Genomic DNA, 72,089 nt, shown 5'->3' with positions numbered 1-72,089 from the left:
GCGGACGGCTGACAGGCGGGGCCCAAATGGCAGGAAGGCGGGGTGCGGGGGGGAAACGGTCTTGGGCCGTTGGATCTCAGGCGGACGGCTAGGATTGGGCTCGGCCTATTTCAAACAGGGTCGTCCGATCTAAGCTGGACGGCGGAGATCTGGCGGCCGGCTTCTGTCTTCCCCCCGGCTAGCAGAGGCGGCGGCGCCCGTTCCCGCGGCGAAGAACTCGCCGGAGACGAGGGGCGCGGGGGCTCTGCGGGTCCTTGGGGCGACCTGGACGGCCGGGGAGGTTGGGGATGGCGCGGGGAACCTTCCGGTGGGGACTAGGTCGGGGCAGGGGCACCGGAGGGGGCGGCCCACGGTGAAGCGGCTCGGCGGTGGCGCTAAAGGACTCCGGCGAGAAATTAAACGCAGCGGGGGGGCAATAAAAAGGAAGGGAGAGGGCGGGGGAGGTTCCTTACCTCAAGGCGAACTCCGGGGACTCCTCGGTTGCGGCGAAGGCGCGATGGTAGCCCGAGTCGACAGTGGCGGACCACGGCGACTGCGCAGAGAACGGCGGGTGAGCGCGAGCAGAGGAATTCGGGGAGGGAGAAGGGGAAATTGGGGCGTGTCCCGGGTTGCGGACGTCGGGGCGAAGCTCACCGTGGCAGAGGGCACGGCGGGGCTCCAACGGCGACGGAGAAACGAGCTCGGGCGGCGGCGGTTAATGGCGGCGGCGCTTTGGCGTGCGAGCAGCGTGGGGGAGGTGGAAGGGGGGTCTGCAAGTGCGCAAATGAGGGAGGGGGAGAGGATGGGCTAGGCTCCAGGCTCAAGTGGCCGAGGGCGAGGTGGTTGTGAGCTCCACGCGCGACGTGGGCGCGGAGTCCACGGCACGCGCAGCTCGGGGCGGCGGTTACGCGGAGACGGAGGAGCTGACAGCCGGGGCCCGCGAGCAGAGAGAGCGGAAGAAGCGGGCGCGGACGCGGGGAAGCGGCTGCGCTGACGGGCGGGCCCGCCAGGGCAGAGAGAGAAGAGAGGGGAGGAAGGCGCGCGCGCGTGATGGGCCGAAAGGCCGAGGGGGCGGGGGATGTGGGCTTCTTTCCTTTTTTCTTTTATTCTGGCATTTGTTTTCCCTTTTCTTTTTATTTACTCTATTTGATTCAAATCTAAATAGACCACAAATTCAAATTAGCACTTCCAAGTATTATGCACCAAACAAAAGTAGAATTTAAGGTTTGACATGATGACACAATACATACTCCTTGGAGTTTTAGTCTAATGGGCTATAATTACACAAAGTAAATAGCCACTTTTCTTCTATAGAAAAGAGAAAGAGGGGATTGGGAAGGGTGTGAAAAGAGAAGTAACACCTGAATTTGTGAATATGAGCAAAGAAATTTTATACCCCCAAATTCAGGGTGTTACAACTATGTATGCTATTGGCGAATGGCAATCCTGTGTTGTACATATACCGTTGTTGGTGTGCGTTGCCTTGCTGTTTGCTATCCAAAAAGTGTGTGTTGTTGTCCAAGACTCCAAGTGTTGGTTGTCAAGCTGTGTCACATGTGTACTTGTCGTGTTGGCCACTTGGACCTGGTCGTGGCCCTGTGACATGTGTGTTGCAATGTTGCTTAGCTCAGTTTTTGTGTGCCTGAGTGCCTGAATGCCTATGTTGGATGGCATATAACTTATTAACTGAGCCAGTAACTGTTGTATATTCACATGATAAATCAACCCGAGATTTCTCTGTTGCTGGTTTTATAAGAAGCAACAGCACACACGAAAGCCAACCTCATATATACAAGCAGACAGAACAAGAAACCAGAAAAACGCCCCACTGTAAAGGAAGTAGTTACTAATAAGAACACTGACAAACAAACTAATGATGATGAACTTATTTATTAGATAATAGAGAGGTCACATAGTTCTATACAAAGCGGTTAACATTGAGATCGAACACACGACCAATAAAAACAGAACACAAATCATTATTAATAAGTTTCATCTGATACATGTCTAACAAAGTATTCTACTATAACAAGCTAGAACACATGTCTCAATCCGATGTTACAGTCGCCAAATGTGCTCGTCTGTTCTCTAGAAATTTGTCGATGAAACGACTCCTTGGATTGTCAATCAACGAACGACGAATTGCTGCAATTTAGAACATGATTTGTAAGGACATGATTATTTTAAATTATTGTCATTCTAATTGTATCTATATCTATAATATATAAATATATTATAAGAACCACTCACTCTTCAAGCGGTATATAGTGTGATGATCCGGGTAGAAAATGAATAGTGCTGTGGTCCGAGGTTTCCAAGCACCCTATTGTTATAATAGTAATTATTAATAAGAGTAAGAATTAAGTATATATTGAAAGATGTTAGGCACAGAAGAAATTATTGTGATTATGGTTACAACGCAGCAAAGTTCCAATAATTATGTTCTTGTCAACTCTAGCTAACGACCATCGTAGAGCATTTCTTTGCAAGAGGTCAGTCCATACCCCCGCGATGATTAGATCTCACCTATTAAAAACCTTAATCGTCTGAATAAGACCTAACAAATGCATGATGCTTTTAAAAAAGAATGTATATATGAAAATTAGTGCCACCTAGAATCCATTAGTACAGCTTCTCTATACGGTCTTCCACCGATATGCTTTAATGGTTCCAAATGAAGAACTATACCAATAACATCTGAACAATTCACATATGATTAGTTACCTTTGAATCATTTAGACTTCAGGCGTTAGTGATATATATATATAAACTATATGGAAAGAAGGGTTATTACCTACGAATGTCTTATGCGGTTGTTGGTAAACCTCATGAAATGGCATAAGATACTTTGGAAATGGAGGAAATTGGATTGGCTTCGTGAATGGATCCACAATAGGATGTGTTATCAATCCCAACTCTAGCCCATGACCAATATTGTGAAATTGAAGTTCCTCCCGGTTTAGACAAAATGCCACTCTATACAATGTATATGTGCATCCTTGTGTGAGTAAGGCATCGAACCATTGGACATTATTGCCGTTAGAAATTGCTTCGATTTTGGATCCCTAGATATTTGGGAATACAGGTTGTATGAGTCGAAGAATTTAATTATAATAACATGAATATATTGGCTCTATTTCAATGCTTGTTGAAGTGACTCACAGTGATGTCCTGTAGGATGTAGTGTTGACTATTACGACGCCTAGGGAACTTAACAACTACCCTCGCAAAGACACTTTTTACTTGTGGTAAGTTATTGACATCTTGAATATCGTCAAATAGCACGAAACTACATAAAACACGAACTTTAGTTTAAGTTCTTCATACATATAGATGTAAAAAGTAAATAAACTTATATAAACTTATGGAGGAAAGGGAGACAGGCCTGCCACCGTCCTATTTTGAGTACGTCTACCTAATGCCATTGTTCTTATAGGATCTATCATGGCATTATTGCAAAGATAGAAAAAACATTAAAACGACTAAATGACATATAATCTCTTGTCTATTAAAATGCTAAAATAATATGTACAATATATCGCTGTATTAATATGACTGAATTTAGAGATATCAGAATTTAGCAACAAACAAAGTCACTCTGTCAATTTATAGGTCTCAGAATTTAGCAGCAAACATGTAACTTGGAGTCTTGTCTAGTCCTCGCTATCAGAATATTGTATTGTACAAAAAGAAGCGGGTGAGAAAGAGAAAATTGGGGACAGGTACAAGTGTATTGTACAAAAAGTCCTCCCATGCAACATACAACACCAGAAATTATATAATGCACCCATAATGAATTATGTCGGTTTCTCCAACACACTGCATGCTGCATTTTTCAATCTCTTCTTATTTCTTTTGGATTAGGTTTAGCATTTCAGTATTCATACATTCATTCACGTTCCAGACAGTTTTATATCCTGAATCCGGAAAAGAATTAAAGGCTTATGTTTCCTTCCTCCTATTTGCAGTGTCATTACAGCTTCCAGTGATTATACTGTTAAAGGTGCTGATCTCAACTGTTCAAGTTGCAATTGTTCAACAATTCACAGGCATTTTCATCAATATTCATCAGAACTTTACAAGGACAGGTTGTTTGAATTCACATCCTATTTTTTATTTGGCCTATTTTTTCTGCCTGCAAAATGCCTAGATCAAAATCCTCAGCTGACTAATAAATAAACAGGCCCTCTCATACTCCAGAAATTGTTGTCAAATAGAAGATGGACAGTGACTGAACAATAAGCTGAACTTCTTTGTGTTGTAATGCTCCTGTGCATCATTGTTGGGCCTATCGCCGAATACTTAATGTTTTATCCGTACCTGATTTTTTATTCATATTCGTATATCCGTATTTTCAAAGTTAGATATTTAAGATGTCAATATATCCATATAAATTATAATATTATATCTGACACTACTTAATAAAAGTCGTATCTGATCCGAATTCGAATAATAAGATTACGGGACGTACTCGTAATAAGATTATGGGGCGTACTCGTTGATTCGCACATTCTTCTAAATGCCTAGGAGTCATGTAACACGCAATGATTTGCACATTACAATGTTTGATAGTGACGTTTTAAGAGGAAGTTGTTGATGGAGATTAGTTTCCTGAACATGTGCTGGCTCATAGTTTACTCATCTTGTGTGGTTCAACAAGCAGGACTCAAACTCAAAGGAAAGCACTAAAGAAGTTTAGAAAAAAGAGATATAAGCAACAATACTTTCCCTTAAAGATGTTCGCTTGCGCTAAATGATAGATCCAAAAAAGAAGCATGAAGAGAAGCGGGTGAGAGAGAGAATTGTGGACGGGTACAAGTGTATCGTTCAAAAAGAAGAGGAGAGAGAAAGAATTGTGGGCGGGTGCAAGTGCAACATACAAAAAGCATGCTACCAGCTAAGCCTCCCAACTATAATTTTTTTATCTAAGAATTAGCATCAACCTCTATATATCGGAAGCATGCTATAAACTTTATACAGCCCAAAGAATACCCCAAATACACACAAGTCTGGTATTTTATTTAATGTCCCTAATTATCAACCATTTACTGATTAGTGATAAATAATGAACAACCACTAAGATTATGTCAAATTAAAATTTAGAGGACTCAGAATTTAGCAGCTAACAAATACAAAGTGTTATATATTGCAGAATTTAATTATCACTGATTGTAGCATATTAGTGCTAGAACAATATATGTTGCCTAAGTGTCCTAACCATAAGATGGTGAACATTATAGTTTCAGGGAAAGAAGGTGTTGAATTTTCAGTGGTTACCTAAAAATCCAGCAATGTCCAGCAAGCACCACTCAGCAACACAAATCAAGTTCAAACTTCTGTTCAAATTAATAGAGCAAACATTAATAGTTAGCAACCATGAAACAGGTAGCAACGATTAGAAGGTAGGAAATACAAAAATACCAGCTATGATGTCCTCAAGATGCTGGCCAAGTGTGCCAAAACATAAGATCGCCAATGTTCGAGGTTTAGCCTTCTATTACAAACAAAATCGGAAAAGTTATGAATAGCGGTTTAATGTTTGGAGTTTAAACGGCAAACATACGTATACAGGGAAATATTAAATTGTTTCGATGAGTTTGTTAACATAGATAACTTTGATGAGTTTGTTTGCGAGATGGATACTTGCTAGCAGGAAAAACATAATGGACAGGACCCTCTGGTCATACTAACTACGAAGGATAACCTTGAGATACAGAAGCACTATGATAAAAAGCATTACATAAGGTAAATCAAAGGTTCTTCTTATGTGTTCTTGCACTCTTGAAAATCAAAGCAGCTTATGCTAATCCAATTGATGGGATTGATGGGAGCATACATATGTATGAGTTTGGACTGCTGAAAATCAAAGCAGCTTATGCTAATCCAACTAATGGGATTGATGGGAGCACAATGCAATAAACAGCAAGGAGAACAACAGCCTAGCTATTAGTGGGATTGATGGGAAGCAAAATTCAGCATAGCGTTAGGTCAGTGCAATGAACAAAAAGCAGAACAACAAACTAAGGAGTATGAAAAACCATGCTCAGGTTATATTCCACTGAGTTCCATTTTGAAAAGAACCAAACTATAGACTGGCTTATGATCTTATATGATCTCTCTTTATTATTCGTTTTCAGATTTATTTTGAGCTTTCTACAAGCTATAGCAACGGTCGCTACACTGATTTAGAGACATTTGTCGAATCAAATTCAGCAGCATTTCAATCTGTGAGTATTTTTTTCCCTCCACTTCGGTTGCCATTTTCTACTGTTATCTTCTGTTTACCTGCAACGGTAGCTACTGCCTTGTTGGAAACTACTTGTTGCCTTTGTGTCAGATTTTATATGATGTTATAGTTAAATTGGCAAAACGAGGCATTTGTTAGCATCCCTGATCATGAGCTCTTTTCTGGCAGGACAACAACCTAGGGTTGGTGAAGCAAGTGCTCTCATCGATGTACAAACGGAACATCCAAAGGCTGACCCAGACTTACTTAACTCTTTCACTTGAAGATATTGCTAGGTCTGTTCAACTTGAAACATCAGGGGATGTTGAAATGCATGTACTTCGCATGGTAGGTGTTCTTTCTAGATCAACAGGGCAGGTTTAAGATCTCGCAGAGCATAAGAGCATCTCCAACAGTTTTTACCAATAATTCATCCCGAATAGGATAGTATTGGTGATCACCAATAGTGTTTCTTCAGAATATTGAGTGAAATACTCCAACAGATCACCAATAAACCTCCCTAAAACCTAGAACCCACTTGTCAGATATTAATACTTTATTTTTTCCTTTTACTCCTCTATCAGTCTCTCTTCTCCAACCATATACTCCTCCATCCCTTCATCCCCAGCCTACTCCCAGCCACGTAGAACAGTCACGACGTCTCTCCAAGCTGCAGATCAACCATGGCTCTAGCGACGCAACAATGCCATGAAACGGTGGATTTCCTGATAGCAAGGGCACACCTGCGACAGTCCACAGCCATGCTGGTGGCGAGCGTTCGGCTAAACGACGACGGTTGTTGGCCACCTGTTGTATTGGGGGAGTTTCACTTCCCGTTTATTTGCTAGGAGTTTGGCTTGTTTTTGGTGGTCACCAATTGATGAGGATAAAAAGAGGGATCTATTGGAGCAGAGATTTTAAGCCAACTCTCCTAATATGGTGGTTGGATTAGGGATAGGGGAACTCTTGGAGATGCTCTAAAGTGGTCATTTTTTGCGGCTAGACAGACTTGGCACACGATTCTCCCTAAAATTCTTGCTAAAACAGAGCAATAGGGCGTGCACCATCAAGTGGTTCAGCATCAAGGGCAACGGCAGCTGCAACGTGTGCAGCCAAGAGGTGCTCAACCTTCCAGTCACCCTGTGACGCCTCCCGGACCGTCCGTCCGTCATTCAGGCGGTGGCTCTGGCACAGGCGCAGGGCACTCAAGCTGACAGTGGTGGTGGCGATCCTACCGCCCTGTCGGAGGAGGATAGATCGCCACACTGAAAATCTACTCCTATCATTCTACCGCAGAACGGATACAAAAAGAAAGGGGAAGAGGATAGGTCGCCACGAGAACCTTCGATTCCGGAGTGGAAGACGCCGAAGCCGAACCAGTAGAGGTCGTACACGTTGAGCAGCACCGGCGTGGCGGCAGCGCTGTTCCGGGAGCGGAGACAGCTGTCGCGCCGATGGAGGGAGGGAGTAGGCGAGGTCCTCCGGCTCCCGATGCAGGAAGGACGAAGCAGGAAGGGGAGCTTGCAGACCTCGGCAAATTGCAGGAAGTGAGCGAGAGAGGAACTGACTCGGACGCGGCACCATATATCTCCATCATCCAGTGCACGCATTGAAGTCAAGGAAGTGGAGGTCGTGGGGAGGGAGGATGCGAGACTGGGGCTGACCGAGCGGTTGGGCGCTCCGTCGTGCGGGGACGGCCGAGGAAGAAGACCGCTCTCCTGCTGTCGCGTGACGCCGCACCAAATGGGTCGTCCGCACGACACTCAGCAAATGGGCCGCGCGGGTCCAAGGGATGATGGGCCGAGGAAGAACCGCTCTCCTGCTGTCTTGCAAAAAATTAGTACCATACTGGCTACTAAAGGAAACATGGAGCGGCTTATAAGCGTGGGCGCGGACTTAACAGTAAGAACTCTGTTGGTGGCTGAATTAGTTAGGTTCAACTCTTGCGCAGGCATGATAATTTTTGCTCGACACTTGTGTGTACGGCTGTGGGGGCACGTAGATGGCAGAACGGGTCAGAGACAGAACGGTCAAAGGTAGACTACTTTCATCTTCTATTTTAAACTTTATTTTATAAATAATGTTTTTGTTACTAAAATAAAATTTATTTTACCTTTTTAATTGATTCATACAATTAATATATTTATTTTTTATAAATGGTAATATTTATAATAAAAAAATATTTTATACGACCATAACATCCTTTGAAGCTTCCATATTAGAACTCAATACCTACATACAATTCCTTCATCTAAAAAACGTACTCGACTCCATTTTGTTAGTCACCTTATATTTGGATTCACGTTTTGAAACCTCAAAGGCCACAATAGTGACATGTGTGAGCAGTGTTATTTCCAAATAAATTTATAAAAATCTTGTGAATATGGGTTCCTATTTTTCATTTGAGAATGTTGACTGACTGCACATCATTCTACCGAGAATATTTTGATGGAACTTCGTCTTGAAACGGTCCACCAAAAGAAAGAGGGAAAATATTCAGTGTAGAGCCTACATTCGGTGAGAAATTTGCCATTATGAAACACCATGGGTGTCGCTTCGACGAAATGAAGGCTAAAAAGAGGGATTCGCCGTTATGAAAAGGTTGGGTAAAGCTCACACTCTGAAATGGACACGACTACTCCATTACAAGCTATCGACCAAGATTATTTCTTCAGTCGTGACCATTAGTCTCGTTGATATTGGCGTCCGTCCCCATCGCCGTTGAGTTCTCCCTCACGGGCGCCGTTGTCTTAGACCAAGGAATCCCCGCGGAGTCTCCCCCACGGACGCCGAGATGTCACGGACGCCAAGAGCAGCCGATAGAAGGGCGTCGCCCGTGAGTTTATCTTTGCTGTTCTTCATTCATTCGATTTCTCTCCCCCATTCGTGTCTCCTCCCCCAACTAGATCTAGCTCGTTGTCCGTGTGCAGTGGATCCACCATGGATGATTTGGACCCATTCAATGACATGGACATTGCCCTTTCTTCCCCACCAGGTAGATATTTCTGGTCGACTTTGGTATGAATCGTGCACATGTAACCTTTGATTTTGTACATTATTGGTTGAATTATTAGCAGGTACCGTAATGTCTTCTCCGCCTCTGTTATGGCTACATTGAAAGCTCAGACTAGAGGGTTGGGCCATTTGACAATTGTCATAAGTGACAATTACTTGGCAGAGGTGAGAAATAGTACAAATTGTTTGACAAAACATATGGTGAAGGCAGAGTCGAGACAATGTTATTGTGAAGAATGGCAGCACACAGGGAAACCTTGTCAATGATTATTATTCTGTTGACAAGTATAGGAAAGCTTACATGCGAAGGGTTCCACCAATTGGTGACCGTTTTTTTTGGTCGAAGGTGGATTTTTCAAATGAAGTATGTGCACCAATGGCTAAACGAGGGGTCGGGCGACAAAGGAAAAATAGAATCAAGAGTTGTCTAGAGGGTGGTAGTGGGAAAAAACAAAAGGTCGTAGAAAATGCTCAAGGCACAACAAAGATAAAAACACAGTACACTTGCCCAAACTGTGGCCAACTAGGTCATCGGAAAACAAGTTATAAGTGCCCTTTAAATGGAAAAAAGGTTATAACTATATTTTTTATTTTATTGTCCATTTTTTCAAGGTTTATTGGTTGTCCTCAGTAGTTATATTTTGTGTTACTTTGTAGGAAGAGGAAGCCAAGGAAGAATACAACAAAAAATTGGATCCCGAAGGAGTTGCAGACTTCTACATCACAACCAAGTACTCTTAATGAAGATGTAGAAACAGTTGGTGCTCGAAATGATGGTAGTGAAGATGCACAAACAGGTGTAATAGACAATGATGACAACAAAGACATCACTACTGGTGCAGCACTAGTGCGTGTGGAAACTCCTCCTAGTTCTCCACCAAGAAGTGTCAGGTGGCTTGTTAAGAAAATTACTCCTAGGAAAAAACTGAAGCGTGGTGCGCACAGGCAGACGTAGTGATGTTTGTTTCAGTGCAAACAACAAGGATTGGCTTAGTTCTTAAGATGTCAAAAAACAATGTTGCAGTGTTGAAAGTCGCCTAGAGGGTAGGCGAAATCTAAAATTTAGAACTTAATCCACAAACTACAAGTCGGGGTTAGCGTTAGAGCGAATATCAAGTCCGGGAGAGAGGGGAAAACAAATCAACCAAGAAAATAAAGCGGATGGCACGATGATTTGTTTTACCGAGGTTCGGTTCCAAAGAACCTAGTCCCCGTTGAGGTGGTCACAAAGACCGGGTCTCTTTCAACCCTTTCCCTCTCTCAAATGGTCACTTAGACCGAGTGAGCTTTCTTCCTTGATTTCCCAGGTCACTCAGACCCTGCAAGGACCACCACACAATTGATGTCTCTTGCTTCGCTTACAAGGCTTTGAGAGTAAGAATGAGAGAAATAAGAAAGCCAACCAAGCAACAAGAACAACAAAGAAACACAAGACGATCTTCTCACAAGTCCTAAAATACTAGAGTTGATTTGTGGACTTTGATTTGATCGGAGGCTTTGATTTGAGTCTTGGAGTGTAGTGTATTGCTCTTGTATTGGATGCACTGCTGTGAATGCTTCGATGGTTGGAGTGGAGGTGGTTATGGGATATTTATAGCCCCCAACCATCAATTCAACCGTTGGGACAGGCTGCTGTCGATGGGCGCACCGGACAGTGTATGGTGCGCCAGCCACGTCACCCAACCGTTAGGGTTCTGACGGTTTCGACCGTTGGAGCTTTGTCTTCATGTGACACCAGACAGTCCGGTGCCGCACCGGACAGGTACTGTGCACTGTCCGGTGCGCCTCTGGCGATTGCTCTGACTTCTGCGCGAACTGTCCGCGCACTGTTCACGTTGCAGGCGACCGTTGCAGCCGACCGTTGCGCTGTCTAGCCGTTGCTCCGCTGGTGCACCGAAAAATCCGATGGCACACCAGACAGTCCGGTGAATTATAGCGGAGCGGCTCTTCTGAAACCCGAAGGTGGCAAGTTTGAAGTCATACGGCCCTAGGCACCGGACACTGTTCGGTGGCACACCGGACAGTCCGGTGCGCCAGACCAGGGTTCTCTTCGGTTTCTTTTGCTCCTTTCATTTGAACCCTAACTTTGATCTTTTTATTGGTTTGTGTTGAACCTTTGGCACCTGTAGAATATATAATCTAGAGCAAAGTAGTTAGTCCAATTTTTTGTGTTGGACATTCATCCACCAAAATTATTTATAGGAAAAGGTTAAACCCTATTTCCCTTTCAAGTGTGTTTGTTTTGAGACCACTACTTTTGTTTTAAGACACTACTAGTGTGTTGGTTTTAAGACACTGCTAGTGCGTGTGGAAACAATGTTGCCAGTGTGTTTGTTTTGATCGTCCCTGTGTTTGTTTGTGCTCCAATCTGCCAATGTTTGTCCAGTCTGTGCTGGTGCTCCAATTAGCTGCCAGTCTGGGACCATTAGTGCTTGTTTCTGGGAGTGTTTGTTTGTGGTCCAACCGTGCAGTGTTCTGGCAGTGTTTGTTTTAAGAGCCTGCCAGTGTGCTTGTTTCTGGGACCGCCAGTGTGCAGATTAGTTCTGGGACCATTACTGCTCCTTTATCTGAAACAACTGATTAGTTCTGGGACCATTAGTGATCCTTATCTGTTGTTCACCAGTTGTCAGATGTTCCCAAAAACAAGCTGATGGTCCCAGAAACAACTGATTGCATTAACCCTTGGCCAATTTTGAGATAGTGCAAGCAGATGGTCATGAAACAACTGCCAGAACACTGCCATAAACAGATATATAGTCTTGAAATCACAGCTATAAATGTTGGGGCGAAGGCAAAGACGCCACCCTTCGCTCGAGGCCCTCGCCGCAGTCGCTGGTCTGACAGAGACAAAGCGGCAGGGACACCCTTCGCTCCATTCGGCACTTTGACGAAGGCCTGCGGCGACGCCTTCCCACGGCGCGGCCTCGTTCAGTCCTGAGGCCCACGTGTGATCTGGCCCATTGTAACGGGCCCTATGTGGCCGTCTTTGTGTTACGGGCCTAATTTGTAAAGGCATACTTGTAATTACAGCTTGTAACCCTGCTTTATGGGAATATTCTGGGGATAAACTAGGTGTCTGAGGGCACATGCGTCCTTAACACAAGGCGCTGGGCACTCAGATACCTATAAATACCCCCGCAAAGTGCCCGTGAGAGGCGAGATCGACAGAGCTATTGCCCCCGAGCACGTAACCCTGTTGTCACCACCGTTCACCCTTGTTGGCCTCCTTGCTGCTGAGAGCAAGTTCCAACATTTGGCGCCCACCGTTCGTGCTACGACAAAACCACCCGCGATGGCACCCAAGAGAGCTAACCCGAAGGCTGACGAGGCTGCGAAGGCAGCACTGCTGGCCGCAAGAAAGGGCAAGGCCCTCGTCCTCACCCAATCCACCCACCAAGAGCCCACTAAAGACAATGTTCCCCACACTGGCGAAGACGACACCTTCCGCACCTGCGGAACCGAAGGACAATCGCAGCCGCCCCCAGGCTTCGCCCCACTGGAAGGCGCGGACCTCACCGAGGACGGTGAGGTCCTCGGCGTCTCAACAGAAGAACAGCTACAGTTGCGCGCCCTGCGCCTCAAGAACCGCAATCTCCAGAGGCAGAAAGAGATACTGGAGGCCAAGCGCCAACGTGTGTCAACAGCAAGTGCACAACATCGCCAACCAGCAGCCTGCTGCGGACCCCCCTCGTCGCCAGGAATATCCCCCCCAGGGCCGCGGAAATGGAACTCGTGGCAGGGGCCGAGGACGCGCGCAGCCGCCGCGCCGGTTCTACTGCCTTTTCCACGGCGAAGACTGCGCCCACCAAACCAAAGACTGCCCCGAGACGAAGGCAACCAGAGACAGAATGGCGCGGGCGCAGCCAGCCGACAATCCCAGAATTGTCGCGCATAATTACCAGCCACCCCCTCCACCATATATCCACGCTCCCGCTCCGCATCCACCGCACCACGCTTACCAACACCATCAGGAAGTACAAATCGTACCTCCTCCACCCCCACCACCACACCAGCAACATCAAAACATCCCCCATGCCCCAAAGCAGGAAGACTTCGCCGATCAACCATATCGCGGAGTCATTCACATGATAACAGGGGGGTCCAGCACCGACTTCGACACCAAGCGGCAGAAGCGGGACCACTACCGCAGCATCAACCACGTCGCCGTCACTGGCCCAGTCGTGCAGACGAAGTGGTCCCACATACCGCTAACCTTCGACGCACGAGACGTCGACCTGCGCAGCGCCCCCCACATCGACGCTATGGTCATCAATTGCAGCGTGGCAGGCTGGGACCTACACAAAGTCCTAGTCGACAACGGCAGTCAGGCGAACATCATCTTCCTCCACGCCTTCGACCGCATGGGTATAAGCCACAGCTTGCTGAAGCCTTCGGACAACCCTTTGTATGGTTTCGGCGGCAAGGGCACCTTTCCAGTTGGCAAGATAGAGTTGCCCCTCTCCTTCGGTGTAGCACCCAATGCCCGAAGCGAGCAAGTAACCTTCGACATTGTCGACATGGTATATCCATACAACACCATCATGGGCCGGGGCTCCATCAATAAGTTCGAAGCTGCCATCCACGGGCTGTACCTATGTATGAAGATACCAGGTCCGCTAGGCGCCATTACAATCTACGGCAACCAGCAGACGGCGCGCAACATAGAGCGGGACTTCGTGCCTGGCCAGAGGAACGTACACTGTCTCACGACCCAGCGCGAGGTCCCCGCGCCCGCCAGCCCAACCGATAAGCAGCACGACAAGGCACAGTTGCAGAGCCAAGACGGGACCAAGACTGTCCCCCTCGATCAGGCCACGCCCAAGCAGACAGTCACTATCAGCGAAGACCTCACCTCACTTGAAGAAGAGAGACTCCTCTGCTGCCTGGCCAAGAATAAAGATGTCTTCGCCTGGTCCGCCCTCGATCTGGTCGGAGTCAGCCGATCCATAATCGAGCACAGCTTGGGAATTGACCCTTCGGTGCGACCCAAAAAGCAGAGGCTTCGCAAAATGTCAGACGGAAAGACAGAGGCCGCCAAGGCGGAGGTGCACCGCCTCCTGGAGGCTAAATTCATCGAGCCAGTGGCTTACCCCACGTGGCTCTCCAATGTTGTAATGGTGCAGAAAAAAAGCGGGAAATGGCGAATGTGCATAGACTTCACCAGTCTCAATAAGGCCTGCCCAAAGGACAATTTCCCGCTGCCGCGGATCGACAAAATAGTCGATAGCGCGGCCGTATGCGAGGTCATGTCTCTCCTCGACTGCTTCTCCGGCTATCACCAGATATACATGAAGGAGGAAGACAAGGCTAGCACCAGCTTTATAACACCCTTCGGCACTTATTGCTTCGTCAGAATGCCGGAGGGTCTCAAGAATGCCGGGTCCACCTTCTCCAGACTCACCAAAACAGTACTCGAAGGGCAGGTCGGCAGAAATATATTCACATATGTGGACGACATCGTCGTCGCCAGCAAGAATAAGGAGGACCATCTCGCCGACCTGGCCGAGACATTCGCGAACATGCGAGATGCACGACTCCGCCTAAACCCGGAAAAGTGCGTCTTCGGTGTTCGTCAGGGCAAGATATTGGGATACCTGGTGTCACACCGCGGCATCGAGGCCAACCCAACCAAGATCCAGGCCATCGTCGGCATGTCGCCCCCAAGTCCGCCAGGGACATCCAGCGTCTGACAGGCAGATTGGCCGCTCTCAACAGATTCATTTCCAGGTCCGCCGAGCGAAGTCTCCCCTTCCTCAAAACACTCCGCGGTGCGAAAGACTTCGCCTGGGGACCAGAGCAAGCAGCGGCCTTCGCCTCACTAAAACAGTACCTGTCGGAGCTGGCCATCCTCACAAGCCCCGACTCCTCGCTCCCCCTATTGCTCTATGTCGCGGCTTCGCCGCACGCGGTCAGCGCGGCACTAGTGCAGGAGCAGACAGTCGAGGGCGCAGTCAGACAGTGCCCTGTTTACTATGTCTCCGAAGTCCTGACACCGTCCAAATGCAACATGACAGAACTGGAGAAGATCGCCTACGCAGTTGTTATGTCCTCACGCAAACTGCGCCATTACTTGTACCGGCCCGCACTCTTTTCCTCCCGGGGGGTGAGGTTTTTAACGAGGCGGAGCCATGTAATATATGTGACAAAAATCCCCCACAAAAACATGTGTCGAAAAAAGACCGCGACAACGGTCTTCCGCATTCGACCAATTAGAAGTCACCGCGAGGCCAAGCGCTAGCCACCCTCGCGTGCGACAAATCCGCGCAGAAGTCGCCTAAGGGTGCAGCCGGACTAAGCACAACAAGTGCGAAAAAAATCCGATGTCTATCGCGAAGACTATCCGCGCAGAAGTCGCCTAAAGGTGCAGCCGGACTAAGCACAACAAGTGCGAAAAAATCCGTTGTCTATCACGAAGACTTTCCGCGCAGAAGTCGCCTAAAGGTGCAGCCGGACTAAGCACAACAAGTGCGAAAAAATCCGATGTCTATCGCGAAGACTATCCGCGCAGAAGTCGCCTAAAGGTGCAGCCGGACTAAGCACAACAAGTGCGAAAAAATCCGATGTCTATCGCGAAGACTATCCGCGCAGAAGTCGCCTAAAGGTGCAGCCGGACTAAGCACAACAAGTGCGAGAAAATCCGATGTCTATCGCGAAGACTATCCGCGCAGAAGTCGCCTAAAGGTGCAGCCGGACTAAGCACAACAAGTGCGAAAAAATCCGATGTCTATCGCGAAGACTATTCGCGCAGAAGTCGCCTAAAGGTGCAGCCGGACTAAGCACAACAAGTGCGAAAAAATCCGATGTCTATCGCGAGGATTATCCGCGCAGAACTTGCCTAAGGGTGCAGCCGGACTAGCACAACAAGTGCGAAAAAGCCCGAAGTCTATCGCAAAGACTCCGCGCAGAAGCCGCCTAAGGGCGCAGCCGAACTAGTACAACAAAAGCAGAAACGACAGCATCAAACCATTCGCGCCAAGACCGACTATAATCACACCAGCACAGTATAACCAACCATACCAGACAAAGTACACAGCGCCCTCGCAGGCACAGGCACGCGAGGGCACACAACTTCATCTTACAAGCCCCTACACATATACAAGCGAGGGCACCACGCTCTACATCGGCTCAACCTTTGGAATAATTCCCATCTCCCTATAATTAAATAACATTATCCTAAGTTCTTCACCCGCAAAAAGACTTCGCAGTTCCCCTTCCCCTGTACCCACAGCGGCCGGCAATGACAACAGCTCCTGCCGACCAGCCCTACTCACGCGAAGCCGAGCCCCTTCCTCCGCGCTAACCCTACGCTTTGCAACCGCCCTTCGTCGTCGGCGCCCGGTGCTAGGACCTGGCACGTCTGGCGCGTCCGCAGCGTGTGGCGAAGCCTCCGCCGCAGCCACGTCCAAGGCCGCAAAATAATCCAAATCCTCCTCTGACGACTCCTCAGTCCACTCAACCGAGCTCCCAGAGTCAGTAAAATCAAAAAACTCAGATTCAGATCCAACATATTCATTTCCACCTTCCGCGGTCGAAGCCGCCAAAAACTCAGTAGTAGCGGTTGCGTGCGCAGGCCCAAAATCTTGAACCTGCGCAGCAACCAAAATTCAGTACAACATCCAAAAATTCCCCAACCCTAAACACCCACTACGCCACCTGCGAAGGCCCTGCCGCTGCGGGAGCCTCCGCCGTTGGCTCCGCCGCTGCTTCCGCCACCACCGCCGCGGGATCTTCAGCGCTCGGCGCAGCAGCTGCGGGGGCATCAGGCGCGCCTTCGGCCACCTTTGGGGGCAGGTCTTCGCCGGCCGCAGCAGATGTGGGGGCGCCTGGCGCGTCTTCTGCAGTCTCCGGGGTCGGTTCCAAGGCGACTCCAGTCGCGGCCTCCGCGGGGGTCGGCTCCGGGTCAGGCAGCGCGCTGTTCAGTGCCCCGAAGTCGTCCACCCGCTCGCCACGCTCCGCCTAAGACAAAACACACAAAAATTCAGCAACCACACGCATAGACCACATCCAGCAAACGCCGAACAAACGACAACGTTACCTGAGCCCTCGCAGCCTCGGCCCGCTCCCTGACCACCTCACGACCGTACATACCCCACATCCGGTCATAGAGGGCCCCGGCGGATTCCTTCACCACGGGGTCTTCGACCTTATAGATATCTCGCCCAAAATCTTCATCTGCCTGGTCGAGGGCCTCAAAGTGCCGGCACCCTTCGCGAGAGAGTGCGTTCATCGCCCCCTCGCAGGTGACCAGGGAGGTGAACGACATTAACCCCTCCAAGACAGTGGGGAGCTCCTGCAGCTCCTCCTGCACCCATTCCAGACAGCGAAGCCCGGCCTCTCGCTCCGGCACCTCGAAGTCACCGGTCCGCGCACCCAGCTCGCGATATGCAGCCATAAGCTGCGTGCGCGTCCGTTCTGCCTCCGCTCGCATCGCGGCCTCGGCCCCCTTCGCGCGGCTCTCCAGGGCTGTAAGCCGCTCCTGCAGCTGTCCGGCGCGCTCCTTGGCAATATTGCCTTCCGCCCGCGCCAGCCTGGCCTCCGCCTGCGCAGCCTGCTCTTTGGCGATGGCTTCGTTAGCCTCCCTCCTCTCCCCCGCCAGCTGGCGCCGGAGGTCAGCCTTCTCCTTCTCCAGGGCGGCCACCCTGTCCGCCAATTTACGGCACTTGCTGTCGGAGGCCGATTTTTCACGGACGGCATCAGCATGTTGCGTCCGAAGTCTCTCGACTTCGGCAGACAAAGCTGCCGTAAGGGCCCCCGACACAGTACGGCTGGTGAAGTCAGCCACCTGCAGAGCACACGTGAGGCCGCGGCCTTAAAAAAACCGCCTGACTCAGCGGACCTGACTCAGCGCCTCCGTCGCCTGACTCAGCGCCTCCGTCACTCCCTTCAGCCGGCGGGTCGCCACGCCCGCCTCGTCCCTGACCATCGCGAGGATCGACACCTCGCCTCCGGCGCCAAGGGTCTCGCCCCTCGCCTTCGGCGCTAGCGCAGCCGTCGCGATCGCCGCGGCAGGCGCAACTATAGCAAGCTGGCCCTCGTCCGACCCTGCAACGCATCAGCGAATTAATATATATATATATAGAGAGAGAGAGAGAGACTTACCCCCAAGATAATCGTCCACATTAATCTCGGTGCCGAAGTCGGCAATGCGTTTGCCCGATGGCGGCAACGTTCGGGCCGCCTTCGAAGCCTCCGCCACTCCGCTGGCCGGCGGCACCACCTTCGTCAGTTTGGAGCCCCCGGCGCCCGCCGTTGCCTCCGGCGCCTTGCTAGGTGCAGAGGCGCCCGCCTTCGCCGCCAGCGGCGGCTTGCCTCCGCCGGAGGCCACAGCCTTCGCAGTTCCCCGCGGCCTTTTCGGCCGAGCTTCGTGAATCCTGACAGTCGCCTGGCGTTTTTGCGCCGCCCCTTGGCGATCCTTGTCCATCACTGCCCACACAACAGCACCGATATTTCGCCCATAAGGAAAAACTCTCCACTGATGAACCATACGAGATGTAAAACAGTCCTCCTCAGCCGCGCAGGGGATAGGAACATTTCTAGGCCAACAACCCCCGGTAACCCTCAGCATCCGAGCCGAAGACTCCCGGAGCTCGGGCGAAGACATCCTTTCCCCCGGGGCCGCACACGTCCTCATTAACTCTCTAGCAAAACTATCAGACACCCCAAGTCCTCCCATCGCAGTACCTAATTTTCTCTTTTTTGAGGAGGGGGCGGCCGCCAGCGCAGGGTCGCCTCCAGTCTCCACCGCCGGTTTCTTCCCACGGCGGTCCGCTTCGTCTTGACCAGGGTAGCCGTCGTACGGCAATTGATTTAATTCGAAGACCCTGTTCAAACGGTCCTTTGACCCGCGGATATCAAAGCTGCGCTGGCCTTCCGTCCTCGGCACGTAACGTCCCACGAGCCGTACCGCCAAGTCCTCCGCATCACGCACAAAGGCGGTCGGGTCACGGTTTCGCAAATTTAGTGCGAAGGCAGGACTTCGCACCACCCTTCCTCCGTGAAAAGGCATCTGGCGAGGGCACACTTCGCCCAGCGCCCAGCCGTGCGCCAAGGGCCAGACCCCGTACGCCACGAACTCTTCAACTAAATCACGCCCACTGCTCTGACTGGCGGCGCACCGAAGGGCCCCTTCGTCTGCATCCTCTTCTGCCACCTCAAAAGGCGGATACGCAGAGTAATAATGAGAGCACATCTCAGACACGGGGAGTCCCTCATGGTCTTCGACAGTACCCTCAGCAACGTAAAACCAAAATTCATTCCAATTGCCCCACTTGTTGCGGGCGCACGGAACCAACTCCTCTACTGGCATTGTGGTCTTGCCGGTCTTCGGCGTGAATGTGCATGACCCGAACTGGGCAACTCCGTCCCCAACCATCCTCTTCTGCCAATGCAAACAATAATTCTTCGCGAAAACTTCAACCGACGGCTGTCCGCCGTACAAAGTCGTCGCCCAGACATACTTCGTCAGCGCCACCATGGCATTCGGTGTCAGCTGATGTATTTGAACGTTGAATCTACGCAGGACTTCGCCAACAAACCGGTGCGCAGGCAAGCGGAGACCGGCGGCGAAGAACGCCTCGAAAACGACCAACTCACCCTCCGGCTCGGGGACTTCCTCCGTCCCCGGAGCACGAGCAACTCCGCCGCCAAAGTAGCCCAACCGCTGCATATCTTCAACGCGGGCTGACGTCATCCGTGACATACCAAAATCAACGGAGTCGCCGGCGCGCAACTCCTCCACCATCACGCTACTCAACGTCTCCTCAGACGAGGCGGCGGCCGGCGGCGTGGTGTCGGCGGAAGAAGAAGAGGACGGCATTGCTACGTACCGTCGGCGGCGGCGGGCGGTCTGCTTCACTCGAGCCAGAGCTCCGGCGAGCAAAAGGAGCAGCGGAAGAAGAGGAACAGCAAGACGGCGGGCGGCTAGGGTTTTTATGGAGCGCGGAAGGCAAAGTTCAAACAGCGCCGACCCCCGCCCCCTTTTATAGGCAGGGCGCGGCGCTTCGGGAAACCCGCAATCCAACAGTACGCCGTCCATCAACGGTCACATCAAAAACCCCCGCGGAACCACTTCGAGCGAGGGCAGCGTCTCCGCCATCTAGCGACGTCTTCGGCACCAGGTGACTTTGTCGAACTGGTCCCTCGGAGGGCAAATGTTGGGGCGAAGGCAAAGACGCCACCCTTCGCTCGAGGCCCTCGCCGCAGTCGCTGATCTGACAGAGACAAAGCGGGCAGGGACACCCTTCGCTCCATTCGGCACTTTGACGAAGGCCTGCGGCGACGCCTTCCCGCGGCGCGGCCTCGTTCAGTCCTGAGGCCCACGTGTGATCTGGCCCATTGTAACGGGCCCTGCGTGGCCGCCTTTGTGTTACGGGCCTAATTTGTAAAGGCATACTTGTAATTATAGCTTGTAACCCTGCTTTATGGGAATATTCTGGGGATAAACTAGGTGTCTGAGGGCACATGCGTCCTTAACACAAGGCGCTGGGCACTCAGATACCTATAAATACCCCCGCACAGTGCCCGTGAGAGGCGAGATCGACAGAGCTATTGCCCCCGAGCACGTAACCCTGTTGTCACCACCGTTCACCCTTGTTGGCCTCCTTGCTGCTGAGAGCAAGTTCCAACAATAAACAAGTTTGATAAACACAAGCACATCCTCAGCCAATTTCGACTAAAACAGATAGATAGTCTTAACATAAACACAAGCACATCACAGATGTTACAAGTACATAGTCTTAACATCACAAAAGTCTTCATAACTAGTTACAAGTTCATCTCATGACACAAACTGGTTACAAGTTCATCTCATGACCACAAAAGAAACATACTATCTGCTTAAAGGACCACAAAAGAAACATACTAATAGTCTTGACAACTCAAACAATACGATCATAAATCTCTTCATAGTTATAGCCCATAATACGACAATGCTCGGACAAAGAGACAACCACTTTATTCTCCTCCCACTTCATGTCATCAAACACCATTTCTCACAGCTCCAGATCTTCTGACACGTATCCACCCACTTGGTCCTCAACATCAGAAGGGTGGTCTTCAACATCAGATGGGGGATGATGAAGGTCCCAACTAGGACAATTATTCTCCAGATCTTCTTCACAAACAATTGAAGTCTTCTCAAGCATCTTGCAGACATCGTTCAAGTAGCCAGCAAGCTTTCCAACCTTACCCCTTCAACTTCTGGGATACTACAACACAGTCTATTAATGGTATGTAACAGTAAAGATTGCCTCCTCATCTCTTGAATGACGTATCAGAGTGAGTTCTTGATGCTAACGTGATACTTAAAATCAACATTTTCCTATAGAAAAAAACTAGTTATTGATCAAGTGGACGACTAAGTTACCATGCTTGTGAAGAACAAAACCTAAACCCTAATTTGTTATAACAGCAGGCCTAAACCCTATTCCCCATGCAGCAAAGGAAGAGAGAAAGAAAATCAGTCACCAAGGATTCCACCATGGAGTTATCTTCAACAAAACTTCGATACTTCACAGCTTCGACGGCTAGTTGAACCTTATCGGCGGCAATAGTGGCAGATTGCACCACGAAAGGCCCTCCTTCTCCGCCACCAACGCCGCACATCGAGCCTCTGCAGCTGCAACGGCTGCAGCACAAGCAGCATCAACAACTTTTGCAACAGCGACGACCGGAGCAGTTCGATCCATGGGGTTTTGAGTGGGGTGGCTAGGGTGCGGCGGCTAGGGTTTCGTTGGTCGGTGACGACATAGGAGGGAGCGAGAGGGAGCAGCGGCTAGGGAACTCTCTGGTTTCAGGGGACTATATCTCACTTGACCGATAGAGGGTAACAGATACAAGACGGCGTGAGTATCAGTGGAATATTCGTCGTCGTTAGCTGGTAATGGAGTCATCATGTTCATTTCAGAGTGTGGGTTTTGCCCAGCTTTTTTATATCGTCGAATCTCTCTCCTTGGCCTCCATTTCGTCGAAGCCACACCCGTGGTTTTCATAATGGCAAATTTCTCCCATTCGGTGGAATCATATGAACCCTCTGTTGGAACTTGCTCTCCTGGGCAAGTTGATCCAACGGGGGAATGAAAGCAACGTAAATAGGGTTTCAACTTGAGATGGCAATAGCTCTGTTAATCCAACCTCTTAAGGGCACTGTACGGGGGTATTTATAGGTGCCTGAGTGCCCAACGTCTCGGTGTAAGGACGCATGTACCCTCAGGCACCTGGACTATCCCTGGAATATTCCCATAAAGGAGGGTTACAGACTGTCATTACAAAAAAGGTATTACAAATCGGGCCCGTAACACGCTTCTCCGTCTGGGGCCTATTACAATGGGCTGAATCCATCGTCGGCCTCAAGGCCGAGTGAGGACGTGGGACGGGGCGACGTCGTCGTAGGCCTTCGTATCGTAGTGTAGGAGGCAAAGGGTGGACCTCGCCGGTTCTTCTGCTTCCGTTGGCGCAGCGAGAAAATCGAAGGCTGGAGCGAAGGGTAGCGTCTTCGCCTTCGCCCCAACATTTGCCCTCCGAGGGACCAGTTCGACTGAGTCATCTGGTGCCGAAGACGTCGCTAGATGGTGGAGACGCTGCCCTCGCTCGAAATGGTTCTGCGGGGGTTTTTGATGTGACCGTTGACGGACGCGATATGTTGGACTGCGGGTTTTCCGAAGCGTCGCGTCCCGTGTATAAAAAGGAGGGCGGGGCGGGGTGGTTCAGGTGCACTTTCTACGCACCGCAAAACCCTAGCCTCCTTTTGAAACCGCTCATCCGCTCGCCTGTCCTCCTTGCTCCTGCTCGTCGGAGATCTGGTCCGCGTCAAGCAGACCGCCCGCCACTGCCGACGGTACGTAGCCATGTCGTCCTCTTCCTCGTCTGTTGCGAGTACCCCGCCGGCCGTCGCATCGTCAGAGGACACTTTGAGTGACTTGGCGGTGGAAGCGCTACATCCTAGTGATACAGTGGAGTTTGGTGTGTCGCGGATCTCCCCGGTCCGCGTTCAAGATATGCAGCAACTTGGGTATTTTGGCAGTGGAGTGGGGCGTGTTCTGGGGGCGGAGGAGGTCCCCGAGCCGGAGGGCGAGCTGGTCGTGTTTGAAGCTTTTTTTCATCGCTGGCCTTCGTCTGCCTGCACATCGATTCGTGGCGGAGGTCCTGCGGAGATTCGAGGTCCAGGTCCACCAGCTGACGTCGAATGTCGTGGTGGCCCTGGTGAAGTATGTCTGGGCGACGACTTCGTATGGTGGTCAGCCCTCTGTGGAGGTCTTTACAAAGCATTACTGTCTGCATTGGCAAAAGAGGAAAATTGGACATGAGATTGCACAATTTGGATCATGCACATTTACCCCGAGGACCGGGAAGACTTAGATGGAAGTCGTGGAGTTGGTTCCCTGCGCCCACAATAAGTGGGGCAATTGGTGGGATTTCTGGTTTTACGTTTCCGAAGGCGCAGTCGAAGACCACCCAGGGCTTCCTGTGGCCGTCATGTGCTCGCATTATTACGTAGCGTACCCACAGTTTGAGGTGACAGAGGATGATGAAGACGAAGGGGCCCTTCGGCGCGCAGCCCGCATGAGTAGCGGGCGTGACTTGGTTGAGGAGTTTGTCGGGTACGGGGTATGGCCCTTGGCGCATGGCTGGGCGCTGGGCAAAGTATGCCCTCGCGAGATGCCCTCCCGGGGCGGGCAGCGGGTGCAAAGTCCTGCCTTCGCGTTGGATTTGCGTGGCCGGGATCCCGCCGCATTCGTGCGTGAAGCGGAGGACGTTGCGGCGAGGATCGTGGGGTGCTACGTGCCGAAGACAGAGGGTCTACGGAGCTGGGATATCCGTGGGTCCAACGACAGATTGAATCGGGTCTTCGAATTGAACCGCTTGCCATATGGTGGTTATCCCGGGGAAGACGCCACCGACCGCCGCGGGAAGAAACCGATGGGCGTGACCGAGGAAGGGCCTTCGCAGGAGGCTGCCCCGGCCACTAAGAAGAGAAAATTAGGTACTATAGTGGGAGGGAAGGGGTGTCTGATAGTTTTGTTGTGCATTTGATGAGGACGTGTGCAGCCCCCGGGGGAAGGATGTCTTCGCCCGAGCTCTGGGAGTCTTCGGCGCAAATGCTGGAGGTTAATGGGGGTCGATGGCCTAGGAATGTTCCGATCCCCCGCGCGGCTGGCAAAGACTTCTATACGTCTCGCATGGCACGTGACTTGAAGGTGTTTCCTTACGGACGGAATATTGCTGTTGTTGTGTCGGCAGTGATGAACAAGGATCGTCAAGACGCTGCGCAGAAGCGCCGGGCCGTCGTCAGGATGGCAGATCCTGCGCGTGAGGCGAAGAGGGTGCGGGGGAGCGCAAAGGCTGCTGCCTCCGACAGTAGCAAGTCGGTGGCGCCTGCGAAGGCAGCTGCTCCCGGACCCAGCAAGGCGTCGGCAAGCGCGAAGGCTGCCGCCTCTTGCGAAGGCAGGCCTCCCCTCGGCGAACCTACGAAAGGGCAGGAGCTGCCTACACCGGGGAGACATGTTGCTGACTTCGGCATGAATATCAGTGTCGAGGATTATCTTGTTGGTAAGTTTTTTTTGACCGAAGATATGTTGCAGGGTCGGGTGAGGGACAGTTGGTTGTTGTCCCGCCTTCGGTGGCAACGACTTCGCCATCGACGGTGGTAAGGGCGAAGGGAGCCGCGCAGGACTCGTGGGCCGCCTTCTGCGCGAGCGGCGAGATTCTGACGGCCTCTGCCGCTAAGGACGTGGCGGGCACCATGTCCCAGCGGCTGAGGGAGGTGTCGCAGCGGCTGACGCAGCAGCTGAAGCAAGTAAGTTGTGCTGGACTTCGATATTTGTTGTTTCGTTGAAGGTTTAGGTCTCATGTGTTTTTGTCAGGCGGCCGACTTCGCCGACCGTGTTGCGTTGGGCGTCCTGACTGCAGACGTCGCTGTCGAAGTCGAGAGTCTTTGGGCGCAGCATGCGGATGCTGTCCGGGAGAAGTCGGCCGTGGAGAGCAAAAACCGCAGGCTGGCGGAGAAGGTGGCTGCCTTGGAGGCCGAGAAGACGGACCTCCGGCGCCGGCTGGCGGAGGAGAGGAGGGAGGCTAACCAGGCCATCACTGAAGCGCAGGCTGCACGAGCGGAGGCGAAGGTGGCGCGGGCGGAGAACAGTCTCGCCAGCCAACGCGCCGAGGAGTGGGAGGCAACATTCAACGCCCTGCACGACCACGTGGACAAGGCCGAGGCCTCGGCGTGCTCGGAAGTCGGGCGGACGCACGCGCAGTTCGTGGATGCGTACCACGATCTGGGTGCGTGGACCGTAGACTTCGAAGTACCTGACCAAGAGGCAGGCCTTCGCTTCCTCGAATGGTTGCAGGAGGAGCTGCTAGTGCTCCCGACTATTGTGCAGGGTTTCATGTCCTTCGCCTCCCTCGTCACTTGCGAGGGGACCCTGAACGCGTTGTCCCGCGAGGGGTGCCAACACTAGGAGGTGTTCGACCAATCAGACGAGAACTTTGAACGTGAAGTTTTCAAGGCCGAAGACCCTGTGGTGAAGCAGTCAGCGGAAGCACTCTTCGACAGGATGTGGGGTCCGCACGGTCGGGATGCGGTTAAGGAGCGGTCTGACCGGGCGATAGAGCAGATAAAGGTTATCTGTTGTTTTGTGTGGTTGTGTTGGGGTATGTGTGGTTTTGCTGAATGGGTGTGCTGTTGCTGCAGATGGCGCGTGCCGAGGATGTCGAGGACCTTGGAGATCTGGTCGGCGCGCCGCCCGAGGCTGAGGTTGACCCGGTGCCGCCTTCGAGTGCCGGTGAAGGCTCCTCGGCTGCATCCGTGCCTACCGTGGCCGGTGAAGGCCCTTTGCCAGCCCCTGCGCCGACGGCCAAAGATCCCCCGAAGGTGGTGGCTGAGCCGGTGACCGAAGACCCCACGGCCGCGGCCGGGCCTTCGCAGGTGGCTGAGTAGGAGTTTGGGGAGTTTGTAAATTTTGTCTGTGTTACTGAACCTTGGTTGCTGCGCAAGTTCAGGATTTTGGGCCTGCGCACGCAATCGGTACTGTCAATGATAATTTTGTGGCGGCTTCGACCGTGGTTGCTGAAGACGATTCTGATGATTCGGTGTCTAAGTGTTTTGAGTCTGATGATTCTGGGAGTTCGATTGTGTGGACAGAGGAGTCTTCGGATGAGGATTTGGATTACTTTGCGGCATTGGATGTGGCTGCGACGGAGGCTTCGCCGCGTGTGATGGGTGATGAGGATCTTCCGGGTGCGAGTGTTGGGCATAGGCGGCGAAGGGCGGTGGCGAAACGGAGGGTGAGTGAGTTGCCGCGAGGTGATAGACGTCATCGTGGTGAGGTGGAAGGTGGTTGCCTTCGTGTGGACGGGGCTGGCAAGCGGGAATTGTTGTCCTCGCCGGCTGGGGCGAGTGTGGGTGAGGGAGAGCTGCGAAGTCTGTTTGCGGGTGAGGAATTGAGGATAATGTTGTTCAACTATAGGGAGATGGGTATCATCCCGAAGGTTGAGCCAATGTAATGTGTGATGCCCTCGCTGTATGTATGTAATCATACTCTTGTGTGATGAAGCTGCGCGCTTTCGTTGATCAGGCCGCTCCCGTAGGCTTCGATGTTTTTGTACTAGTATTCCGGCTGTACCCGTAGGCGACTTTTGCGCGGAGGGTCTTTTGGAAAAGACTTCGATTTTTCATACTTATTGTGCTAGTTCGGCTGCACCCTTGGGCGACTTTTGCACAGAGAGCCTTTTGGAAAAGACTTCGATTTTTTTGCACTTGTTGTGCTAGTCCGGCTGCACCCTTAGGCGACTTTTGCACGGTGAGTCTTTTGGAAAAGACTTCAATTTTTTCGCACTTGTTGTGCTAGTCCGGCTGCACCCTTAGGCGACTTTTGCACGGAGAGTCTTTTGGAAAAAGACTTCGATTTTTTCGCACTTGTTGTGCTAGTCTGGCTGCACCCTTAGGCGACTTTTGCGCGGAGTGTCGCACGCGAGGGAGGCTTCGCTGCTCCTCGCGGTGACTTCGATGTGGTCGAATGCCGAAGACCGTCGATGCGGTCTTTTTCGACATTGCTTTAATTTTTTGTGGGGGATTTTCGTGTGTATATTACATGGCTCCGCCTCATTAAAAACCTCACCCCTCGGGAGGAAAAGAGTGCGGGCCGGAATAAAACTGTTTGGTGAATTACAAGGGCGTGTTAGCCCTGAGGATTTAAACAAAAAATTTACGGAGATTGCCAATATTCCAGGAATGTTCCGGGTCTTTGCTAGATTGTGTTGTTAGTCTGTATGCGCTGGGAGATGACTTCGTCTTGACAATAAATGGTCCTTCCCACTTTGGCTCCAGCTTACCCCGTGACTCTGTCCGGGTTGTGCGGACAAGTATGAGGTCCCCTTCGTTGAATTCTCTTGGGATGACTGTGTGCTCACGCCAGGCCTTCGTTTGGACTTGGTATTTGTTGAGGGCCTGGAGGGCGAAGACACGGTCTCCGTCGATGAGATCTTTGGAGGTTAGCTCGTCGACGTCGAGTACTGCTGAAGCGCTTGTCCGTGGGGACCCATGTTTCATTTCCTGCGGGGTCATGGCCTCCGATCCGTATAGCAGGCGAAAGGGAGTGAATCCAGTCACCCGACACTCGGTCGTGTTCAGTGCCCAGACTGCTTCAGGTAGCAGGTCGGCCCATTTACCCTTCTTGTCGTTGAGGAGCATTTTCTTGATTGTCGTGAAGATCTTGTCGTTGGCACGCTCTACGACGTCGTTGGATTGTGGGTGGTACACTGAGGCGAAGGCAAGCTTGGTGCCAATGGAGAAGCAGAAGTCCCTGAAGTCTTGGCTGTCGAATTGTTTGCCATTGTCAACTGTGAGCTCGGACGGGACTCCGAATCGGCAGACAATGTTTTGCCAGAAGAATTTCTGGGCGGTCTTCGCTGTTATCGTGGATACTGCTCTTGCCTCGATCCACTTGGTGAAATACTCAACGGCGACGAAGGTGAACTTGAGGTTCCCTTGGGCCGTGGGAAGCGGCCCGACAATGTCCAGGCCCCAGCGCTGAAGAGGCCATGTGTGGGTGATGAGCTTTGTGAACCGCAAAGGGTTTCTCGAGCGTGGAGAAAATTTCTGGCAGGCTTCGCAGGACCTCGTCACCCGATTCGCGGCGCAAATCATAGCAGGCCAGTAGAAGCCTTGCCGGATCACCTTGGCGGCTAGGGCCCTAGGCCCTGCGTGAGAGCCGCAAGTTCCGTTGTGGACTTCGCGCAGGATCTGGACGCCTTCGGTCTCGGTGACGCATTTAAGCATGGGTTGACTGACCCCCTTTTTGTAAAGTTGTCCCTCAATGAGTGCGAAGTCCCGGCTTCGGTGTTTGAGGCGCTTGGCCTCGTTGATATCGCTCGGATGATAGTATCCTTGCAGGAACAGGGTTATTGGTGCCCGCCAGTCTTCGGTCATGATGAGGTTGACTATGCGGTGGCCCTCGGTGTCGTTGGTGATTTGGAGGCCCTCTGGGCTGCGGACGGCTGGCGTGCCGATGACATGGTAGAACACGTCGGAGGGCAGGGCCTCGCCTCTGGCGGCTGCCTTGGCCAATGCGTCGCCTCCTCATTCTTGGCTCGGTCCACGTGCTGCAAGGTAAAGCCCTTGAATTGTCTCTCGAGGCTGCGGACAGCCGCGAGATACTGCATAAGTGCGGGGTCCTTTGCTGCGTAATCTTTCTCGACTTGGCCGGTAACCACTTTGGAGTCTGTTCTGATTATGCAGGTGGTGACACCAAGTGCCCGTAACTTGCAAAGGCCGAGGATGACAGCTTCGTACTCTGCTACATTGTTGGTGCATCTGTCGGACTCCAAAGCAAAGCTGAGTCGTGCTGCATATCGGTGCTTGACCCCTGTGGGTGAAGTAATGACCGCAGTTGCGCCTGCCCTCGCATGGCACCATGCGGCATCGCAGTGGATGGTCCACACCTTCTCTGCAGTCGTGTCCAGCTGTGTTATTGGCCCGGTCCAATCGACGATGAAATCTGCTAGGACTTGTGACTTGATGGCTGTCCTGGGCTCGAATGTGATATGGTATCCGGAAAGCTCGGCATCCCATTTGGCGATCCGGACAGATGCCTCCAGATTTCTGAATAATTCGCCGAGTCCCCTGTCCGAGGTGACCCATACCTTGAACGCTTCAAAATAATGGCGCAGCTTGTGCGAAGCCATAACGACCGCGTAGGCGATTTTTTCCAGTTCTGTCATGTTGCATTTGGATGTCGTGAGCACTTCAGAGACGTAATAAACTGGACACTGTCTGGTTGTGCCCTCTCTGTCCTGTTCTTGAACCAGCGCTACGCTGACCGCGGGCGGTGAAGCTGCAGTGTAGAGCAACAAGGGTAGCGAAGGGTTGGGGCTTGTAAGAATCGCCAGCTCTGACAGGTGCTGCTTTAGTGAAGCGAAGGCCGCCACTTGCTCTGGTCCCCATGCGAAGTCTTTTGCGCCGCGAAGCGTTTTGAGAAAAGGTAGGCTTCGCTCTGCGGACTTGGAAATGAATCTGTTGAGGGCGGCCAATCTGCCTGTCAGTCGTTGGACGTCTCTGGCTGACTACGGGGGCGTCATGTTGATGATGGCCTGGATTTTGGTCGGGTTGGCTTCGATCCCTCGATGCGACACCAGGTAGCCTAGTATCTTCCCCTGGCGGACGCTGAAGACGCACTTTTTGGGGTTTAGGCGAAGTCGTGCATCCCGCATGTTCACGAACATTTCTGCGAGGTCAGCTAGATGGTCTTCTTTGCTTTTGCTGGCGACGACTATGTCGTCCACATACGTAAATATGTTTCTGCCGATTTGGCTCTCGAGCACCGTTTTGGTGAGGCGAGAGAATGTGGACCCAGCGTTCTTAAGTCCCTCTGGCATTCTGATGAAGCAATACGTGTCGAAGGGTGTTATGAAACTGGTGCTGGCCTTGTCTTCCTCCTTCATATATATTTGGTGGTAGCCGGAGAAGCAATCAAGGAGTGACATGACTTCGCACCCGGCCACACTATCGACGATCTTGTCGATCCGAGGCAGCGGGAAATTAACCTTGGGGCAGGCCTTGTTGAGGCTGGTGAAATCAATGCACATCCGCCACTTGCCGCTCTTCTTTTGCACCATGACTACGTTGGCGAGCCACGTAGGGTGGGCGACTGGCTCGATGAAGTTGGCCTCAAGCAGGCGGTGTACTTCGGCTTTGGTAGCTTCTGTTTTCTCATCAGACATCTTGCGCAGCCGCTGCTTCTTCGGCCTCACCGAAGGGTCGATTCCCAAGCTGTGCTCGATGACAGAGCGACTGACTCCGACCAGGTCGAGGGCGGACCAGGCGAAGACGTCCTTATTTTTGGATAGACAGGAGAGGAGTCTCTCCTCGTCATGCGAAGTAAGGTCTTCGTTTATGATGACTGTTTGCTTGGGCGTTGCCTGGTCAAGGGGAACGGTCTTGGTCCCATCGTTGCTCTGCAGCTGTGCCTTTTCATGCTCTTTGGCGGTTGGGCTGGTAGCCTCGGGGACCTCGCGCTGCGCCGTGAGGCAGCGTACGTTCCTTTGCCTTGGAACGAAGTCTCTTTCTATGTTGCGTGCGGCCTGCTGGTTGCCGTAGACTGTGATCGCGCCTTGTGGACCCGGGATCTTCATGCACAGGTAGAGTCCGTGAATGGCTGCCTCAAACTTGTTGATGGAGCCCCGGCCCATTATGGCGTTGTACGGGTACACCATGTCGACGGTGTCGAAAGTGACTTGCTCACTTCGTGCATTGGGTGGTACACCGAAGGAGAGGGGGAGCTCTATTTTGCCGACAGGAAAGGTGCCCTTGCCGCCGAAGCCATATAGGGGGTTGTTCGAAGGTTTAAGCAAACTGTGGCTGATGCCCATGCGGTCGAAGGCGTGGAGGAAAATGATATTCGCCTGGCTGCCGTTGTCAACTAAGACTTTGTGCAGGTCCCAGCCTGCCACGCTGCAGTTGATAACCATGGCGTCGATGTGGGGGGCACTGCGTAGGTCGACGTCTTTGGCGTCGAAGGTCAGTGGCACAGGGGACCACTTTGTCTGCATGACTGGACCGGTGACGGCGACGTGGTTGATGCTGTGGTAGTGGTCTCTCTTCTGTCGCTTCGTGTCGAAGTCTACGTTGGACCCCCCAGTGATCATGTGAATGACTTCGCGATACGGCTGATCAGCGAAGTCTTCTTGTTTTGGTGCTTGGGGTGGTTGGGGTGGTGGATGTTTGGCTGTTGCGGGTGTGGTGGTGGGAGTGGGGGAGGTACGATTTTGTACCTCCTGGTGGTGTTGGTATGCGTGGTTAGGTGGATGCGGAACGGGGCCATGGTTGTATGGTTGTGGGGGTTGTTGATATGTGTGCGCGACAACTCTTGGGTTGTCGGCTGGTTGCGCCCGAGACATCCTGTCTCTGGTGGCCTTCGTTTCCAGGCAGTCCCTTGTTGGGTGCGTGCAGTCTTCGCCGTGGAACAAGCAGTAAAATCTGCGCGGCTGCTGCGCCCGTCCTCGGCCCCGACCACGAGTTCCATTGCCGCGGCCCTGGGGGATAATCTTGGTGGCGAGGGGCCTCACCAGCGGGGTGCTGGTTGGCGATGTTGCGTACCTGCTGCTGACTGCGGCCGTCCCGGCCGGAGTTTGACTACGACGGTCTCGTCCACGTTCGGCTGGACTGCGGAGGGTCTTTGGGTTTCCTCTGGGACTCGACCTTGCGCTGGTGGAGCTCTTCGGATCTGGCATATTTTTCGAACAGCTGATACAGCTCCTGGAGGTTCTTGGGTGGATCTTTGATGCAGTGGTTGTAAAGGACGCCAGCGCGAAGGCCACTGATGGCGTAGTTGAAAGTCGCCTAGAGGGGGGGGTGAATAGGGCGAATCTGAAATTTATAAACTTAAGCACAACTACAAGTCGAGTTAGCGTTAGAAATATAAACGAGTCCGCGAGAGAGGGTGAAAACAAATCGTAAGCAAATAAAGAGTGAGACACGAGGATTTGTTTTACCGAGGTTCGGTTCTTGCAAACCTACTCCCCATTGAGGTGGTCATAAAGACCGGGTCTCTTTCAACCCTTTCCCTCTCTCAAACGGTCACTTTGACCGAGTGAGCTTTCTTCCTTGATTACCACAAATTAATTGAACTTGCGTAGGATTAAGAAAAACGAGGGATCTTAGAATAACCTTGACCATCTCATGGTCATCCCATTTGGTGCTCCCGAGGTTGTGCACTTGGTTCACCAAGGTCTTCAAGCGGTTGTACATGTCTTGTGGCTCCTCCCCTTGGCAAAGCCGGAAGCGATCGAGCTCCCCCTTGATCGTCTCCCGCTTGGTGATTTTGGTCACCTCATCTCCTTCGTGCGCGGTCTTTAGCACGTCCCAAATCTCCTTGGCGCTCTTCAATCCTTGCACCTTGTTATACTTTTCTTGACTTAGAGAGGCGAGGATTATAGTGGTGGCTTGAGAGTTGAAATGCCGGATTTGAGCGACCTCGTCCGAATCATAGTCTTCATCCCCCGGTGATGGTACCTGTACTCCAATCTCAACGACATCCCAAATGCTAGTGTGGAGTGAGGTTAGATGATGTCTCATTTTATCACTCCACATATTATAATCTTCACCATCAAACATAGGTGGTTTGCCTAATGTGACGGAAAGTAATGGAGTACATTTGGAAATGCGAGGGTAGCGTAGGGGAATCTTACTAAACTTCTTACGCTCATGGTGCTTAGAAGTTACGGACGGCGTGTCGGAGCCGGAGGTGGATGGCGACGAAGAATCGGTCTCGTAGTAGACCACCTTCCTCATCTTCTTCTTCTTCTTGTCACCGCTCCGACGCGACTTGTCGTGTGAAGGGGATCCCTTCACCTTGTTGGCGGATTCCCCGGATGGAGCCTTCCCATGGCTTGTGGCGGGCTTCTCGCCGGTCCCGATCTCCCTCTTGGCAGATGCTCCCAACATCACTCCGAGCGGTTAGGCTCTAATGAAGCACCAGGCTCGGATACCAATTGAAAGTCGCCTAGAGGGGGGTGAATAGGGCGAATTTGAAATTTATAAACTTAAGCACAACTACAAGCCGGGTTAGCGTTAGAAATATAAACGAGTCCGCGAGAGAGGGTGAAAACAAATCGTAAGCAAATAAAGAGTGAGACACGAGGATTTGTTTTACCGAGGTTCGATTCTTGCAAACCTACTCCTCGTTGAGGTGATCACAAAGGTCGGGTCTCTTTCAACCCTTTCCCTCTCTTAAACGGTCACTCAGACCGAGTGAGCTTCTCTTCTCAATCAAACGGAACACAAAGTTCCCGCAAGGACCACCACACAATTGGTGTCTCTTGCCTCGGTTACAATTGAGTTGATCACAAGAAGAATGAGAAAGAAAAGAAGCAATCCAAGCGCAAGAGCTCAAATGAACACAAATGTCGCTCTCTCTAGTCACTATTTGATTTGGAGTGATTCCGGACTTGGGAGAGGATTTGATCACTTTGGTTGTGTCTAGAACTGAATGCTATAGCTCTTGTAATGTGTTGAAGGTGGAAAACTTGGATACCATTGAATGTGGGGTGGTTGGGGTATTTATAGCCCCAACCACCAAAAAGTGGCTGTTGGAAGGCTGCTGTCGCATGGCGCACCGGACAGTCCGGTGCACCACCGGACACTGTCCGGTGCGCCAGCCACGTCAGCCGACCGTTGGGTTCTGACCGTTGGAGCTCTGACTGGTGGGGCCTCTAGGCTGTCCGGTGGTGCACCGGACAGGTCCTGTAGACTGTCCGGTGCGCCAACTGCATGTGCTCTGACTCTGGCGCGCACTGTAGCGCATTGAATGCGGTTGCAGTCGACCGTTGGCGCGAAGTAGTCGTTGCTCCGCTGGCACACCGGACAGTCTGGTGTGACACCGGACACTATCCGGTGCTTCACCGGACAGTCCGGTGAATTATAGTGGAGCGGCCTCCCATTTTCCCAAAGGTGGCAAGTTCAGCTTCGAGTTCCTTGGTGCACCGGACAGTCCGGTGCGCCAGACCAGGGTGCCTTTGGGTTGTCTTTTGCTCTCTTTGTTTGAACCCTTTCTTGGTCTTTTTATTGGTTTATTGTGAACCTTTGGCACTTGTAAAACTTATAGACTAGAGCAAACTAGTTAGTCCAATTATTTGTGTTGGGCAATTCAACCACCAAAATCAATTTAGGAAAAGGTGTAAGCCTAATTCCCTTTCAATGTCCCCCTTTTTGGTGATTGATCCCAACACAAACCAAAGCAAGTATAGAAGTGCATAATTGAACTAGTTTGCATAGTGTAAGTGCAAAGGTTACTTAGAATTGAACCAATAAATATTTTCATAAGATATGCATGGATTGTTTCTTTATTTTTAACATTTTGGACCACGCTTGCACCACATGTTTTGTTTTTGCAAAATCTTTTGTAAATTCTTTTCAAGGTCTTTTTGCAAATAGTCAAAGGTAAATGAATAAGATTTTTGAGCAGCATTTTCAAGATTTGAGATTTTCTCCCCCTGTTTCAAATGCTTTTCCTTTGACTAAACAAAACTCCCCCTCAATAAAATCCTCCTCTTAGTGTTCAAGAGGGTTTTAGATGTTAGTTTTTGAAGAGGGTGAACCAATTTGAAATTCTATCAAAAATAGGATACAATTGAAAAATTCTTCATTTCAAAACCTTTTCTTAACTTCAAATTTTGAAAATTGGTGGTGGGTGCGGTGAAAATTGGTGGTGGGTGCGGTCTTTTTGCTTTGGGCTAATACTTCCTCCCCCTTTGGCATGAATCGCCAAAAACGGATACTTGAGTGAAATATAAGCCCTTATAACTACTTTCTCCCCCTTTGGCGAACACAATATGAGTGAAGATTATACCAAAGTTGGAGAGTTGCTCGGAGCGACGGCGAAGGATGAGTAATTTGATGGAGTGGAGTGGAAGCCTTTGTCTTCGCCGAAGACTCCAATTCCCTTTCAATCTACGACTTGGTTTGAAATACACTTGAAAACACATTATTCATAGCACATGAAAGAGATATGATCAAAGGTATAATAATGAGCTATGTGTGCAAAACATCAAAAGAAATTCCTAGAATCAAGAATATTTAGCTCATGCCTAAGTTTGTTAAAGGTTTGTTCATCTAGTGGCTTGGTAAAGATATCAGCTAATTGTTCTTTGGTGTTAATATATGCAATCTCGATATCTCCCTTTTGCTGGTGATCCCTTAAGAAATGATAACGAATGGCTATGTGTTTAGTGCGACTATGTTCAATGGGATTATCCGCCAAGCGGATTGCACTCTCATTATCATATAGAAGAGGAACTTTGGTTAATTTGTAACCATAGTCCCTAAGGGTTTGCCTCATCCAAAGCAATTGCGCGCAACAATGGCCTGCGACAATATACTCGGCTTCGGCGGTAGAAAGAGCTACGGAATTTTGTTTCTTTGAAGCCCAAGACACCAGGGATCTTCCCAAGAACTGGCAAGTCCCCGATGTGCTCTTTCTATTAATTTTACACCCCGCCCAATCGACATTCGAATAACCAATTAAATCAAATGTGGATCCCCGAGGGTACCAAAGCCCAAGCTTAGGAGTATAAACTAAATATCTCAAGATTCGTTTTACGGCCGTAAGGTGAGATTCCTTAGGGTCGGCTTGGAATCTTGCACACATGCATACGGAAAGCATTATATCCGGTCGTGAAGCACATAAATAGAGTAAAGAACCTATCATCGACCGGTATACCTTTTGATCTACAGATTTACCTCCCGTGTCGAGGTCGAGATGCCCATTGGTTCCCATGGGTGTCTTGATGGGTTTGGCATCCTTCATCCCAAACTTGTTGAGAATGTCTTGAATATACTTCGTTTGGCTAATGAAGGTGCCCTCTTGGAGTTGCTTCACTTGAAATCCTAAGAAGTACTTCAACTCCCCCATCATTGACATCTCAAATTTTTGTGTCATGATCCTACTAAATTCTTCACATGTAGATTCGTTAGTAGACCCAAATATAATATCATCAACATAAATTTGGCATACAAACAAATCATTGTCAAGAGTTTTAGTAAATAAAGTAGGATCAGCTTTTCCGACTTTGAAGCCATTAGTGATAAGGAAGTCTCTTAGGCATTCATACCATGCTCTCGGGGTTTGCTTGAGCCCATAAAGCGCCTTAGAGAGTTTGTATACATGGTTAGGATACTCACTATCTTCAAAGCCAGGAGGTTGCTCAACATAGACCTCCTCCTTGATTGGTCCATTGAGGAAGGCACTTTTCACGTCCATTTGGTAAAGCTTAAAGCCATGGTAAGTATCATAGGCAAGTAATATACGAATTGACTCAAGCCTAGCTACGGGTGCATAGGTTTCACCGAAATCCAAACCTTCGACTTGTGAATATCCCTTGGCCACAAGTCGGGCTTTGTTCCTTGTCACCACACCATGCTCATCTTGCTTGTTGCGGAAGACCCACTTGATTCCTACAACATTTTGGTTAGGACGTGGAACTAAATGTCATACCTCATTTCTAGTGAAGTTGTTGAGCTCCTCTTGCATCGCCACCACCCAATCTGAATCTTGTAGTGCTTCCTCTACCCTGTGTGGCTCAATAGAGGAAACAAAAGAGTAATGTTCACAAAAATGAGCAACACGAGATCGAGTAGTTACCCCCTTTTCAATGTCGCCGAGGATGGTGTTCACGGGGTGATCTCGTTGGATTGCTTGGTGGACTCTTGGGTGTGGCGGCCTTGGAACTTGTTCATCTTCCTCATCTTGATCATGGGCATCTCCCCCTTGATCATTGCTCTCCTCTTGAGGTGGCTCAACATCTTGATCTTCTCCTTCATCATTTTGAGCCCCATCCTCATCTTGAGTTGGTGGAGATGCTTGCATGGAGGAAGATGGTTGATCTTGTGCATTTGGAGGCTCTTCGGATTCCTTAGGACACACATCCTCAATGGACATGTTCCTTAGTGCGACGCACGGAGCCTCTTCATCACCTATCTCATCAAGATCAACTTGCTTTACTTGAGAGCCGTTAGTCTCATCAAACACAATGTCACAAGAAACTTCAACTAGCCCAGAGAACTTGTTAAAGACTCTATATGCCCTTGTGTTTGAATCATATCCTAGTAAAAAGCCTTCTACAGCCTTAGGAGCAAATTTAGATTTTCTACCTCTTTTAACAAGAATAAAGCATTTGCTACCAAAGACTCTAAAATAAGAAACATTGGGCTTTTTACCGGTTAGGAGTTCATATGATGTCTTCTTGAGGATTCGATGTAGATACAACCGGTTGATGGCGTAGCAAGCGGTGTTGACCGCCTCGGCCCAAAACCGATCCGAAGTCTTGTACTCATCAAGCATGGTTCTTGCCATGTCCAATAGAGTTCGATTCTTCCTCTCTACAACACCATTTTGTTGTGGCATGTAGGGAGAAGAGAACTAATGCTTGATGCCCTCCTCCTCAAGAAAGCCTTCAATTTGAGTGTTCTTGAACTCCGTCCCGTTGTCGCTTCTAATTTTCTTGATCCTTAAACCGAACTCGTTTTGAGCTCGTCTCAAGAATCCCTTTAAGGTTTCTTGGGTATGAGATTTTTCCTGCAAAAAGAACGCCCAAGTGAAGCGAGAATAATCATCCACAATAACTAGACAGTACTTACTCCCACCGATGCTTATGTAAGCAATCGGGCCGAATAGGTCCATGTGTAGGAGCTCGAGTGGCCTGTCAGTCGTCATAATGTTCTTGTGTGGATGATGAACACCAACTTGCTTCCCTGCCTGACATGCGCTACAAATCCTGTCTTTCTCAAAATGAACATTTGTTAGTCCTAAAATGTGTTCTCCCTTTAGAAGCTTGTGAAGATTCTTCATTCCAACGTGTGCTAGTCGGCGATGCCAGAGCCAGCCCTTGTTAGTCTTAGCAATTAAGCAAGTGTCGAGTTCAGCTCTATCAAAATCTACCAAGTATAGCTGACCCTCTAACACTCCCTTAAATGCTACTGAATCATCACTTATTCTAAAGACAGTAACACCTATATCCGTAAAAAGACAGTTGTAACCCATTTTACATAATTGCGAAACTGAAAGCAAGTTATAGTCTAAAGAATCTACAAGAAAAACATTGAAAATGGAATGGTCAGGTGATATAGCAATTTTACCCAATCCTTTGACCAAACCTTGATTTCTATCCCCAAATGTGATAGCTCGTTGGGGATCTTGGTTTTTCTCGTAGGAGGAGAACATATTCTTCTCCCCTGTCATATGGTTTGTGCACCCGCTGTTGATGATCCAACTTGAACCCCCGGATGCATAAACCTACAAAACAAATTTAGTTCTTGATTTTAGGTACCCAAACGGTTTTGGGTCCTTTGACATTAGACACAAGAACTTTAGGTACCCAAACACAAGTCTTTGACCCCTTGTGTTTGCCCCAAACATACTTGGCAACTACCTTGCCGGACTTGTTAGTTAAAACATAAGATGCATCAAAAGTTTTAAATGAAATGTTGGAATCATTTGATGCAATAGGAGTTTTCTTTTTAGGCAATTTTGCATGGGTTGATTGCCTAGAACTAGATGTCTCACCCTTATACATAAAAGCATGATTAGGGCCAGAGTGAGACTTCCTAGAGTGAATTCTCCTAATCTTGTGCTCGGGATAACCGACAGGGTACAAAATATAACCCTCGTTATCCTGAGCCATGGGAGCCTTGCCCTTAACAAAATTAGACAATCTTTTAGGAGGGGCATTAAGTTTGACATTGTCTCCCCTTTGGAAGCCAATGTCATCCTTGATGCCAGGGCATCTCCCACTATAGAGCATGCTTCTAGCAAATTTAAATTTTTCATTTTCTAAGTCATGCTCATTAATTTTGGCATTAAGTTGAGCTATGTGATCATTTTGTTTCTTAATTAATGCTAGGTGATCATGAATAGCATCAACATTAATGTCTCTGCATCTAGTGCAAATGGAAACATGCTCAATGGTAGATGTAGAGGGTTTGCAAGAATTGAATTCAACAATCTTAGCATGTAATATGTCATTTTTACTTTTAAGATCCGAAATGGTAATATTGCAAACATCTAAGTCTTTAGCCTTAGCAATCAAATTTTCATTTTCATTTCTAAGGCTAGCAAGGGAATCATTCAATTTCTCAATCCTAGCAAGCAAATTGGCATTATCATCTCTAAGATTGGAAATTGAATCATCACAAACATTTGAATCAACCTTAGCAATTAAACTAGCATTCTCATTTCTAAGGTTGGTAATAATATCATGGCACTTGCTTAGCTCACTAGATAATTTTTCACATTTTTCTACTTCTAGAGCATAAACATCCTTAACCTTAACATGCTTCTTATTTTCCTTAATTAGGAAGTTCTCTTGGGAGTCCAAGAGTTCATCCTTCTCATGAATAACACTAATTAACTCATTTAATTTTTCTTTTTGTTGCATGTTAAGGTTGGCAAAAAGGATGCACAAATTATCTTCCTCATCACTAGAATGATTTTCATCACTAGAGGATGCATATTTAGTGGAGGATTTTGATTTTACCTTCTTCCTTTTGCCGTCCTTTGCCATGAGGCACTTGTGGCCGACGTTGGGGAAGAGGAGCCCTTTGGTGACGGCGATGTTGGCGGCGTCCTCGTCGGAGGAGGAGTCGCTGGAGCACTCGTCGGAGTCCCATTCGCGGCACACATGGGCATCGCCGCCCTTCTTCTTGTATTATCTCTTCTTTTCTCTCCTCTTTCCCTTCTTGTCGTCGCCCCTGTCACTATCACTAGATAATGGACATTTAGCAATGAAATGACCGGGCTTACCACACTTGTAGCACACTTTCTTGGAGCAGAATTTGTAGTCCTTCCCCCTCCTTTGTTTGAGGATTTGGCGAAAGCTTTTGATGATGAGCGTCATCTCCTCATTGTCGAGCTTAGAGGCGTCGATGGGTTGTCTAGTTGATGTAGACTCCTCCTTTTTCTCCTCCGTTGCCTTGAATGCGACCGGTTGTGCTTCGGGCGTGGAGGGACCATCTAGCTCGATGATTTTCTTTGAGCCTTTGATCATCAACTCAAAGCTCACAAAGTTTCCTATTACTTCCTTGGGAGACATTAGTGTATATCTAGGATTACCACGAATTAATTGAACTTGCGTAGGATTAAGAAAAACGAGGGATCTTAGAATAACCTTGACCATCTCATGGTCATCCCATTTGGTGCTCCCGAGGTTGCGCACTTGGTTCACCAAGGTCTTCAAGCGGTTGTACATGTCTTGTGGCTCCTCCCCTTGGCGAAGCCGGAAGCGATCGAGCTCCCCCTCGATCGTCTACCGCTTGGTGATTTTGGTCACCTCATCTCCTTCGTGCGCGGTCTTTAGCACGTCCCAAATCTCTTTGGCGCTCTTCAATCCTTGCACCTTGTTATACTCCTCTCGACTTAGAGAGGCGAGGAGTATAGTGGTGGCTTGAGAGTTGAAATGCCGGATTTGAGCGACCTCGTCCGAATCATAGTCTTCATCCTCCGGTGATGGTACCTGTACTCCAATCTCAACAACATCCCAAATGCTAGTGTGGAGTGAGGTTAAATGATGTCTCATTTTATCACTCCACATATTATAATCTTTACCATCAAACATAGGTGGTTTGCCTAATGGGACGGAAAGTAATGGAGTACGTTTGGAAATGCGAGGGTAGCGTAGGGGAATCTTACTAAACTTCTTGCGCTCACGGTGCTTAGAAGTTACGGACGACGTGTCGGAGCCGGAGGTGGATGGCGACGAAGAATCGGTCTCGTAGTAGACCATCTTCCTCATCTTCTTCTTGTCACCGCTCTGACGCGACTTGTCGTGTGAAGGGGATCCCTTCACCTTGTTGGTGGACTCCCCGGATGGAGCCTTTCCATGGCTTGTGGCAGGCTTCTCGTCGGTCCCGATCTCCCTCTTGGTGGATGCTCCCAACATCACTTCGAGCGGTTAGGCTCTAATGAAGCACCGGGCTCTGATACCAATTGAAAGTCGCCTAGAGGGGGGGGGGGGTGAATAGGGCGAATCTAAAATTTATAAACTTAAGCACAACTACAAGCTGGGTTAGCGTTAGAAATATAAACGAGTCCGCGAGAGAGGGTGAAAACAAATCGTAAGCAAATAAAGAGTGAGACACGAGGATTTGTTTTACCGAGGTTCGGTTCTTGCAAACCTACTCCCCGTTGAGGTGGTCACAAAGACCGGGTCTCTTTCAACCCTTCCCGCTCTCAAACGGTCACTTAGACCAAGTGAGCTTCTCTTCTCAATCAAACAGAACACAAAGTTCCCGCAAGGACCTCCACACAATTGGTGTCTCTTGCCTCGGTTACAATTGAGTTGATCACAAGAAGAATGAGAAAGAAAAGAAGCAATCCAAGCACAAGAGCTCAAATGAACACAAATGTCGCTCTCTCTAGTCACTATTTGATGTGGAGTGATTCCGGACTTGGGAGAGGATTTGATCACTTTGGTTGTGTCTAGAATTGAATGTTATAGCTCTTGTAATGTGTTGAAGGTGGAAAACTTGGATACCATTGAATGTGGGGTGGTTGGGGTATTTATAGCCCCAACCACCAAAAAGTGGCCGTTGGAAGGCTGCTGTCGCATGGCGCACCGGACAGTTCGGTGCGCCAGCCACGTCAGTCGGCCGTTGGGTTCTGACCGTTGGAGCTCTGACTGGTGGGGCCTCTGGGCTGTCCGGTGGTGCACCGGACATGTCCTGTAGACTGTCCGGTGCGCCAACTGCGCGTGCTCTGACTCTGGCGTGCACTGTAGCGCATTGAATGCGGTTGCAGTCGACCGTTGGCGCGAAGTAGCCGTTGCTCCGCTGGCACACCGGACAGTCCGATGTGACACCGGACACTGTCCGGTGCTTCACCGGACAGTCCGGTGAATTATAGCGGAGCGGCCTCCCATTTTCCCGAAGGTGGCAAGTTCAGCTTCGAGTTCCTTGGTGCACCGGGCACTGTCCGGTGGCACACCGGACAGTCCGGTGCGCCAGACTAGGGTGCCTTTGGGTTGTCTTTTGCTCTCTTTGTTTGAACCCTTTCTTGGTCTTTTTATTGGTTTATTGTGAACCTTTGGCACCTGTAAAACTTATAGACTAGAGCAAACTAGTTAGTCCAATTATTTGTGTTGGGCAATTCAACCACCAAAATCAATTTAGGAAAAGGTGTAAGCCTAATTCCCTTTCAGTAGTGAATGACGATTTGGTCATCAACCGAAGGCAGTTGTGACTTGAGAGTCAGAAACTTGCGGTAGTACTCCCGCAGAGTCTCTCTTTCCAGCTGCTTGCAGAGTGACAGTTCAGCCAAGGCGTCGGTGTCTGGACGGTACCCTTGGAAGTTGAGCAGAAATTTGTCCTGGAGACTTCTCTAGGAGTCGATGGACAACGGGGGCAACCTGGTGTACCAGGTGAGAGCCGGGTCTTCGAGGGCGATGATGAATGATTTGGCCATCGTGGCGTCCTCCCCTCCGGATGATGCAACGACGACTTGATAGCTCATGATATACTGTGCTGGGTCGGTGCTACCGTTGTACTTGGGGTAGGTCCCTGCCCTGAAGTTGGCGGGCCATGGTGATACTTGCAGGTGCGACGCCAGGGGACTCCGCTCGTCAAGGTAGTTGACACCTTGGAATGCTGTGGTGTGCGGGATGGCGGGTCCGCGTTGAGGAATGAACAGGTCTTCGAATGGCGCACGCTGTTGGAGGGGTGTGCCGTGTTGCAGATCAAGTTGGCCTTCGCGCTGCATGAGCGCAATCTCTTGCTCAAGTTCCTGAGCCCTCTGCTCCTCGTCGCGTATCATCTGGCGCACCTTGGCCTGCGCAGAGACACGTTGGCGCTTGACCTCGATGATCTCTTTCTGCTTCTGGAGGTTGCGGTTCTTGATGCGCAAGGCCCGTAGTTGTAGCTGTTTCTCTGCTGAAACGCCGATGACTTCGCCATCCTTAGTGGCGTCCGCGCCCTCCGGTGGAGCGAAGCCTGGGGGAGGTTGCGGTTGTCCTCTGGAGCTGCAGGTGCGGAGACTGCCTTCGGGTGTAGGTTGTTCATTGCGCTGCCTCTTGTTGAGTGCGTCGTCTTCGCAGGCTTCTTGGTGGGTGGTGTCTGCAAGGGCCTTGCCCTTTTTCTCAGCCAGCAGCGCTGCCTTCGCGGCTTCGTCCACAAATGGGCTGCCTTCGAGCTAGCTCTCTTGGGTGTCATCGTGGGTGGATTTTTCGTAGCACGAACGATGAGCGCCAAATGTTGGAACTTGCTCTCCTGGGCAAGTTGATCCAACGGGGGAATGAAAGCAACATAAATAGGATTTCAACTTGAGATGGCAATAGCTCTGTTAATCCAGCCTCTCAAGGGCACTGTACGGGGGTATTTATAGGTGCCTGAGTGTCCAACGTTTCGATGTAAGGACACATGTACCCTCAGACACCTGCACTATCCCCGGAATATTCCCATAAAGGAGGGTTACAGACTGTCATTCCAGAAAAGGTATTACAAATCGAGCCCGTAACACGCTTCTCCGTGCGGGACCTGTTACAATGGGCTGAATCCCTCATGGGCCTCAAGGCCGAGTGAGGACGTGGGACGGGGCGACGTCGTCGTAGGCCTTCGTCTCGTAGTGTAGGAGGCGAAGGGTGGACCTCGCCGGTTCTTCTGCTTCCGTTGGCACAGCGAGAAAAACGAAGGCTGGAACGAAGGGTAGCGTCTTTGCCTTCGCCCCAACACCCTCTAAAGACATGCTTAAGATTTCAAAAACTTTTGTTATATATGTGCATCTATATATATACACATTGTAGCAAAATTTAAGACTCAAACCTAATCTATACAATTTCATATAAAAACAAGAAATTTCAGCTACAAAAGGCCCATTCCGAAGGCCCAAGACTCCTTACACTCTCCTTTTGTCACCTTCTCTTCGTTCCCCTCCTCGGCTCCTCGCGATCCTTCTTTACTGCCCGAGAGTTCTGACTAGCCACATCCAGTCAAGCAGTAAAGGCGCACCATGGAGGCGGCGGCGGAGAATAAGGAGGCCGAGCAGGAGCAGCAGCAGCTACCGCACGCGCGGAAGGATAACGCGCCCGCCGCCGCCGAGGAAGACGAAGCGGATTCGGAGGAGACCGAGCGCCGCAACCGCGACCTCAAGTCCGGCCTTCACCCCCTTAGGGTAAGACTCCACCACAGCTAGATCTGTCACACGCCTCAACTAGCTGGTGACTATGCACCTTCATCTGCGTTGTGCGTGGTAGATTGATTGGTGGGATTGTATAAGTCGATTTGACTCGTGAATTTTGGCTGCCTGTCTGCAGCACAAACTCGTGCTCTGGTACACTCGCCGGACGCCTGGAGCGAGGTCGCAGTCGTACGAGGACAACATCAAGAAGATCATCGATTTCAGCACAGTGTGTCTCTCGGATGGCTGTAGTTGATGGGGGAGATTCCTAACTTCAGTTCAGCTGACTGCTGTTTCCTTTTGAATACTTGAAGGTCGAATCGTTCTGGGTTTGCTACTGCCACCTTGCGCGCCCTTCTTCCCTGCCGAGCCCCACTGACCTTCATCTCTTCAAGGATGGCATCCGTCCCCTCTGGGAGGTATTGTTCTGAATGTGGCATTCTCTGTCGTCTCTCTGTCTACATGTACGATGTCTGTCCATGTTGCAAATGGTTAATGGTTTTTAATTGGCCAGGATCCTGCAAACCAGAATGGTGGCAAGTGGATAATTAGATTCAAAAAGGCAGTTTCAGGTCGATTTTGGGAGGATTTGGTAAGTGAACTTGTACTATCAATGTATGTGCTTTTACTAGATTGTTTGCTGCCGTTTGTCATATTTTGGTTGAATCCAAACTCATCCATTACTTGAGCCCCTACTATATGATGATATAGTCACATAGGCCTGTTACCATATGCAAAATGATCTCAGCTTATTATGAGGTCGTCCACCTTGGTAGCATCCTATCGTCTTTTGTGTTGATTCACTCTTAGATGGGCAAGTTATCATATGGAATGCCATGGTGATAAACCAACCCATTCTTTCATGTATTGTATGCCAATCAAGATTGTGCTAGTTCTTTATACATTGGAATGGGTTAGTAGTTACTCCTCATGTGTCATGACCAACATGCAGATAAGAAATGAGGGACATGATTATGCCATTAGAATCATGTGATGGCAAGTTGAACCCATCTTGATGAAACAAAAAACAAGTTGATGGTAGGATTATTTTTATGCAGCGAGACATGTTTTAGTGTGGACAATTTGAAAGTCGAAACTTGTCCCAACCATATTCTCTGCAGTTATATGTTATTATGGTTGAGCTTGCTTGGAGCCATATTTATAGTTTACATGGTTCTACTGAGCCAATTTTCTTCATTATGTTTGTTGTTGCTTAAATTAATTTAACTGAACTACATATTCATTTTTGCCTGAACTTTTGTGCTGTAAGCTTTGATTTGACTGTAATTGTGATTCAGCAATGGCATTGTGAATGCGATTCATTTACGTACCTGCCAATATATATGAAAATAATATCAAATGTTAGTTTGCTTGCCTCCCGAATGTGAACTTAATGACATTACTTGCACACAATGGATGCAAAATGTAGATTGATAGCCACAGTATCTGTGGTTTTTACATGTTTGGTTTGACAAATGTTTTCCAATCTGTATTGTGCAGACATTTCCTTAGTTTTCGTTTTGTTATATTTTATTTTTTAATTAAAAAATTAAAGAGCAACATGTGGATAATGGTTTTGATGTCCAAGTTGATTGAATGGACAATGGAACATTGTCAATAGATTACATAATTTTGCACTCTAAAAACACTCGATTATTTGGTTCAATGGTTCAGTCATGCACAATAATAAAGTTATTGAAGCATAACATGCCATTTTGTTTCTTGCATCGTATACTAGATGCTACTGTTCCTTGGTGATGGATGAGTTTATAGGAAACATACAAAGAGATATCCTATGGTGTTTGCTGACTAGGTAGTGATAGTTCATGAAAGATGTGTATTGGGCGTGAGGAGATAGGAAAGTAGAGTTGTGGTTGTAAACTCTAGAGTTGAAAAGGTTATTGATTTAACAGAATTGAGACTGATATATGTAGTGTGATTTCGGCACACTAGACATGAGGAGGTAAATGTTAGTTGTAGGGTCAGGTACTGCCTAGAAGGATATATATATATATATATATATATATATATATATATATATATATATATATATATATATATATATATATATATATATATATATATATATATATATATATATATATATATATATATATATATATATATATATATATATATTGAAGCGTAGGAGAGGTACGCATCATATATTTGAAGAAGAAGAAAAAGTTCTAAAATAGACCATTACAAAAAAAAAACAGAAACAGTGGCCAAAACCAGCTCATGGCGGCCGAAAGCAACAAACATAAAAAACATCCAACATTGTAGCTAAGAGAGACTAAATCCCTGGAATCAGAGCCATAAGAAGGGCCAAACTCTTGGCCCTGGCTGGCTCCCAAAGCTCCTTTTCTTCTCCAGCTCTTCTGATAGCTGCATTCAGGTTTGGGGAAAGGCCCTCAAACACACAACTGTTTCTGTGGTTCCAAATGATCCAAAGCCCTAGAATAATTAAGGAGTTAAACCCTTTCTTGGTGATTCCATGCAGCTGATCGCTGCAGCTTTTCCACCACTGCATGGTGTTTCCCTCTCCCATTTGAGGAGTGAGACCCTCAAGATTAACCTGTCCAAGCAGCATGTACCAAAAACTCCTAGCGAAAACAAAGCCTACAAGCAGGTGGTCTATGGTTTCTGGTTCTTGGTCACACAATGGGCAACAATCAGGATGGTTGAGCCCCCTCTTTTGTAACCTATCTGCTGTCCAACTTCTCCTCAAAGCTGTTAACCATAGAAAGAATTTACATTTAGGGGGTGCCCAGGAAAGCCAAATTCTGTCCCAATGTTCAAAATGGGTGGAACCAATAAAGAGGCCTTTGTAAGCAGCTTTGGCCGAATATTTTCCATCGGGTGCAATACTAAAGATGTGTTTGTCATCACGCCATGGAAGAAGATTGACTGTAATCAAACTTTCTGAAAGGTCAAGGAAATCAGCAAGAACCCCAACTGTTAACACACCTTTGATATTGCTTATCCATTTGTTGTCTGTTAATGCCTCTTGAACAGTTCTGCTTTTCTTAAATATGATTAGGGATAGCTGCTAACAAATTGGGACCAAGGTCTTGAATTCTTTTTCCTTGAAGCCAACGGTCATGCCAGAATAAGGTTGATGAACCATTCCCAACTTCAGTCTGTACCACACAAGAGAAGAAAGACTTCACCTTATCCGGTACCTGCATAGGCAGGAACGCCCAAGGCTTATCAAGGTCTGTTTTGGCCAGCCATAGCCACCTCATCCGTAGGGCCCAACTGAGCTCTTTAAGGCTGAAGACCCCTAGTCCTCCCAATTCAATAGGTCTACACACTCTTCCCTAGGCCACTAAGCAGTGTCCTTCATTGATATTTCTCCTTCCTTGCCAGATGAACCCTTTTCTAATCTTGTCAATGGCCTTGTATGCTCCCAAAGGCAAATCCACAGCCATGGTGAGATAGATGAGCCTTCCTGTCATCACAAATTGGACATGAACTTTTCTCCCAGACTTTGTCATAAGCTCAGCTTTCCACCCAGGCAATTGATCAGCAACCTTGTCAATGATTGGCTGCACTTGACCTCTGGATAGCCTCTTTAAGGACAGAGGTAAACCAAGATAAGTACAGGGAAAGGATGAGATTTCACAGGGTAGGTGCTGTTGAAGGGCTACCACTTCTTCACTGCATCTGATAGGATATATTCTGCTTTTCTGGACGTTAGTAACCAGCCCAGATGCTTCTCCAAACAGTTTCAAAATGCTCATTACAATCTGAATATCAAACTCTTTTGGTTGTAAAAACAAAACCACATCATCTGCATAAAGGGATATTCTATGGTGCAATGGTCTAGAGGACAGTGGCTGCAGCAGCCCTTCCTCCTCAGACTTGGCCACTAAAAATCCCAGCACATCCATCACTAAAATAAAAAGCATGGGTGATAGTGGATCACCTTGTCTCAAACCCCTTCTTATATGGATAACTCCCCTTAGACTTCCATTTAAGAGAACTTGAGTGGAAGATGTTGCCAAGGGGCCACTTAAAATATCTCTCCAGATCTGCCCAAATCCTAGCTTCTGGAGAACTTCCAGGAGGAAAGGCCAAGAAATAGAGTCAAAAGCCTTAGTGATGTCGAGTTTCAGCATTATCCTTGCCCCTCACTTCTGATGGAGCAATCTGGCAGTTTGTTGCACAAGCATAAAGTTATCTTGAATGAATCGACCTTGAATGAATGCACTTTGTCGAGGTGAGACCATATCCTGCAACTTTGGAGCCAATCTGTTTGCAAGAATTTTTGTGACTAGCTTGGCCATACTGTGAACTAAACTGATGGGCCTGAAATCCTTGACCTCATCAGCCCCCTCCTTCTTAGGAATAAGGGTTATCAAGGCTGTATTCAATTTATTAAAGTGAGCAAACTTCCTGCTCCAAATTGCAGAGAACACTGCCATAACATCATCTTTTATGATCAGCCAGCACGCCTTGTAAAATCTACCTGTGAATCCATCAGGGCCAGGCGCACTATCTGATGGTAGCTGCTTAATGGAATCCCAGACCTCTTCTTCAGTAAACTGTGAATCTAGCTCCAAATCATGAGAAGGCAACCCTAGGTAGTCCTAATCCACAGTTTTTGATCTGTCCACCCTGCTGCCCAGAAGTTTGTTGTAGAAGTCATCCACTAGGCTGGCCTTGTCCCCATGGTCAGTACATATGTTACTGCCAGAAAGCAGCCTGGCAGTAAAATCCTTTCTTTTTCTATATCTAGCATGCATATGGAAGAGTTTAGTATTGGCATGCCCATCCTTTAACCAATTAATTCTTGACCTCAAACGAGCAATTGTGCGTTTGAGAGAGGAAAGAAAGAGAGAATGCCTTTTAATCTCCTGCAGCAGCCACTTTTCTGCTGGGATCAATGGTCTGATATCCTGAGCAATCTCAAGTTGGTGTAAAATTTCACGTGCAAGCTCAAGCTGGGAAGCCACATGTCCAATTCTTTTATCGCACCACCTCTGAAGGGCACGTGCAGTGGCTTTCAACTTCATCTCAAGAGTCAGGAAGGGGCAGGAGCTACCACTACTCGATGCCCACACTTCCTGGACTACTTCCTGGAATCCCTCCAATTTGGGCCAAAAAGACTCAAAATGAAACCTTCGTTTACCATAGCAGTTGCTTTTAAGACCAAGAATTAAGGGGCAATGATCCGAGTCTTCTGAAGCAGCACTCTGGAGAAGGGAGTTGGGAAAAAGGGCTTCCCAATCAGCAGAGTAAAGAGCTCTGTCCAGTTTAACCAAAGTAGGCGAAGATTGATGATTAGACCAAGTATACTTTCTGCCACATAGAGGGAGATCAATGAGTTTGACATCATTAATAAATCTCCTGAATCTCCCCATCATTGCCCTGTTTAGGTTGCCATTATTTTTTGTCTTCCACCCTATAAATTAGATTGAAGTCACCCACAACAACCCATGGTTCTGATTTGCCTCAGCTCTTGGAGGAATAGAATCTTGTCATCAATGTCCTGAGGCCCATAGACACCAGTTAACCACCAAGGTTGGCCATTTGACTGCTGGAATTGGACAGAAACAGAATAAGTGTCCATTCTATTATGCCCTGTTGCTTGTACATGTCTTTTCCAGGCTAAAAGAATACCACCACTAGCCCCAGAGGTAGGTAAAAAGAGGAATTCTTCAAAATTCACTCCAAGAATAGCAAGGCCAGTTCCTCTAGAAATATTCTGCATTTTGGTTTCTTGTAGGCAAACAATGTCTGCTCCAACGGAATCAATGAAAGTTCGTACAGAGTGTTGCTTGGAGGGAGAGTTCAAACCCCGACATTCCATATAAATATTTTCTTTGGATCCATTAAATCATAGATGGACACAACTGACACTAAAAAGGACAATTAACAAGCAGCAACAACCTCGCTGGTCGATGGAGCCCTAAGCTCATCCGGCACATTCCATCTGAAGAGGCCGCGAGAGCTTCAATCTGAGCCAAAGAGAGACTTGAAGAGAACACCTTCTCATAATCCTTCCTTGCTTGGTTACTAAGATCTTCAGTGACCCCAATCACCTCCAGGGCCTTCATTACTTTTTTCTTGGCTCTTTAAGTTTAGATCATGCTTGTCAAATTCAACCCCCGCCCCTGCAATGCGGCGACTATGACGAGGGGTAGGCGCAGGTGGCTGGGCCTCCAGAGCCATCACAGGGGTTGGAAGAATACCGGAGATTTCCTTGGACAGTTTTTTGAGGAACTGTAACTGACCTGCAGGCAGGACAGCTACCTGCGAAGGTGAAGGTTCAACGTTAGTGCTAATGGCTGCAACATTATGACACTCCTCTTCTATCCTTGATGACTCCTCCTCAACTGGGTCCTCCACAGTCCTATCATCATCCCTGTCCTCCTCAACTGAGTGCTCCTCAGTCCTATCATTCTCCATGTCCTCATAATTTTTTCCTCTATCAGCTGCTTCTTTGGAAATCTTTTTCTTGAATAAACTAGCAGCTGAGGCGGTGGGGCTGACGGAAGCATCAACTCAAGGGCGGCTGAGGTGGGAGACTCAGTCGAAGCAATGTCCTCCACGCCATCAGCAGTTTCAACGACATCAGCAGCTTTCAGAGTGTCAGACGGGATAGTGCTTCTGTTTGAATGAGGCAAACATTCACCATTATCCGCTGGGATAACCTCCAGAAATAAGACTTCCGGGGAAAGTTGGCCACCAATGACTTCCATGTGAGCAGCAGACTGGGGTGAACCGGCATACGAGGCACTGTGGACCCCGCCAACACCGAGGACCGCACTCGCGGGCCCAGCCGCTCATGAACCGACAACCGAGGCATGGATGCAACTGTCGATCTTGCTCGATGAGGATGAGAAATGGGTATATAGTGAAGATGTTAATCATATAATCAAATAGAATGGCCATAGACCTTCACCTGATATGTTGTATGGTGCAAATAGAAGGGCCAAACTTGGGCTTTGCATTTAGCTTTGAGATCTCATATTCACCCTTGTCCTTCATAGAGCGTTTCTTTCCATCCTTCCGAACCATCATCACATGATTATAGTAATTTTTAATGCTCTCCTTGACTGTTTTAAGCATCCCAAGTCTTCTTCATGCTATTAATGTGAAAGTTCAAAATGAATGACTCATAGCTCGTAGAGAGAGACTGGAGAATCGCATCCATAGCCAGCTCATCAAGAAGAGCGAAACCAAGCACGTCAAGGCTCTCAATTTAACCCATCATCTTGATTACATGAGGACTGATGAGACTTCCTTCAGTTAGCTTGCCTGAAAATAGAGACTCGGAGATCTCTTATATCTCAACGCTTGCGTGGTTCATGAATATGCCACGTAATCCCACAATCATAGTGTGGGCATCATCATACTCATATTGCTTTTGAAGCTCAAAAGACATGGTGGCAAGCATAAGACAACTAACATCTAGGGAGTCATTTGTGCTTCTCATAAGCACTTCGGTCAGCATCACTTGCATTACATTCTTCGCTTGCTCATCATTATAGAAAGTCTCAAGAACATACTCTTTTTTTCTCTTGCTTGAGAACAATTTCCAAGTCATGGTACAAATCAATAAAGTTTGTTTCAGTGAGTTTTTCTTTGTTAATAATTGATTGCAAATTAAAACCGGTAGGAGCCATCACTACAACAAAATAAAAAGCAAAGTTCACAACTATGTTTACTTAAATCTTTCATTAAACAATTTAACAAAAGATTTTCCCACTATGTTTTGCAATCGTCTTCCGTCGAATGACATATAGTGGACAAGATCATGTTCACTAAGTTCTAGTGAGCTTTGGCATCACGGCTAGAAACATAATGACATAGGTAAGCAACATTTACTAATCACATCCTATGACTCTTGTTTGTTGGGTGGCATCCAATGCCCTAGCTCCCAACATCATGCCTAAGGCCTAAATCCGATTTGATAGCCTCGTTAAGCAAACTAACACTTTGCATGCAGATGTCCGACACCGGTCCTATTAGATCAAAATAGTTGATGGCACTCTGTTTTGGCAAACCTACCAAACGATGATTAGAATCTTTATAGGCGCTACAATTGGTGGTATCAAAGTGAACTCTCAATTTTTTTGTGGGAAGCTATTCTATCACATTTAATACATGGACTAATAGTATGACATGAAAATAAAACACCACAGATAGTTATATTGACGACCCTTTATCATGGTAATCTCCATCACAAAGTCCTATCCGTTACATTTGGGCCATGCTATTTACAACATTTCTTTCAAAACCAAGTTAAGCGGAGAACTAGATACTACCGCGTGTCGTGAAAATGGATTGTCCAAACAATCTATCGTTGTACGCAAATGTCAGTCCAAATTTGATTTGCAACCTCTCAGAAATTCATCAATCATATCATGAAATTGTTATGAAAACTTACCGAATTTGTTGCCTTTCCCAACCTGAAAGATACACACATTGTTAGCCCTAATGGTGATTCTAACTGGCAGAGACAAGTGTGGTCAGGAGTCAAAGCGAACTGATCTTATGCCTCGATGGTGATTTCAGTTGGTAGGGGCAAATAAGTTGTGCGACTATCGCCTATTTAAACCATTCAGGTCAAAAACTGTGCATGACCTGGATCCGGTAGACTGCCCGGAAATATGTATGCTACACACTAGCATATCTACCATGTTCAACAAAGATGGCATGCAAGTATAGGGTCATAGATCGTTACCACTTGATGTGCAGCGCTCTTAAGTTCATTGCTGATCAACATCACTTCATCTCCACACGTGTGGAGATGAAGTGTGCCAACACTGCGTGTGCAGCGAGAGAAACGACATTGACGTTTTGGGCTCCCACAACCTTAGGGAAAGAGGTGGCAGCAGCTCGGATTGATATCTCTAACGCGCTAGCCCCTTCTTATATATATAGACCCTTGCTAATGAGGTTTTACCCGAAAAGTCTATAGCGTTCTCATGAATCATGATTGCCTCTTGGTCATATATTCAATAGATAGTTGGCCTATTAAAAGACTTTGTTGCTGCTGCTGTTACTTGTTACATGCTAGATGCTACTGAATGGATGTTCCTGAAATTGATATTTCAGTGATCAAGTGTATGTCTATCTGAGATTTTGACAACTGATAATATAGTTATTACAAGATGGAGCATTTTAGCCAACCAGCCAAGAAATAACATAGAACAATGAACAATCAACCTACCTTTTGGGGTTATATGCTTCTTAGAAACATCTTGTAGAATGACTAGATTGTATATTGTGGTCATGTGCAATCCATCGAATTTTTGTTTACATTTGTGTTTATTAGTATGATATCTGATGGGATTGAGGGGTTAGAGCTGAAGCTGGGGGAGTACGAGTGCCCCCCCTTCCTTGCTGATTTGCCATTCTCGCTCTGCACTCATATTAAGAGAGCCAGAGAGTAAAATTGCTTCCTTTTGCACTTTTCCAGCTTTCCAATCCATGCCTACAACATTTGTACCATTTACACATATAATTGCACTATCTCATTGTTTCATGTCATGACTGTTAAGCATCACCACATTCATACAATGCACTGTTACGCGGGTATGACGTTGTTCCGTCCAATCTTTGCAGCCAATAGTTAATTTTATAATGCTATTGTTACATTTTTTCTCTCTCGATAGCATCAAGCTTGATTGATGTCTGGGTGTAAAAATGTGTTCATGTTGTAGATTGATATTCACTTGTATGCTGGTTTAAATTCCAATTCTGTTTACCAATATATTCATGATCTCCAGGTGCTAGTGGTAGTAGGCGACCAACTTGAGTATAGCGATGATGTCTGTGGTGTTGTGCTTAGTGTCCGTTTCAATGAAGACATTCTGAGCGTCTGGAACCGGAACGCATCAGACCATCAGGTAAGTGACAGCACATGATGCTGCTAAGATATGGTGTTGAGGCTGTGTTACTCATTCATGCCCTTTTGCCGTTCAGGCTGTGATGGCATTGAGGGATTCTATAAAGAGGCACCTCAAGCTGCCACACAGCTATCTGATGGAGTACAAACCCCATGATGCTTCGCGGCGTGACAACTCGTCCTACAGGAACACATGGCTGAGAGGATAGATAAGCCCTATGATACTCGCCAGCTTCACTGCGATGGTTCTGAAGCAAAGAGACTCGTTTATGTACCAAGAACGCAGACTATTATGCAATGTACTACTACTCAAAAGCCCCTACAATGTGACGCGCAACAATTTTACTATCTAATGTGTTTTTTTTTTTGCAAAAGCATTGAAGTGGATATTTAGGGTTTCCGTCTGTCTTTGGTAACCAGGATATTACGTTGATCTCGTTGGAAGCGAGTTCAGTTTGAAGCGAGTGAGATGACGTTGGCCTGTATGAGCAGTATATTGGTCACGCCACACGCACCCACGAATGGTTTCCTGTTCCTGTCTCGTCTTCCGCAAGCTCGCCACGCTGAACACGACGTCGTATCTCATCTTACTCAAGCTCGCCTCGCTAGGGAGGTCAGTGGGGAATTTTCTGTTGGTGGATGAAAATTTCTTGTTCCCATCTTCGTGAACGCTGGTGTGTTTTTGCGACGTGCATCAAAGCCCGATTTGGGGGCAAGAGGCAGGCATAATCCAGCAGCTATACATACATGTTTCAAAAAGCGGCACAAGCAGATGGAGTTGGAGATACGTGGAATCAATACGAACGTTAGAAATTTTGTGGAAAATGGTGTCGAACGAAATTATCTGTCGGAAGGATTGACAGAGAAGTCGTCAGTAGACTGGAGTCCAAGCAAGCTGCGGGTGTAGTTGACTGTGTTGTGATCTATTGCAGTGCTCAGCGGTAAAAGAGTAGAGAGTCAGACAAAGAATGAAAAATGACAGGGGTTGTCTTGTTTATTGCAGAGATCTCCTTTATATACATGTGTATAAAGGGTATCTGACCCTTGGATAATAACGGTTGGATGGACCTTGATCATATGTACATTATTTTGTAACGCTCTACCTTGATGAACCCAAAACTATTTGATCATCTGCAAGTCGTCTTCCAATGTACCATCTTCTCAAAAACCCTGTGGAAAAAATAAAGAGTACACAATGTCTTTTGGATAATGAGAATAATTTCACTTGCATTCCAAAAGAAAATATGCTTGTAATCATCATACATAAAAACCCCTGTGGGGAAAATCAATAATGAAGCATATAGCTTAGTTGATATTACCTCGTTAAAAACTTTGAATGAGAAAATCTTAGGAGGACAAAACTCATACAAAGAAAAGAGTGTAATATGATGGTACAATACAGGTCATATATCACGGAGAATTACTCCCCCTGAACTTTGCAAGCACTTAAGTCTTCTCATACCAATCCCCTCAACACATTTTTGGAATATGGAGTATGGTAGAGATTTTGTGAATAAATCAACAAGATTATCACAAGACTTTGTTTGCAAGATGTTTATATCCCCTTTTTCCTGAAGTTCATGGGGATAAAACAATTTAGGAGAAATATGCTTATTAATATTACTCTTGATATAACTTGTATCCATCTGAACAACACAAGCTGAATTATCTTCATAGATAATAGTTGGTGAGTCAAGAGAACCAATACCACAAGTTGTGAGTATATGATTCACCATTCTACGAAGCCATACACATTCACATGATGCTTCAAATAATGCAATAATTTCAGAATGGTTGGTGGACGTGGTCACCAAAGTCTACTTAGACGATTTCCACGAGCTGGCAGTTCCACCTTGTAAAAATACGAATCCTGTTTGCGATCGGCCATTGTGGGGATCAGATAAATAGCCAGCATCGGTATACCCAATTAAACTAGGATCATTACTTCTTTTGTAAAAGAGTCCTAGATCTTTTGTGCCATTTAGGTATCGGAAAATATTTTTAATGCCAACCCAGTGTCGTTTTGTTGGAGCAGAGTTGTGCCTTGCTTACAAATTTACTGCAAAAGCAATATCCGGTCAAGTATTGTTAGCAAGATACATTAATGCACCAATAACACTTAGATATGGGAACTCCGGTCCCAATATCTGTTCTTCTTCATCCCGTGGTGTGAATGGATCTTTCTCTAAATCCAAAGATCTGACCACCATAGGAGTCTTTGAAGGATAAGACATATGCATATTGAATTTTTCCAATACCTTTTGGGTATATGTACTTTGATGTACAAGGATTCCAGAAGGTAAATGCTCAAGTTGAAGACCTAAGCAAAATTTGGTTTTACCCAAATCCTTCATCTCAAATTCCGTCGTTAAATGATGACGTGCTTCATCAATATCAAGTTTATTTCCTATGATGTTAAGGTCATCAACATAAACTGATATGATACATAATCCTACTTTGGATCTTTTGATGAAGACGCGCGGACAATCATCATTTTTCGTGTATCCCTTACGCAAAAGGAATTCACTCAATCGGTTGTACCACATTCTGCCCGATTGTTTTAAGTCATATAATGACTTCTGCAACTTCACGCAATACATGTTGCGCTTTGCCTTTGGATTCGGTACATCTATTCCATCAGAAACTTTCATGTATATATCAGAATCCAATGACCCATAGAGATATGCGGTCACTACGTCCATCAACTGCAAAGATAAATGATTTTATACTGCCAAAGATATTAAATATCAGAATGTTATTGCACTCATGACTGGTGAATAAGTTTCGTTGAAGTCAACGCCGGGTCTTTGCGTAAACCCTTGTGCTACTAGCCTTGCTTTGTATCTCACTACCTCACCATTTTGATTTTGTTTCCGAATGAAACCCCACTTATATCCCACAGGGAAGATATCACGTGGTGTAGGTATTACAACCAAGAAAACTTCTCTTTTGTAAAGCGAGGCTAACTCCGCTTCAATTGCTGCCTTCCATTTGGTCCAATCCGAGCGCTTAGTGCACTCTGCCATGGTCTTAGGATCTAGATCATTTTGAAGGTCCTCAACAATCTGCTCGGAGAAATATATGTCGACATTGGTAGTTTTTCTATCATATGTTTCACTAGTCTCAACATAGTTGATGGCAATTTCATCATTCCTTAGAGACTCATTAGAATTTCCCAAATTGATGTGTCTAGGATTTTTCGATGTCCCAGCCTCAGTTATGTGCACATCCGAGCTGGGTCGTGGATCATCACAATCCACTTGATATATTGTATCATTTTGGTGTCTTTTTGCATTCACTATTGTTCTTTGCTTCTTAGCAACAGAATAGCGCTTATTCACCATACTTCTCCTCTCTAGGAGTTGAGTGGCCTTACTCGGTACTTCCACTCTTTCTGGTGCATTCCTAGCAGGAATGAATGATTTAGTGACACCTTTGTAATTAGTGAATGCATCTGGCAGTTCATTTGCAAGTCTTTGCAAATGTATAATTTTCTGAACTTGCAGTTCAGTTTCTATAGTATGTGGATCAGAACCTGGAACACTTTGAGTATTCCAATTTATTTCTTGGCATTCTTTTTGGTACTTAAAGTCTCCCCTAATGTTGGGAAATGTTCCTCATCAAAAAAGAGTCAGCAAAACGGGCTGTAAATAGATCCCCTGTCAAGGGTTCTAAGTACTTAATGATCGATGGAGATTGAAATCCCACATAGATCACCACTTTCCTGTGTGGGCCCATAGCTGTTCTCTGAGGTGGTGAGATTGGAATGTATACACAACATCCAAATTTACGCAAATGAGAAATACTTGGAGGATTTCCACGTACCATTTGTATTGGGGATGTAGAATGATATGCAGTTGGTCGTAGTTGTATAAGGTCAGCAGCGTGCATAACTGCATGGCCCCAACACGACGAAGGCAATTTGCAATTCATCAATAATGGCCTTGCAATGAGTTTAATCCTCTTGATTAGTGACTCAGCCAAACCATTCTGGGTGTGGACATACGGTACCGAGTGCTGTACTTGAATACCCAGCGCCATACAATAATCATTGAATGCCTGATATGTGAATTCAGTAGCATTGTCCATCCGAATTAAATTAATCTGATGTTCAGGGAAATTTGCCTTTAACTTGATAATTTGAGACATTATCTTGGCAAATGCATGGTTGCGTGTTGATAGTAAACACACATGTGACAATCTAGTAGATGCATCAATCAGTACCATGAAATACCTGAACGGCCCAGAAGTTGGCATAATTAGCCCACAAATATCTCCTTGAATCCTTTCAAGGAATTTAAGCGGTTCAGCTTTAATTTTGAGATATGATGATCTCAAAATAAGTTTCCCAGTTGCACATGCAGTGAAAATAAATCCTTAGATTTGGGAAAATTTGTTGTAGGAAAATTATGACCAATTGAATTGCCTGTAATTTTCCTCATCATCTCTATGCCTGGATGACCAAGTCGATCATGCCAAATCTGGAATGCATCAACATCTTGGAAAATTACCTTGTATGTAACATGTGCATTGATCTTAATATATGTATAGTACAACCCTGACGTGAGTGATGTAATTTTCTCACATATGCGTTTGCCATATTTATTCGGCTTGGTCAAGAAGAGAAACTCTTCTTGATTTTCATCATGGGTTTCAATATGAAATCCATTCTGCCGGATATCTCTAAAACTTAGGAGGGTACGAGTAGAATCAGGATACAATAATGCATCCTCGATCACAATTTCAGTACCCATGGGGAGGGTAATAGTTGCTCGACCAGAGCCAACTATCACGACATCGCGTCCGGCGATGGTCAAAACTTTCCCCTCTCTTTTCTTAAGAGTCTGAAAGTATTTGATCTCCCTAAGTATAGAGTTTGTGGTATAACTGTCCACAAGGCATAATTCCTCTTTCGTCGAGTTGTCATCATTATGCATCTATACATAAAGAAAAATTCTAAATAAGAATTTTGTGATGCAACTTAGTACTATACATAACATGATATTAAGTAACACAATGTCGAAACAATATTACAATAATGGTATGGCGACTCAACCAATGAGTTCGCACTACTCACAGGAACCAACACTGGTCTGTAGAGTATGTTACATCTCAGAACATGAGATTATATACCTCTACTTATTAGAACAACATTATAAAGACAGTAGAGAACAACCACACAAGCCACTGTGATCATGATCAAATCTCCAAGCATGAGAGATTTATGCCAAATCTCCAAATGGATCCTTTGACATATACTCAATGATCATATCATCAGATTCATCTTCTTGTAGAAGGAGGGGGGCTTGTTATCAACCGCATTGAGGTGCACTTTAGAGAGAGTGTTCTTCAGATCACCAGAAGCCAGTGAAGAACTTCCAACCTCAGTTGATGCTTCAGTAGAATTGAAATGAGCCTCAAAACTAGGCTTATCAGACTTTGGCTTCTTTAGGGATTGTTGATACAAAAGAACAAGGTGCTTAGGGCAAGTGCAATCCCTAGCAAAATGGCCCTCAGTACCACATCTAAGGCAAGCTCTATTGCCCTTAGATGGTAGAGGCTTGCCTTTTCCTTTTCCTTTTCCTTTTCCTTTCCCTTTCTTGTGGAATTTGTTCTTATTGAATTTGCAAGGTCTAGAAGGATTCTTAAAATTTTTCTTGAATCCTTTCTTATTCTCAATCTTATGCACATTAAAATGTACCTCAGACAGTGGGGCAGACCCAGGAGGGCGCTGCTGAGCATTCTTTAGAATAAGCTCATGATGCTTTTCTGCTTGGGTCAATGTGTGCATAAGTTGAGAATATTTCTGGAAATTACTAGAGCGATACTGTTGATGCAATATCCTGTCCTCTGGGAGCATGGTAGATAGTCTTCTCTATCTTGTCTGCTTCAGAGGGCTCTTTCTCGCAAAACTTCAATTTAGAACAAATGCTATGAAGAGCATGATTATATTCTGCAACAGATTTAAAATCTTGCAGTCGAAGGTGGTTCCACTCATGGTTGGCTGACAGCCATATGGGTTCCTTCTGCTATTCATAGCGCTCTTTGAGAGCTTTCCACAAGTTGTGAGGGCATCTCTCCATAAGGTACTCCTGCTTAAGGTCCTTATGGATGCAAAGCCTCAAAAGGAAAAGTGTCGTGTTCTTTTTAACCTCATTGACTGGATCAGCACCAGTGTGGGTGCTGCTATAGCATCAATGATCCCACGAGAAGCAAAAGTTATTTCAATATCTAAAGCCCAAGTTGGGTAGTTATGCCCATCAAGGGCGAGTTCCTCGAACTCTTTGGTTGACATGTTCCTACAGTCATTACCATGGACATCCATTAATTTACGCATAAATTAATAGTCACAATGGTGATGTTGTAAGCTCAAAATGTAAAAACCTTAAAATTACATGTGTTATGAGTTGCCTGAAGGTTCCAAACCTTCTAATTGAATAAATACTTTGAATACTAGTGAGCATTGTATAGATAATCCTCAAATTAATGAGGTAGATCTCCTAGTAGTGGGCAAGAAACTTGCTGCCTAAAAGCACGGCCTCTGGGCTGATAAGTTCATGGATGAACAAACCACAGCCAATGCTTAGGTCTCCACTACCCATACTCGACTAATTATCAAAGTAAAATTCAAGAACTCTTACATGTGATATGAGTTGCGTGAAGGTTCTAAACCTTCCAATTGAATAAATACTTTGAATACTAGTGAGCATTATATAGATAATCCTCAAATTAATGAGGTAGATCTCCTAGTAGTGGGCAAGAAACTTGCTGCCTAAAAGCATGGTCTCTGGGCTGATTAGTTTATGGATGAACAAACCACAACCAATGCTTAGGTCTCCACTACCCATGCTCGACTAATTATCAAAGTACAATTCAAGAACTCCATATCCTGTTATTTTGGATAGCACATATAGGTAATCATCCCAAGAGATGTAGACCTCATAGAGATAGGCATTCCAAATGCTGCCTCAAGCACGGTCTCTGGGCTACTAAATTCTATAAAAGAATTTAGTGCAGCCAATGCTTAGGACTCTATCTCCCTATGCTCTTAATCCAAAATAATGTAATTTCATTTTTGCATGAGTTTTATTAAGTATGAACTTAATAAATGCTATATTTATATGCAAACGTAAATGAATGCGAAAATAATAGCAAGTAGAGATATGTGAATTATTAATGTAAAAACAAACAATAATCCACGAACTAAAATCTGCTATGTTCACAATAGAACATATATGTATTTACAATATATGCAGTCTAAATAGCGAATTTAGACGCCTAAGATAACTTTGAACTAAAATTACATATAAAACAGAGTCTTATACTTAAATTCATAAATTAAAATGGTAAAATAGACCATTTTAGGCCCTGAAAAACAGCCCAGACAGCCTGTCAGGCGGACCAGGCAGCAGCCTGGCGGCCTGCACGTCGGCCTAGACGGTCCATCAGGGCCCCCAAAACGCCTATATCAGTTGGGGCGGCTAGGGTTTCCAACCCTAACCGACCTCTGTAGCCGCCGCCACACGCTGGTGTTCCTGGGCGCCGCCAGGGGAAACAGGGGTCGCGCTCCATGTCCGAGGAGCCACCAGGGCGCCTTCCAGGGGGGCGCGTCACCCTTGTCGTGGCGGGAGCCTAGCCACCGGGAGCCCGCGCTCCATGGCTGGCGTCCGCCGAGGGCCGCTCTTCACGTCAGGCCGAGGCCGTCCAGCCGGATCCGTCGTCCGGTCGCCTGGTGCCCGCGCCTCCATGAGGCCGCCGTGAGCCAGCCTCCGCGACCGGGGCCATCGGTGTCCTCGCGCCGTGCGCCTGGCTTGGTGCCGCCGGGGCTGCGCGCCTGATCGGAGACAGCCGAGCAGCCAGGGGCCACCCGCCAGCCGCACAGAGCCCGTCCGCCGCCACCAGGAGCCCAGGTCCGGCCGCGCGCCCGCTTTTGGATGGAGTCCGAGCCGGGGCAACCACGCCCTCACCGTGTCGCGCCCATGGGCGGCGTCAGCGTCGTGGCGACTGCGCCGGAGGCGGCCGCGCGTCCACGCCTCATCGAGGGTGGCGAGGCATCCGTGGCCGCTCGTCATACCATGCCGAGCCGCCACCAGGGGGCCCACCGCCTCCGCGCCATGCGCCTGACCGAAGCCGCCAGGGCCTGCGCGCCTGTGCCACGCCCGTGGCCGGGTCGCGCTGCCGCGCCTGCACAGAGGTCGTCTGCGGCGCTCCCCCACCCCCTCCCCCAACCGGCCGTCGTGGCAGCAACCGCCACTGGCCGAACGGAGGGCCATTAGGCCCTCCCATTGGAGGAGGAAGATGGGGCCACCCCATTTGGGCGGTGGCCAGTGAAGATGAGACGTCCACGTGGAGCATCGACGACGCGCGGGGGCTGCCCACGACGGGCAGCAATGGTTCCGACAACCACGGGCATCGGTGGAGATGAAGAACGATGGTCATTTGTCGCTGCAGTGGGTGGAGGTGGCGGTGGTGCCGCCAAATCGACGTCCATGGGGGCGATTGCAGACGAACCCGCGTCTCCCACCGGCGCCGGTGGTGACGGGGACACAGTGGGGAGGCCGCACTCCACCACCGGCAGCGGGACGACCGCTGTCCATCCGTGCAGCACGCAGAAGTGCACGTTTTGCACTTGCACACGACGCTCAGGGATCTCGTGCACCGGTGGAAGCGCTGCGGCTTGTCTAGCGGCGAACGCTTCCAACATCGCATCATCAACAATGTACAGAACTTCGCGCATACGGCGTATGCGCATGGAAATGGTATGCTCCATACCTTGCTGTTGATTTGCAGATCGAAGTTGCTGTTCTTGTCAAGAACAACAAGTGTTCTTCTTCTTCTCCTTCTCTGATTTCTTCCTGGAGACAGTGCTGATAACGTGTTGTGATCTATTGCAGTGCTCAGTGGTAAAAGAGTAGAGAGGCAGACAAAGAATGAAAAATGACAGGGAGTTATCTTGTTTATTGCAGAGATCTCCTTTATATACATGTGTACAAAGGGTATCTGACCCTTGGATAATAACTGTATAAATGGACGATTGGATGTGCCTTGATCACATGTACATTATTTTGTAACAGACTGGACGCTTTAGGGACCGTTCGGTTATTCAGGAATCTACTTCAGAAAGGATTTCAGCTGGAATAACTGTATAATTTATATAACAATTGGTAATCTGGAATAGTTCCTGGTCTTGTTCCAGCCTAACCGAACGGGGCTTTAACCAGGTGAGGTCGGTTACGTGGCGCGGCGATAAACGAAAGCCCGCACTGGGACCGGAACACAGCAAGCCGCTCCGCTCCATACGCGTACAACGCCCGTCAGTCCACGCCCACACCACACCTCGCGTGATCGCGTCCTGCTCAGTGAATGAGCTGGAACCAACGCCCCACCAGCCCACCTTGTGCTTACACCAGCGAGGCAGACTTGACTCGTGTCGAGGCACCAGCGAGGCAGCCAGCGAGCCCCACCTTGTGCTTACATGGAGCACTGTCGTGTCGTGGCAGTTGCCATCTAGACTTGACTCTGCCACTCTGGAGTAGGAGCGCTTCGATTCCAACTTTCTTCTCGCGGCGGATCATGATGAAAAAGGGTTCTCTTCTGTACAGCTGGTAGCACGGCACACCCTTTTGCTTGTAGCTACCGTGCAATCGTACCGTGAGTCGATTGGACAACGCGTTGTACAACTTGTACTTTCGCGTCGACCAGACCACCTCGTCGTGTGTGTCCTGGTGGCTCGTGGGCCTCCGGCGCACCGCACATGGGCCTCGTCCCCGGCGTCGTCTCGTTTTCCGATCCAATCCGCCAGCAATCCAGCCAGCCAACCCACTTCCAGGGTGTTTCGCTTTGGGTCTCTGCCTCCTTTCGACGGCGCTTCTCCTGCCAGTTTCACGCACTGATGACAGGAGAAATCGCTCTCGGAGATCCTCTAGCCTTTCTATGCACTTTGCCTTGCTTTTCATGTGCGATTCGCCCTAGCCACGTATACGAATATCTGCTTGTGCTTACTACTACTATAGCAGCGCTTTCCAGGGTGCTTCCAAGTTCCGTTTCAACACCAGCGTTCTTGGCTTCTTGCCATCGTGCGCACTTTAGAATGGATATGGACATGGACATGGACACATGGTGCGGCTGCGGCCGCCGGACCAGTCGGGCGCCAATCATCGCCGTCTTCCCATGCAGTTCGTTGGCATGCATAGCATCTTTTGTAGAAAAGGGCGCCGTAGTATTCCTCGCTTATTATTTGCAGAAGGTGATTCTTTACTTCTCCTAAAAGTGGATGAAGAGAATATAAGACCTACAATGTACTGCTGCTATACGAGGGAGTGCTCGGGACAAACGGCGAATGAAGACAAGTCAGCTGTTCTTTTTTTCAGTAAGAATACTAGGGCCGCGGTTAAGAAGCCGTTCCTTGATGGACATGGTTTAACCCATGAGGCTCGATACGACTGGTACCTAGGTCTACCTATTTAAGTTTCGTTCGCTTATTCTCAATTCATATGGATTAGATTGGACAGGATTAAAAAAAAGAGACAAGCCATTAAGACCTAGTTTGGGTACTCTTGGATTGAGTTGGTTTAGAAGGATTAGAGAGTGTTTAAATCCTCAATAAATCAAAAACATCCACGATACATCTCAATCCACTCTAATTCATCTCATTCCTAAAGTATCCAAGCCTAAGGTCTCATAAAGACACGATACTTATGCTATGTTATGCTTCGGTCTCGTGGTCTCGGATCTCATAAAGACACTATCTACGTGATTGGTTGCTGCGTCCTACGCATCTAGGCTGACGACATGCTTTGACCATGTGCAAGCGTGTGTTTGGATGCCTGCGTTTTTGTCCATAAGCCTGTACGCGCGCATGCAACTTACTCCTTTTTTATTGTCTGTCCTTCATGCGTGGAGAAGCGGTGAGGGACAATCCCTGGCGGTCCAAGCCAGCGCCAGCCTAGCACATGGAGCGCTATAACCAATCAAGAGCTATGTGATGAAACCAGTTCAATGATCTATAGCTCCTAGTAGGATCAAAAGGAGAATGAGAATTAAAAGAATTAAGTGTCTAGACAAACAATGAAAAATCGAAGATGAAAGACATATTTTCAACTTGGACATGCTTGCACGATAGGCATGGAGAATTCTTCAGCAGCCTGTCTCTATATGTTCTCGTTTACTGAGAGTAAATATTATTGGTTATGGGATCTACTCGATGTTGTAAAAAAAACCCATTATCTCATGCATTTTATGCAACATTGTGAGGGGGGGGGGTTAGGTCTAAATTGAAAAATGGATGACGGTCCTCAAATTAGAATATAGAAAGACTCGTGAATAACTCGTGGATATTAAAAGGATCGCGATGCCCAATAGAAAGATGAATTAATATTCTCTACAAATTCTTGCTAAAATTAAGTCCTAATTGTAAGACCAGTCTCACCCAAGTGCATAATGTGTGATACAGAGTTTTGGACCCTAATTTTCAACACTACACTAGCATGGCAATTTCTAAGAAATTAAATACTTAAAATAAATTGATCAAATGTAAATGTATATAGTAGAGCAAGGGTTAAAAGACTTCTGGATATTTTTTCGAAGTTTTAGAGAGTCACCACTCTCCATTAATCCTTATTGGAGTACCCATGCAAGGATGTCACTCCTAGTTGGTCCGTGCAAAGTCCAAGTGCTCTCTAGAAGTTGGTTCTTCGTTGCTCTAACATGGTCAATCACTCACAGCTATGTATAAGTCTCGAGTCAAGTTACCTAGAAACTCTCTGGGTGATCACATCACACCCGATCGCGACTAAGTCGTCTAGGTGATGCCAATTACTAAGAGTAACAAACACTAGACTTTTACTTGACCATGCCCAGTCTAACGAGGGTGATGGTTGTACATAAGTCACTATCTATGCACTAATGTGGTCGCTAACCGTACAATTATCACTTCTCTAATCTCCTCAGTATGAAAAGGGTAATCGTCACTCTCAAGTAGATGCTTCACATGTTAGAAGGGGCAAGACACCTTAAGAAGCTAAGTTAGAGGGTACAAATAGTACCAAGAGCTAGCCGTTATAACCCAACCAACACTTTCGAAGGCACCAAATATGTCTGATGCTCACTTTTCCATTACATGAGACACGTCGGTGCCACTCTAACAACTAGTTTCTAAACTAGCTGTTGTTGTATGCCACATACTTTGTTAGGCCATACGTACATATTAGTTGAGTACTCAACCTCTCGGCATAGTCTACATGCTATCTGGGTGTTCTATTCGATGCTCTGTCCGGTGGCACATCAGATACGTCGATGAGTGCTGTCACACCTGGGTTTTAGGGGTCCAAAACCCGGGCGCAAAATAATCACTAGGTGTGCTGAGACCAAGTCTCACACGTATGATGAATAGTGGTACTAAAACGAATGCACATCTTTACTATATAATAGGAGTTCTGTACAAAATAAATAAATAATTATATCATAAGGAGACAATGGTCCAACAACCCAAAGTTGACTGGGAGACGACGGCCTAGACCTCTCACAAACTCGTCACAGCATCCTCCATGGGCGGTGGTAGTGCGCATGGCGGTAGGGCACACATGCGGGGGGCATGGGTGAGTGGTGGGGTCGATGACCCTGATGTCTTTGGTCTTTGGTTCCAAGAATCTTTGCCTCTTTGTATGGTATTAAAATTTTCTTTGCTCTTTTCATGTTTACATTGACTCATGGGCCGTGCTTTGATTCTCGTGGTCGGTCCCTTTTGATTGAGTGACTAGACCAGTTCCTTCTGTAGCTTATTCCAGGCTTCAAGGGTAAGCTTCCCGTTATCTTCTTGGGTAAGGTGTTTTTTTCTTGTTAAGGGTTAGCACGAGAAGGAAGCATAAGGTGAGGATTAGCTCTAATTTGTGATCTATGTTTTTAGAGAAAACTTTTTTTTGAAAAAGAAAACACACAAGCTCGCAATGACAATCACAAACAAATCAAATGTTTTGAATGGGAGAGGAATAGAGATTTCTCAAAATGGGGACTACTCGGATTCGAGGGCTAAGCGTAATGAGCACTGCTTGGCTCTTGAACTAAGAACCACGCTAAACACGACTTACGGGCATTAACGATAAAGCATCACATGTGCACATAAAAGGGGAGCAAACATCAATCACAATCTATTTTGAAATGCCCTACGGGGCCACACACTTAGAGTTTTTGAAAACACGCGGCTACACGATTACATCTTATGCATGCAGGGCTCTAGCAAAAGTCAAGAAAAACTTCACTGCACATTGCATGCAGAGGACTAGGCATAACTAACTTTAGACTAGATGACTTATCTTTCTGGTGCACAACTTCATTCTGAAACATCTTCTAGATGGGTCAAGAGGGAGATGATGTTGATGACTTCTTATGGCAATGACTGAGATGGCACGATGGGGTCATACTCTTCTCCAAACAGGACTAGCTCTTGTAGCTCCAAGGTCACCTTAGAGGGCAGTGGTGCAGGTGGGGTTCTTGTGACTTCTTCTTTGACCTCAAGGGAGGGTGTTGTAATCTTCTTCATGGTGAGGGGCTCAAACAACTCTGGTGGTGAATCTTGGGAGGACTCGAGGAGCTCTTGATTATTCATAGCTTGAGGGGAGACTAGTATTCTATCTAGGACTATGGCTCCTTCCGGGGTTCCCAAGCCTTGCTCTCTCCTTTTATAGAGACCGGTAGGCCTTCTAGAATCTGGGGCTCTTCAGCTCTCATGGGTTGAACTACGTTGGATGAAGCGAGCTTGTTGGGGGCCTTCCTCTTTCGAAGGTCCTAAAAAACTTAACTAACATGTTTTTCAGCATAACATATTGTCACAGGAGGCTTCGGCTTTGAGGTGAAGGTGCGCATGGTATGAAGGTGCGGTCTGGAGGAAGGATAAACTAGCTCCGAAGTTGTGACTGAAGAAGCTTCGGCTTAGCACGAGGACGATGGTAAAAGATGAAACCGACCTAAAGGAGAAAAGACTGCTTAGTCCTCGACAACTCGTCTTATGGTCAACAGTAAATGTCAGGGACATGAATGTAATTTTGTCCAGGCTGCGTCATGTGCCTATAAATAGATGAACAGTAACACCATACTGTTCACGCTGAATTGTAATCACTCTGGCGTCACTCCCGCTTTTCCATCTTCTGTCAAGCCGAAGGTATAAATGTAATATAAATAACATTGATGTTTATCCATGTTTATAAAATAAGAATATAAATAATCTAATGATTTGGAATGATTATTTATATTCTTTTTGTGTTTCATATGTCTCTATTTACATTTTTGTTCATTGAAATGATGAAGGTATGCCCTTCATGACATTCGTCTGAAGATCATTATATCCTAGGGGAGATAATGCTTCGAAGGACGAAGGTCTCTAATCGTTAACAATTGTGTTGCTCTGTTCTTGGTGTATAGCATCCAAGAACAAGGACCAACATTGGCGCCCACCTCCGGTGAACTCATTCGACCACCTTCGACAAGCATCGACCTTTGTCATGCCGCCGAAGAAGACAGCAGCGCCAGGGGCTGCATTGCAGCCACTGGACACTAATTAGGAGACACTACGTGAAGCTAGGAGCCAGAAGAGGAAGGCTATGAGTCCGTAATTTACGTTCCTTTTCTTCTCCGCGGTCTCGGTCTTCCCATTTCTCCCTTTTTCCGCGGCCTCCTTGATTTCTATTACCTTAACCTAACCCATTTGAATCCCAATTCTATTCTGCAAATTTCCATTTACATTCATTTATGCGAAGCTTTTCTTGGCATGCTACCACATTTTGGGTTGTGGAAGTACTTGTATCACTGTCGCCCTGGGATGGCCGGGGGGCAGCATCAGTTGGTTGGGGGTGCTAGCTTGGAGATGCGCCGTGGGAGGAAGACTGAGTATCTTGAAATCCCTCTCAAAGACAGTATCAAGGGATGGCGCTTGGAATGGTTTATTGTTGAGAACCATGGCAATTCTCTCCCCCTAGGTCGGGAAGACAGCCGGATGTTCGTACTCCAAGTTGGACCGAATCCCCCACTGATCAGGAGGTAGCTGAGGCAGGTGCTTTGCTAGCTGAAGTTGGGCTGCTGAAGGAGAGGGGTCTGACTGCTGAGGCTGTGGTTGCTGATTTTGTTTTCAAGAATATTCAGCCGTTGAAAGACAGGGCATACCCAGCTTACCTGTACCGAGGCCTAGCTGACTCAACTCGGGTCACCAACAGAAGAATTCCCTCTGTAGACTTGGTGAACCGACTTGAGATGATTCTTAGAGGCAAGGTATCAAATGTTGGTGCCCCAGTGGCATATTCAGCCTGGAACCTGCCTCCTCCCAAGGCCTTCACTCTTTTTGTGTCGAATCCACCTGTCATTGATGGCAGTTTGGGCCTTAGAGTGCGACCCTCTGCTGAAGAAATTAGCGTCTTGGTTGCTTCACTCGGAGGAATTCCTAATGATGAACGGCAGGTCCATTTTGAGGTGCCTCTGGATCCTAGTGACGCAGAAATAAGTGCTATGCTTGATTTGCTGGCTGAGGACTCTTCTGATGCTGCTCCTGCTGGGACGTTGGTGGTGGCACCTCCCCCAGAAACTGATATAACCTTGGATATTCAGAAACCTGTCAGTACTCGCCCGAGGCGTCCTTCCCGAGCCAATCAACTTGATCCTTCTGCTGACGAGCCGAAGAAGAAAAAGAGACGTCTCCGACGAGTATCTAGTTTGGATCGGGATGTTGGTCCTTTGGTTCCTGCTGCTGAAGAAGCGCCCATTCCTGAATTTACTGACGCTGAACTCGATGGGGGTGCTCTACCTGCTGCTGACCCCAATGGGTGTGCTCCTTCTGCTGCTGACCCCAATGGGTGTGCTCCTTCTGCTGCTGACCCCAATGGGTGTGTTGTCTGTGTTGCTGATGAAGACGACTGTGAGGAAGGAGATGAGGTCCCTTTGACTCGAAAGAACAGTCGGCAGTATGTCGCCAGTGGTGAAAGTAGTGGAGTTCCTTCTCCTGCTCTGTCTGCCCTCATTGGTCTGCAATAATTGTCCCTGGCGAATTTTGATCAGACTCTTGAGGATATGGTTCCAGAGGATCTGTTATCAGAGCCAGCAGATGATGGTGTGATGGAGGTTTGCGCTGATGTGCTCGATGCTGGGTTGAGGTCATCCCGTGCCTCATCGACCTTAGAACGCGGTCTTGAGGGTCAGGAGACTGACTTGGATCATCTTGGTCCCATGGAAGTAACTGAGGGTCCATCAGTCTTAGAGGCGGCTACTGCAGAGAACTCGGTCCTCAGGGACGGTGTTGACACTTGCCCAGCCCTCGAGGATGTCGCCGGGGATGACTCGGCTCGGGTGGGAAGCGCAAGCCACTGCCCAGCCCCCGAGGGTACTGCCGGAGATGATCCGGCTCAAGTGGGCAGCGCGAACCGTGACCCAGCCCCCTAGGGTGTCCGAGTGGGGTCTCCCTCTTGTACTTCCATGGACGTTCATGCGGGATCGCCTCCGCACTACGACTGCATGGTGGTAGCCCAGGCTTTGGATCAGGGAGTCGCTTTAGAGGGCAGCGTCCCCGCTGACCAAGTTTTGGGCTCTGATGATGGCATTGAATTGGTCCCTGCTGGTTCGTTGTAAGCTGATTCGGGTGGCGACCTTACGCCCGGTCATCAATTGATCTCTCATGACTTGGGAGTCCCTTCGTTCTTTTCCAACCTCCAGATACTTGTGATATATTTTAGCTTGATTTTTACCCCGCATGAACTGCTATCATCACACTCATCTGTTCTCCTTATCAGGCTTTGGTGGACGGGATGGTGATAGTCGCCTAGAGGGGGGGTGAATAGGGCGAAACTGAAATTTACAAATATAAACACAACTACAAGCCGGGTTAGCGTTAGAAATATAAACGAGTCCGCGAGAGAGGGCACAAAACAAATCGCAAGCGGATAAGTAAGTGAGACACGCGGATTTGTTTTACCGAGGTTCGGTTCTCGCAAACCTACTCCCCGTTGAGGAGGCCACAAAGGCCGGGTCTCTTTCAACCCTTCCCTCTCTCAAACGATCCCTCGGACCGAGTGAGCTTTTCTTCTTCTCAATCAAACGGGAACAAAACTTCCCCACAAGGGCCACCACACAATTGGTGCCTCTTGCCTTGGTTACAATTGAGTTTTGATCACAAGAACAAGTGAGAAAGAAAGAAAGTGATCCAAGCGCAAGAGCTCAAAAGAACACGACAAATCTCTCTCGCTAGTCACTAAAGGCTTGAGTGGAATTAGAGAGGATTTGATCTATTTGGTGTGTCTAGTATTGAATGCTAGAGCTCTTGTAGTAGTTGGGAAGTGGAAAACTTGGATGCAATGAATGGTGGGGTGGTTGGGGTATTTATAGCCCCAACCACCAAAAGTGGCCGTTGGGAGGCTGTCTGTTCGATGGCGCACCGGACAGTCCGGTGCACACCGGACATGTCCGGTGCCCCCGCCACGTCATCACTGCCGTTGGATTCTGACCGTTGAAGCTTCTGACTTGTGGGCCCGCCTGAATGTCCGGTGCACACCGGACAAGTACTGTTTACTGTCCGGTGTGCCAGTATGGGCACGCCTGCCTTCTGCGCGCGCTGCGCGCGCATTAAATGCTCTGCAGATAGCCGTTGGCGCGAGTTAGCCGTTGCTCCGGAGTTGCACCGGACAGTCCGGTGCACACCGGACATGTCCGGTGAATTATAGCGGACTAGCCGTTGGCACTTCCCGAAGCTGGCGAGTTCCTGAGGCTGCTCCTCCTTGGCGCACCAGACACTGTCCGGTGTACACCGGACAGTCCGGTGAATTATAGCGCGAGTGCCTCTGGAAATTCCCGAAGGTGACGAGTTTGAGTTGGAGTCCTCTGGTGCACC

General features: G+C 47.9%; 1 protein-coding gene and 1 long non-coding RNA gene across 2 annotated transcripts; both read left to right on the top strand.

Moving 5' to 3' along the window:
* The first annotated feature begins 5,995 nt into the window (after positions 1 to 5,995).
* On the top strand, positions 5,996 to 6,524 carry LOC103634063 (uncharacterized). The gene is made up of 3 exons (XR_556639.2): positions 5,996 to 6,026; positions 6,117 to 6,206; positions 6,395 to 6,524. It is a non-coding gene; the product is annotated as an uncharacterized lncRNA (long non-coding RNA).
* A 37,657-nt stretch (positions 6,525 to 44,181) lies between these two features.
* Positions 44,182 to 54,627, top strand: LOC100193783 (Eukaryotic translation initiation factor NCBP). The gene is given in 6 exon segments (NM_001138869.1): positions 44,182 to 44,358; positions 44,501 to 44,593; positions 44,679 to 44,783; positions 44,879 to 44,956; positions 54,111 to 54,230; positions 54,307 to 54,627. Coding segments are annotated over 6 exon segments (690 nt in total). The 5' UTR covers positions 44,182 to 44,196; the 3' UTR covers positions 54,439 to 54,627.
* The last annotated feature ends 17,462 nt before the right edge of the window (positions 54,628 to 72,089 follow it).

Source organism: Zea mays, chromosome 1 (assembly GCF_902167145.1).
Source record: "Zea mays cultivar B73 chromosome 1, Zm-B73-REFERENCE-NAM-5.0, whole genome shotgun sequence".
Classification (NCBI taxonomy): Eukaryota; Viridiplantae; Streptophyta; class Magnoliopsida; order Poales; family Poaceae; genus Zea; species Zea mays.
The sequence above is the reverse complement of the archived record's forward strand: the minus strand, read 5'-3'. Positions and strand labels throughout refer to the sequence as shown.